This window comes from Ranitomeya variabilis, chromosome 4 (assembly GCF_051348905.1).
Source record: "Ranitomeya variabilis isolate aRanVar5 chromosome 4, aRanVar5.hap1, whole genome shotgun sequence".
Taxonomy (NCBI): Eukaryota; Metazoa; Chordata; class Amphibia; order Anura; family Dendrobatidae; genus Ranitomeya; species Ranitomeya variabilis.
Window position 1 is genome coordinate 298,349,278 of NC_135235.1, and position 72,089 is coordinate 298,421,366.

Here is a 72,089-nt window from a genome sequence, read left to right on the forward strand (position 1 = left end):
CCATCGGCTCATACGTCCGAATCCTGTTTTGTTCAGATGTAAGCCTCGACGGGGCCACCGAACAGATGCCTGAGTGCAATGTGAAAGCACCCTAAGAATCTACTCTGCATGTGACCGCAAGTAGACAAATCTCAGACATTATGTAATTGCCCACCCCGGTGGAATCATGATAGTGAGTGCAATACTAGAATTTAAAGGGGTATTCAGCCTGGAAAACCATTTAAAATTCTGGTCATTTAACCCATAGAATTGATTTCAGTTCTGCTAACCGTACAGTTCTCTTTGCCCCATATTCCACTAGGGGGGGCAATCCATATCAGTACACTACAGCTCCTATTAGCTTGACGAGTTCTGCAATGTAGTCATTTATTCTTTTTGTGCTTTTTTTTTTATCTACCAACCTTCTGAGCAAAAACGTGGACTAGCTGTGCCATCTGTAGGTGACAGGTCCATGTGCTAAGCTTTCCCGGGTGGGAATGCTCCTAGGGATGCAGGAAGGACGTGGGGAGACGTGAGGAATTGTGCACATTTTTTGGAAAGGAATGTAATGCTGCAGTTGATTAAGTTTATGAAAACAGCCCACATTTGGAATCACATGTACTAGTTAGTGCAGTACGTGACAACCCATTCTGCCACCGCTGCCAAATAACATGTGTGCTAGAATGAAGCGAGCCCCAGCGACTGGAGTAATAACCTATAGCAGTGAGGTTTACAGCTAACACAGGACTGACGCTGCCTCCGTGGACGTAAAATGCTAAGCTCAGCATTAACCCTTAAGTGACAAACCTTAATTAGGAATGAAGTGACCATTGTAGCATCAGTTTGTGTCCTGGATAGCTCATCAATATCAGATCAGCACCCCCTACGGGTCAGCTGTTATGACCTCCGGATCAACTGTTATGACCTCCGGATCGGCTGTTATGGCCTCCGGATCGGCTGTTATGACCTCCAGATCGGCTGTTATGACCTCCGGATCGGCTGTTATGACCCTGGGATCGGCTGTTATGACCTCCGAATCGGCTGTTATGACCTCCGGATCGGCTGTTATGACTTCCGGATCGGCTGTTATGACCTCCGTATCGGCTGTTATGACTTCCGGATCGGCTCTTATGACCTCCGGATCAGCTGTTATGACCTCCAGATCGGCTGTTATGACTTCCGGATTGGCTGGTATGACCTCCGGATCGGCTGTTATGACCTCCGGATCGGCTGTTATGACTTCCGGATCAGCTGTTATGACCTCCAGATTGGCTGTTATGACTTCCGGATCGGCTGTTATGACCTCCAGATCAGCTGTTATGACCTCCGGATCGGCTGTTATGACCTCCGGATCACCTGTTATGACCTCCGGATCGGCTGTTATGACCTCCGGATCGCCTGTTATGACCTCCGGATTGGCTGTTATGACCTCCGGATCAGCTGTTATGACCTCCGGCGGCGGACAGATGTAAACAGAGCGGTGTAGTGGTCCCTGCTGGTACTGCAGCTCAGCCGCTCATTTCATTAAATGCATTACATTCCAAAGTGCTTATAAAAACCTATATTACCTTTTATTAGAAATCCTTTCTATTCTCAAGAACGGAGGGATATTTAATTCTATGGCCTATTACTTTTTGCCATGTGTGCTAGAATGAAGCGAGCCCCAGCATCTGGAGTAATAACCTATAGCAGTGAGGTTTACAGCTGCACAGGACTGACGCTGCCTCCGTGGGCATAAAATGGTGCTGTAAGCTCAGCATTAACCCTTAAGTGACAAACCTTAATTAGAAATGAAGTGACCATTGTAGCATCAGTTTGTTTCCAGGATAGCTCATCAATATCAGATCAGCGCCCCCTACAGGACAGCTGCTATGACCTTCGGATCGGCTGTTATGACCTCCAGATCGGCTGTTATGACCACTGGATCGGCTGTTATGACCTCCGGATTGGCTGTTATGACTTCCGGATCGGCTGTTATGACCTCTGGATCGGCTGTTATGACCTCTGGATCGGCTGTTATGACTTCTGAATCGGCTGTTATGACTTCCGGATCAGCTGTTATGACCTCCAGATCGGCTGTTATGACCTCCGGATCGGCTGTTATGACCTCCGGATCGGCTGTTATGACTTCCAGATCGGCTGTTATGACCTCCGGATTGGCTGTTATGACCTCCGGATTGGCTGTTATGACCTCCGGCGGCGGACAGATGTAAACAGTGGTCACTGCCAGGTACTGCAGCTCAGCCGCTCATTTCATTAAATGCATTACATTCCAAAGTGCTTATAAAAACCTTTATTACCTTTTATTAAAAATCCTTTCTATTCTCAAGAACGGAGGGATATTTAATTCTATGGCCTATTACTTTTTGCCAGGGTTATTACCGACCACCTCAGAGACTACATAACTTGAAAGCATCAAGTTGAAGCTGGCCGGATGGCTGGATCCGAGCAGCCACAGTGCCCTCTGATGATGCAAAGGCAAAGCCACTTATTCTAGCAGCACCAGTGATCGGGCAATTCAGGCAGCGGCATAGGCGTATCCTCGGATCGAACTGCCCATCTTCCTATCTTCTTCTGTAGGTAGGCACTTGAGAATAACCCTTTAATTGGAACCTGTCATATCCCTAAAAGCTATTAAAAGGAATCTGTCACCAGAATTTTGACCCTTAAAGAGCAGAATAACGTAGAATCAGAGACCCTGATTCTAGTGATGTGTCACTTTTCGAGTTGCTTCCTTGTAGTTTTTACAAAATCATTGACTAGAGGACTAGTAAGCCTGCTGCCAGGTAGTCCACCATATTCATGAGCTCTGTATAACCCCTCCCCTACCACGGACAGCTTTCTGCCTATGCACAGTGTACACAGAAATCTGCCATTTGGTGGTGTGGGCGGGGCTATACAGAGCTCAGCATTTAGAGAACTGATACATCTGCAGTAGAGAAAACTGTGATTTTATCAAAACTACAGCAAGCAGCCCAGTAAGTGACACATGACTGGAATCAGGGTTTCTGCCCCTACATTATGCTGCTCTCAGATTGGGTAGGAAAAATCTGATGACAAATTCCCTTTAACCTGCAGATATGGGACTAATTTGCAGATTAATATCATTCCAATGCTGTCTGGACGACGTACTGAAAGCGCAGCTATTGGGAGAATACACAAGTACACAGTGAGTGGTGGGTAAAAGCACATCCCGGCACTTTGACTGACAGCCGGCTGTGCAGCGCAGCTGTTAATCAAGGTGTTTACAGCCGACGCTCACTGTGTATTAAGCATTGACTGTAACCGCTCAGTGCATGAAAACCGGAGGCTCCTGGGAGGAATAAAACTAGTTTTCTCCCAGTAGCCACACTTTCAGTGCATCATACGGACAGTAACACTATCAACCTTCAGATTAATAGCTAGTAGACTATATTTGTGGGTTAATAGCTTTTTGGTGAAAAGATTGGTTCACTTTAAGGCTCCTATACATTAGATTAAAATCAGCTATGTAATCTGGGAGAGGACGGGAGAGACACAGACAGGGCAGCACTGGTGCCGTACCACCAAAAGGACATTTTTATTCTGTAAACTCCCTTCAGTTGTGCTTTGTAACATATATCTATACAGTTAAACAGTCTGTTATTGGCCCGGGCGTATAATCTGTAACAGGGCCACCCGCCGCCATGCCACATATATAATACTGGCATCTTCCTATGAATTGGAGCAGCTACTACTGTTACCTCTGCTGCCCCCTACAGGTGGAGCCATGTCTGTAGGGATTTCCGCACACTATCATTACCACCATCTCTCCTGTGTACAGTATGTATTTGCCCTGACCTCTTATACCCTCTTACATGACTTGCCGCCTGTGTACAGTGACTTGCGCTCCTTTGTATCCATCCTTTGTGCCATAACGGTACAGTACACAAACACTCCTGCACTGACCCCATTAAGCCTTCTAAGGAGCCGTATGTCGGAGTTTTACTCTAGAAGAAGCGTTTCTGTGATGCCAGCGGCTCAGCCTGACTGTAGATGATATAAAGCAGACGTGCTGAGCTTCACCTGATATAACCTAGAGGGTTCCCTTGTAAAACACTTGCGAGTCAACAATTCTCTTACATCGATGATGCCACTGCTAGAAAACAAAAGTTTTTTTAAAAAAAGTTCAAGTATCAAAAAGTTCTGTCAGCACTGATAGGCAAAGTTTTGGCATCTTTCGATAGGACATTAAAATATTGTTCAAGCATATAAGAATTATCCAGGAGTATACACCAAAGGAGAAGAGGCCAATAGAACAATCAGGTCTCTTGCCTCCGACCTCCGGGTACAAGTCAACAACAACAGCCCCTCATTGCGCACTGCAAAAAGTGTGACAACCTAATGGAGCGACTAGTCTGCAGGGATACATCCCAGAAATGAGGGATTCTTCAAAGCTGCTTCCGGGGGAGAAAAATGCCTCCAAAAGCTCCTCAGATAACGAGAGTTTCCTGAAGAGGTTTCCAAGGTTCCACTTGAAAAACTTGTTTTTAACAGCCTCAAAAATGTGCGCATGCGGGTAAACGGGGCTATCGTGCCCCGGTAGACTGTGAGCCCTCACGGGCAGGGTCCTCTCTCCTCCTGTACCAGGGTCCTCTCTCCTCCTGTACCAGGGTCCTCTCTCCTCCTGTACCAGGGTCCTCTCTCCTCCTGTACCAGGGTCCTCTCTCCTCCTGTACCAGGCGTGACTTGTAGTGATTAAGATTATTGTACTTGTTTTTATCATGTATACCCCTTCTCACATGTAAAGCACCATGGAATAAATGGCGCTATAACAATAAATAATAATTAGACTTTACGCCCAGATTTCTGTGTGTGGGGATAGAAGAAGACATCAGAGAGAGGAAAGGAAGGGGAGGCAGGAAGGAAGGAAGGAAGGAAGGAAGGAAGGAAGGAAGGAAGGAAGGAAGGAAGGAAGGAGGAAAGGAAGGTAGGAAGGAAGGAAGGAAGGAAGGAAGGAAGGAAGGAAGGAGGGAAAGAAGGTAGGAAGGAAGGAAGGAGGGAAAGAAGGTAGGAGGAAAGGAAGGTAGGAAGGAAGGAAGGAAGGAGGGAAAGAAGGTAGGAGGAAAGGAAGGTAGGAAGGAGGGAAAGAAGGTAGGAGGAAAGGAAGGTAGGAAGGAAGGAAGGAGGGAAAGAAAGTAGGAGGAAAGGAAGAGAGGAAGGAAGTATGAAGGAAGGAAGGTAGAAAGGAAGGGAGAAGGGAAGGAAAGGAAGGAGGGAAGGAAGGAGGGAAGGTAGGCAGGAAGGAAGAAAGAAGGGAAAGAAGGCAGGAGGAAAAGGAGGAAGGAAGGTAGAAGGGAAGGAAGGGAGGTAGGGAAGGAAGAGGGGAAGGAAGGAGGGAAGGAAGTGAGGAAGGGAAGGATGGCTGGGAGGTACAAAAGGATAGAGTGAAGGAAGGAAGGCTTGGAAGCACAGAGGAAGGAAAAGAAAGGAAGGAAGAAGGTAGGAAATTAAGGAAGGTGGGATGGAAGTGAGGAAAGAGAGCAAGGAAAGGACGCGAGGGAAGGAAGCATGGGAGGTACAGACGGAGGGAAGTGAGGCAGGGAAGGAAGGGAGATACAGAGAAAGGGAAGGAAAGAAAGAAGGGAGGAAGGAAGGAAGCCTGGGAGATACAGAGGGAGGGAGGAAAAGAAGGAAGGGAGGGAGGGAGGAAAGGAAGGGTGATCCAGAGAAAGAGAAGGATGGAGAATAGAAAGCAAGGAAAGCTGGGAGGTAGAGAGGGAGAAAGGGAAGAGAAATTGACTTGGGAAGGAGAAAGAGAGAGTAGGAAAGAAAGGAAAAAAAGAACAGATGAAAGAAAGAAAGAGAAAGGAAGAAGGAAGATTGATGGAATAAAAAAAGGAAGAGAAAGTAACAATAGATGAAGGAAGGACAATAAAAATAGAAAAGTAAAGAGAGGGGGAAACAAAGGAAAAAATAGAAAAAAGGAAAGAAAGAAAGAAAGAAAGAAAGAAAGAAAGAAAGAAAGAGAGAAAGAAAGAAAGCACCTGTAACCCTTGTGACACTTAGATGCTCCCTCCTACCTTCCCACACAGGGGGCTGCACATAATATGCTATAACCCCAGTAATCAGCCCCTGCTCTCTCGTGGGTCTCACCCCACGCCACGCCGGCTGTTGCCCTTTTAAGCCGCCCAGTGGCGGTAGGCGTCCGCGTGTGACGTCCCGGCCCGGCCCCTCATATAACGCGCTCCTCCGGCAGCAGCACAGGATGACAGCAGCACACTGGCGGTGGATGTGGAGTGCGGCGCGGGACACAACAAGCGGCCTCTGTGCAGCCCCGGGAATGAGCAGGATTCTAGGACCGGGACACACCGGACGCGCGGGGATCACCCGGAGGGTCTGACCATGAGCTGCGCCCAGTGCACAGGTACGGAGCGGCCGGAGTGCTCGGGAAATGCTGCCGTCTCATTGACATATGTCGTTTTCTAACCCCAAAACAGGATTAAAAAAAATCAGAAATAAATAACATTACTGTACATAGATGTAGCAGAGCTGAACTGTCATTGAACAAAATTGAAGAATTTGTCTCCTTTAAAAATACAGATAAAACTAACACAATATTATATCACGTAGCTTTATTTTTTTTAAACAAAAATCTAGGCATTGTCCTGATTTTTATTTATTTATTATCATTATCATCATTACTACCAATATTAATAATCCAGTATGGCTGATGATAGCGCAGGTCTCCAGGGCTTTCGCTCCATTTCTTCCAGTGCCTCCACATGACATCTATACACAGGATATTTAATAACTAGGTGTCTATTCGGAACTCGGGTTGTTACACATAACACATGATGGAATCCTTTTGACACAAAAACTTAATAAACTTCCTTCCTAATATGTGGATCCAGAGGTGTGCAATCTGTGCCGGCGAACTACAACTCCCAGCATAGATTGCTAGCCACAATCAGATGAGTGATATACAATACATGGATATAATGTATTAATGCAATATATCCATATAGCTACAATTCCAATAATCTGGAATTACACAAACTGAATTATCCAAAATGTCACTGGTGATTCTATTTTATTTATTTTCTAAAGGGGCATTGGAATAGATTAAAAAATGACACTTTTTGATCTTCCCTCCCCCGCATGTCAAAATTATCCAGGGGTTTCCTAATAATCCAGCATCAAGACTATTTTTATGGATTATAAGGAAATCCTCATTTTGTGGATTACCAGGAAATTGCAGAATATTTTTTTTGGGGGGGTTAAAGTCTCCGCGGTGCAGAGTCTCGGCATATGTGTAGCGTACGTATAGCATGCAGGTAGGAGAACGTGATCCATTACCCCCCAACCTATACCTGCTCCACTTATCTGTGGAGCCATTGTGTAACTACCAGGCAATATTATCTGGACAGGAGATCTCGGCTTTAATGAATTCCAAATATTAAGCAGATTTATGGCTGGAAGTGTCACTTTAAGGAGGTGTGTCGCTGGCTGAAGGTGCACCTGCCACACAGGTATGACAGGAACGGTTGCGAAGCAACTGTCAGGGGTGAAGAAAGGTGAGGTTGGGCTTTTTTTTTTTTTATTATTTTACGGGCTACAGTCTTGTTTATTTCAGGACATATTCAGCATTGCAAACATACAACATGGACTCTGATCCTTCTCAGTATACACACTGATATTATCTACCCATTCCCCTTATGTTAGGAGTCTCCTCTAATTGCTTTAACCCCTTTGTACCCACCAGGAACACCATCTGGCAATGTCTTCCTTGACAGGTCCAACCATTGCTACGATTGAAATCTTCCATTTTTGGGTTGGTTTTGAAGGTCCCATTAGCACGGAGACTTTTTTTTTATTTCTTCCCCTTTCTGACAGCTTACACAATTGTTAGTAGAGCGTTGATCGCATGATGTGACTAGAACATAGGTGAGCCATAATGGTGACTCAGTGATCATTATCATGCTGGTGGCGGAGATTGTAAATGTGTGTTGTAATTCTCGGATTATATTGGCTTCTATTGAGCTATGTTGTCGTCGCAAATTTCTCCATTGAGTAAATAGCGTTGCAACGTGCTGAGGTCCTTTATAGTATCTCATGTCCTATCGATAAGGTTTGAAAACACTACCGTCGTGGAGTGGTGACGAAGTGAGGGTACGGCGTGACTCCAGACCAGGACCGATACATATCTGCGTAGGATATCGCTTACTAGATTGTTGAAATTAAACCTTCAAGGAAATTGTAATTATTTATGCCAAAGAGAAAAATTGGGTGGAATCTTTGGTGTAAGAATGGGCAACGAGATGCTTACTAGATGTTGGTGACCCTATTTCTCCATGTTTGCCAGCCTTGGATGACATTGTCTCATCAGGTTTCTTCTATTTGTCCATCGACTAATGGAACTATATAGTGTCTCATCCGGTTTCTTCCATTTGTCCATCGACTAATGGTCTTCAACTATATAGTGTCTCATCAGGTTTCTTCCATTTGTCCTATCAACTAATGGTCTTCAACTATATAGTGTGTGTGTGTTGCATCAGTAAAGTTCACTTGTGAATGTTGAGACATCTGATACGTTAGATTAAAGTTAGGACAATAGCGGAAACTTCTGCGAATACTTCCGAAAGTGTGGTAGTAAAGTAATCCACTTAACCAGGTCAGGAGGAACTTTAGAAGATTTCAGTCCCACTCTCTTCATTACCTACAGATTAATACTAGAGTTTGATCAACTTTTGGAAAACTTTGTATCTTTTACCCTATTTCGCGCTTTCAACTACCCTAACGGGAAGTTTCACTTAGATTTGTTCTGTACCCAAAACTGTTCTCCAAATTGGGATATGACTTACAGGAACAAACCTTCAAGACCTGAAAAATGTAAGGCTGGTGACTACTCATATTACCATTCCTTTAGTTCTGATTTGATTTTGGTTGTATATGACATTTAGTTTAGGATATAATTTTGCACATGTCATATAATTTTTAGTTTCTCTGGTAGCCTGTAACCTTAAAAGATCAATTTTCAGCAGTGCAAATCTGTCAATGCACCTGAGAAATGTTCAGCGAGCACATATTTGAGTTATTTCTGTCAAAGTTAAGAGGATGGCTCCTGGACTTGACTGATGGCTCCAGACTTGTACAATAGTCCTATTATTATCTCAGTAGTATCCCTCAGTCCTTCACATCCAGATCCCTATTCATGTCTCAGAAGCTTACGATCAAATTTCCTCCTATTGCCATCACACAACAGAGGTTTTTATACATAAGCTATCACTTTGACTACTCAAGGAAACCCATTTAAACTTGAGAACAACATACAATATCTTTGCAGATAGCAGTACCCTGGATTCATTCCAAGGGCAGCACAAAATACTACACTGGCACATTGAAATAATCAGTCGTTGGCATAACTGTTGGATCTTCTGTAGAGATGAATGGATGAAGATGATTCCTGCTTTTAATCTGGCAAAGGCCAAGAAAATGTTGATGTCCAAAGATACAAGAAGAGAATCAATATTGTGTATGGAAGCATATTAAAATTTATAAAATATGGCATGTGTTACTGAGTCAACTCTCTAGTTTTATCAGAGGTCTCATAGTAAACAAAAAAGGGACTGCTGAGGGTACCTACATATCCCTTTTTACCCAAGAGAACAGTAATGGGGTCCTACATAGCCCCTACAACATAAAATGACGACAATACAGAGTAATCGGTTCTCTACCATACAAGAGAACTGTTATGGGGTCCCACACAACCACTGCCACATACAAGAATTGCAATGGAGTCCCACAAACCGCTTACCACTAAAAATAGTAAATGTTTTACAGGTGGCATTAGTAAATCAAGTAAACGTACTATATACACTTTAAAGATTTTTTTTTTTGCAGTTTTATGCCTTGATGATCAGCTGATAAAGCCAACATTAGCTGTTACTCCAGGGTTTTAGACTTTCGAATTTCATCTTTGCCCCTCTCTATTCCTACCTTTCTTCCTCGTGGCTCACCTGCATATTACTATGGTATGCCTGCTACATTAACTGCGTGCAAATAGGTCACATAACTTTGACAGCAAAAAACAAGTTTGCAAGAGGATGCATGCATCATCGGAGTCTATTGTGTCATTGTTTTCTACCTTCACGTCCATTAGATTCAAATAGTCTAAATAACCCCTTGCTCATTCACTTAGTACAGTATTTCCTCCCTATTAGTCATAAAAATACTACAGCAAGTCCTGGGTGTGTTGAGCAGGGTGATCTAGGCAAGCTAAAAATATGCTTTTAAGAGCTGCTCCACAGTGTATATGAAGACTTGGCAGACCTCGATGTCTCCATTAATATGTATATAAGAATACGGCCAATAAGTGTCTTCTAATCCCCCTGTGGTAATTGATAGACCATTGGCTGAGAGTGGATGACAACACCTTGAATTTGCTCAGTTGTGGGTGCATTATGCATCTGGGGAAGAGATGTGCTGATTTGCCTCTCTTTAATGCACTTATGTAATTGTTTTGAATAAAATTTGGTGCCATGCTAAAGTGAGAATTGCATGTGAGGTGGGTGAAATTCTAAAGCCAAGTACATTGCGTTCTAAAAGAAAATGTCATGTTTTGACTTTTCAGCCTCTTGAGACTGCCAAGTGCCCCTGTCTGCAGAATAACAAAAAAAGATGTGTTTCCCGATCTCCCAATGTCACTGTTTCTGTTGAAATTTTTTTTTTTTTTTTTGCTCTCCTTCCTGCAAGCGGCTCCGAGTATCAGTCTTTTATCTCGGAACAGCTAAAGTTCAATGTAATTCCCACTTGAATTTATCATGCACTGGGCAAACGCTCAAGAAATCATATAAGACACTGCACAAAATAAAGTGGCAGCATTGTCAGTAACAACCAATAAAGAGCGTTGCTTTCATTGTGCAACCTGCTTGATAGAAACGAGAGATGTAATGTGACTGGTCCTCGGGGGTTTTCCCAATACTGACCAGTCAGAATCCTCTCTACTTCCGTTTTAAGGATCATTATTTTATATACAGATCCTAACTGCTTAACTTTATTTATTTATTCTTTTCTTTATTTATTTTCTTCTGTCTTTCTTTTCTTTCTCCCTCTTTTCACCTTTTCTCTCTCTTTCCGTCTCGTCAAGGCAATTTGAATTTTGGCATCTTCCCAGCTTTGCCAACTAGTGACTTGGTGACATTCTCTCTATATGTATCTTGTCTGGGGTCAAAGTATTGATTTAGATACTTGAATTACATTTTCTATATTTTTCCTTTTAATTCAGGAAATCTTTAGTTGGTGACCTGCTACCTTCCTTTCCAGTTCCCACATGTATTGTTATGCAAATGATACCCTATGGGAGTGGTAGCATTTTATTTACAGACGACACTGCTGAATTTCACATAACTGAAAAAAAGACTAAAAAAAAAAATGTGTTTTGTCCACTACAGACAATTGACAAAACAGAACATTGTGCAGAAAACAGTGTATCCAGTTCTTTTGCAGGGTCTGGTATGTGTTTACAATGGGGGTCATTCTTTATAAAATCCCCAGTTGCATTTTATGGGCAGGTAGGAAGGCTCGTGCCCTCTAGGGTAATTATTTCTTTGTTCTGTGATTTGCTTTGACTTCCACGAGGGACTTTGGTAACAATCCAAAAAACGTCTCTGGTTCATATGTAGGCATTTGGGTGTACTAACCTGGTTACAAGACTATTTTTGAGAATAAATGATGTAATCAGTCAGTATTCAGCAATCCAATCCATAGGCTACTTCAATTGTTGGGAACCACAATGGGTCCTTAACACACCCCTCACTAATGCCATATTACCCAAATGTTCAAATGTGTCCCTTTTTTGAACTATGTAAATGGAAACTGTATTCATAAAACATCTCCCATCAGTTTACTTGCAAGAGAACCAAACTAATATAGACAAGCATATACACTATTCTTATTTACTGTATATTTTATTATTGGCTTTTACCAAATGTACAGTAAATGATTCACATTCATTTCATATAAAAATAATTTTGAAAAGTCCATAAATTTGTAACTGTGCTGGGTATTTTATTTGGTTTTCAAGACTTCTCATGTAAGTGTGTATATTACAGAATTGTGGTTTCTCCTTTAAGAACAGCCTGTAGTGAGAGGGAGATTAGGAAGGGCAGTGCATTAAGATGATAATGATATATGTGTCACAGAAACATGCCTCTCCTCCTTAAATTGACTACTGTCTTTCATTAATAATATGCCAGCAACCTAGCAGAAGGTGATACCTTTTAATTAGGGATCCCTCCCTTTATCATGGATGAATGACAAAAGGAAGCTTAGAAACATCTTTAAAAAAAAAAAATGCAACCTAAACATTTTGGCTTATGTGACTTTTAGCATTTTGCAGATTTATTTAAACCACTGATTTTTAGGTCCTACAATTTTAGTTTTTCCACCTCTTCCAGGAGGTTCGGTGATGGAGACATGGCTTAGGAACTGCTACAAACATTGATGTAAATGATTTTTGACCTCATAGCAATTATCAAAATGGGACTCTGAGTGTGCTAGAGTTTTCATACTGCAGATTGAAGCTTTCAGCAGAATCCTCAGACATTATGGGAGAACGAACTGTTCAACTAGGAGCATACAGCAACCATTATCAACATGGGGAAGAACAGACACAAAACACTGAGGTCATACTAAACATCTAAAGAAGAACTACAACGACATCAGTAAACTGTATCCGTTAACACAGCACCATCTTCCGTCCTCTTTTACAATGGCAATTTTAGCATAAGTCTGCAGCTGTTGTATGCCGCAACTGTCACCTGGCACAGTGGTCATACATATTAGATACACCTCTTATTTGGCCTCCAGTAGTTCTTCCTGATTCGTCTAACAAACCTACTAAAATGCACACTCTCACGCTAAGTGAAACCCAATTTACCAAGCCCTTCTTTTCCCTCCAAACTATAGAGTTGGCAAGCCCCCATACATGACAAAATGACAGGTTTGACCCCCCCAACTGTTTCCATGACCTTTGGGACAACTTTCCATTCCTTTGACTGCTACCGATCAAGGCTCAGACCACGTAAAAGCCCCATTGGTCTGCCTCTATGACATATACAAAAATGGATGTAAAAAAAAAAAATATTGAATGACTAAATACTATACTGCTAAAACGGTGTCATAAATGTGTGGATATTTCTATAGAAGTATGTTATATAATATTTGCATAAATTATTATATTTATATCTATATATTTAGCTTGAGTATTTTTTTTCATTTGCATCTCCCTAATTTGTGAAAGTAGCAACGCTAGAATTCAATCCTGGATACAACTTCCAAAAGTATCCTGCTTCCATGGCACCAGACGTCTTCCTTTGGTAACTTTATCAGTTCAGAAACATCACAACGTTTCAGCCATGCAGGACCTGCTTTATCAATCTTTTTTTTTTTTTTTTTTTATGGCTTGATAAAGGCCCTGCACTGAAGAAATGTTTTGATTTTTCTATACTAATAAAGTTACCAAAGGAGAACATCTGGGGCCCTGGTTCCTTTGTAGAGGATTGCACCAAGTGTACATGGACAATAGTGATGCACGGGACCAGTGCCGATGTTAGGGGCAGGCAGACTAGGCATCTGCCTAGGGCCACCACTACCTCAGTAGCCCTCAGCCAGTGTAATGCTGCTAACATGATACTGTATGGGGACAGATTGATCTACTAGTGATCATTCTGTCCCTGTCACTGTTCTTCAGCCGGTGTAAAGAGGTCGGGAAACAAGCGTCGAACAACTTCAATATTGTCGATCACACTCGTTTAACGGCCTGAACTCAGCGCACGTAAATACAGCAGAAATGTTTCTGTGTGATGTGCAATACGTGAGAATTTGGGGCCCCATTTTAAACTTTTGCCCAGGTCCCCACTTTGTCTAAACTCTTCCAGTCATGGCTCAGCTTTTGGCATCAAATCGCATATCGATTGGTGCATTTACATTATTTAACCTGTGTTTTTCCGCGGGATTTCCTATGACTGGAGAGATCTCAGTAGTTACCTTCCTTTAATTCTGCGTTTACACATTGAATCTAGTAAACAGGACCACCTTACTGCACTAACGCATTTCAGGGCCTTTATTTTGCTTCCCACGAATCTTTCGAAGTTGACTTGTCAACAGTATATAATTACTTTGTATCCTCTCCCCCCACCACCGCCCCGCTCTTTTCTTTCCTGTCCATGCAGTGTTCCCCACATTCATAATACTGGCCATTCACAATTCTCCGCAGAAACTCAAGGCAGGTCACCTCGCTTGACACAAAGACTCCATTTGTCTGTCATGGCCAAGGCTGGAGATGTTTTTTTTCCTCCCTCCCCCTACGCTTGGAAGCCAGCAAAATTTTTAAAAGAGTAACAAAAATAATCTTTTTTTAGAGCAAGTATAAATATTTTAAGTGTTCATTAAACCGTTGGAATTCCACGGGGAATTTGGAGCCGACCCGGAGTGACACAACTGCTGACAGATGAGCTCAAATGTGATCTGTGCACTGAATACATTGTCTAAGGATGAGCGGGGCCTTAAAGCAGGGGTGCAGGTGTGGGGTCTGGGATACAGCCGCGGCCCAGACCAGGGCAAAATAGTGATTGGTGCAAAAAATCTTTCTGTGTTGTGAATGGTTTATTATATGGGAGCTGATTATTAAATATGTGTGCATATATTATATGTGAGAGTGAGAGTGTGTATGTGTGTGTGATATAATACACAATTTTTTTTTATTTATTTTTTTTGCTTTGAAGTCTATATTGCCTTTTTTGTTTATTGGAGCTTTAAACATAGTAGAACATAGTTCCACAGTGCCACCTAGTGGAGAAATTATGATGGGGATGAAAGTAAAAAATGGCTTGTATGGAGAATAAAGTCCATGTAAAGGAATGCAGACTTGTCCACTTTTTATTGGGGGCACAATGATAGCACAATCTCAGTATATAAAGATGCATATGGAGCTTCCTCACTACATAAATGAACATTTAGTGAATACAAAGGCAAGATAACTACTACTATTACTACTCATACCGAGTCACCCTAGCATTGCCTACAATAGTGGCCTCCATCCTGATGTGACCTCTACCAGTGATCTCCAACTTGATCTGACCTCTAGCAGTGGTCTCCAATTGACGTGAAGACAGAATTTCTAGCAGTGGTCTCTCCCTTGATGTCACGAGACATGACTTCTAGCAGTGGTTTACAACCTGATGTGACAAAATATGACCTCTAGCACCGGTCTCCAACCTGATATGACTTATTTCAGAGCTCTCCACCTTGATATGACAAGATATGACCTCTAGCACTGGTCTCCAACTTGACATGACCTCTAGCACTGGTCTCCAATCTGATGTGACAAGATATTACTTCTAGCAGTGGTCTGCAGATTTATATGACCTCTTTCAGAGCTCTCCAACCTGATGTGACGATATGACCTCTTGCAGTGGTCTCCAACCTGATGTGACAAGATATGACCTCTTGTACTGGTTTCCGACCTGATATGACCTCTAGCAGTGTTCTTCAAGGTGATGTGAAGACATATGACTATCAGTGGTCTCTCATCTGATGTCATGAGACAAGACTTCTAGCAGTGGTTTACAACCTGATGTGACCTCTAAGAGTAGTCTCCAAATTAATGTAGTCAGATAGAACCTCTACTAGTGGTCTCCAACTTTTGGCTTTCTACTCTTCAGCTGTTGTAAACCTTATATTACTCCTATCATCATCTGGATCTGTAGTCTTCAACGTGTGGCTCTCCATATGTTGCTAACTACTTAACCCAGAATTGCTTCACAGGCATATGCTGGGAGTTGTAGTTTTGCCACCAGTTGGAGAAGGCTGCTCTAGATTCTGTAGACTGACCTAAGTTCCATACTCCTTAGGCTCTCCTGATCTGTTCACCCTCCCTTCTGCATTTTCAGGAGCCACATATCTAAAGGCTCTTAATGCTCGCTAATGGACATTCTCTTAGACATCCCCTGAGACCTGTCAGTTTCTAGGCATTAGGCTTCCACTTACAAATACTTCTTATCTGATTCCTGTCTTGGCACATCTTTGAAAGTGCAGCATTAGTTGATGTCTGACACATTTGTTTTTCTAGCCCGGTTTCATTATAATGTGTGGGGGGGTGGACTGCGGCAGACATGTCCGTCTATGAGGCTTTTCTGTGTATGTGAGTACATTGCTGGGAATGTAAGTGACCACTTTGTCATCATTATAAATTCTTGATGTCTGGATGAGCATGGAGGAAGGCGTAAATGGAAAATGCTACCTCTTTATGGCACTTTATTATAAAGCACCAGATATAATAAACAACACAATGTATATAATAATAGCTCAGGGTTGACTTTAAGAAACATCTCTCCAGTCAGTCTTCTGAGGATATGGTAGGATGCAGGGATGTGTAGTAGCATGGTTTCCTATATCCAAATGATATAATATGGGCCACTTGGGATCTTTGGGCATCCAGCACCTTGGACCCCTCTTCTACCCAGAAGTATTGTGTCCCTTCCTCTATAATCTTTCAAGGGATGAATATGGATCTTCTGGTTCTTCTTGAATGTAGAGCATCTACTTTGGATTTTTACTGTCCTAGCTAGGTTCAGAATTGGTGACTTTGGCTAGGAATTCAGTTTTATGCTGATTTCCAATCTTGTAGAGTTCTACATGGACATTAATGTAGTTACGGAGTTGTGGTGGCACTAGGTGGGGATGGACATGGAAGTAGCGGCGAGTGTGTAGTATACACTCACCTCTGTGCAGGACTGTGCCACAGAACCTTTCATTTCGGTTCTTCGAGCGGGATAGGGTAAGTGAAGAGCTGGTCTGCGAGGGTGAGGTGGTCCGCTGTTACTTGGCAGACAGCACACCACTGCACCCTTGCAGACCAGCTCTTCACTTACGTGGACTTTAAGGCCTAGATACACAAAAACTAAATTAAAAAATGATAATTCGGCCAACAGCTCTGCACGACGCTACTCTTTTCTCTCTCCCGGTGAACAAAATGATTGTCCGTTGGAAATCAGATGCGCTGCATTCTTCTCTTGATGGACATGCTATGTCAAGAGTCAGGAGGCTCCCATAGACTGTCAGCCAATCCGACCGATATCAATGGGTTCGGCTGATGTTGGTCTAATGTGTATGGGGGGCCTTGTGGGTCCAGTTAATAATTACATAAGAATCAAAACTCCTCCGCTTTTTATATTGGTTGGCATAGTTAAAAAAAAAAATAGATGTTAAGTTACAAAATTGCTTTGTAAGCAAACCCTTAGGCTTCTTTCACACTAGCGTCGGGCTCGGCTCCCCCGAGGTTCCCGACGCTAGCGTTGTCTCCGCCGCACAACGGGGGCAGCGGATGCATTTTTCCAGCGCATCCGCTGCCCTATTGTGAGGTGCGGGGAAGCGCGGGGAGGTGGGGGCGGAGTTCCGGCCGCGCATGCGCGGTCGGAAAAAGCAGACCGTCGTGAGCAAAAAACGTTATATGTAGCGTTTTTTTCTCCCGACGGTCCGCCACTGCACGACGCATCCGTCGCACGACGGGTGCGACATGTGGCAATCCGTCACAATGCGTCGCTTAATGTTAATCAATGGCGAAAAAACGCATCCTGCAAACACTTTTGCAGGATGCGTTTTTTCGGCAAAACGATGCATTGTGACGGAATGCAGTTAACGCTAGTGTGAAAGTAGCCTTATTGTACAACCAGAAATTTTACCTTTGATTCTGTAACTTGGTACTTGTAAAAAATATATTTTTTTTTTTCTGAAATGATGCCATAGTTTTCCATGGCTTGGACTTTTTTTTGTTTTTGTAACTGAGCTCCATTCTCTTATATAGTGATGGGCTGCAACACCAGTGCTGTTTCTGGAGGGGAAAAAAACATTTGAACTAATAATTAGTAGTGATGAGCGAATATACTCGTTACTTGAGATTTCTCGAGCACGCTCGGGGGTCCTCCTAGTATTTTTTTTAGTGCTCGGAGATTGTTTTTCTTGCCGCAGCTGAATGATTTACATATGTTAGCCAGCATAAGTACATGTGGGGGTTGCCTGGTTGCTAGGGAATCCCCACATGTACTTATGCTGGCTAACAGATGTAAATCATTCAGCTGCGGCAAGAAAAAGTAAATCTCTGAGCACTAAAAAATACTCAGAGGACCCCCGAGCATGCTCGGGAAATCTCGAGTAACGAGTATATTCGCTCATCACTAATTATCAATTCACAAACTTTAGTTTGGCCCTATGTAACCTAAAGACTTTCCCAAGGGAATTTAAACTGGACTGTAATATGAAGTGTTAATGCTCCCAAATTCCACATTCCCCAATTGTAACACCTAAGAGTAAGTCAGTCCTATTTTCTCCATTCCGTGACTCACGCAGATATGGACTCTGGTCAGTCTGGTTGACTAGGGAGGGGCAGACACATGCACGGTTTTCTCCTGTAAATTATAAGATTATTACAGGTTGCCAAATATTTTCATCAGCAAAAATGTTTTAGGCCGGAACCTTGATTGACTTAATGAGGTTAAAGTTAAGTTACCTACAGGTCCTTCTCAAAAAATTAGCATATAGTGTTAAATTTCATTATTTACCATAATGTAATGATTACAATTAAACTTTCATATATTATAGATTCATTATCCACCAACTGAAATTTGTCAGGTCTTTTATTGTTTTAATACTGATGATTTTGGCATACAACTCCTGATAACCCAAAAAACCTGTCTCAATAAATTAGCATATCAAGAAAAGGTTCTCTAAACGACCTATTACCCTAATCTTCTGAATCAACTAATTAACTCTAAACACATGCAAAAGATACCTGAGGCTTTTAAAAACTCCCTGCCTGGTTCATTACTCAAAACCCCCATCATGGGTAAAGGCCCCGTCTCACTAAGCGATTTACCAACGATCACGACCAGCGATACGACCTGGCCGTGATCGTTGGTAAGTCGCTGTGTGGTCGCTGGGGAGCTGTCACACAGACCGCTCTCCCCAGCGACCAACGATCAGGGGAACGACTTCGGCATCGTTGAAACTGTCTTCAACGATGCCGAAGTCCCCCTGCAGCACCCGGGTAACCAGGGTAAACATCGGGTTACTAAGCGCAGGGCCGCGCTTAGTAACCCGATGTTTACCCTGGTTACCAAAAAAAACAAACACTACATACTCGCCTTTCGGTGTCCAGGTCCCTTGCCGTCTGCTTCCTGCTCTCTGACTGAGCCGCCGTACAGCGAGAGCAGAGCGCAGCGGTGACGTCACTGCTGTGCTCTCACTTCTCACTGTACGGCCGGGACTCAGTGAGAGCAGGAAGCAGACGGCAAGGGACCTGACGGACATCAGAAGGCGAGTATGTACTGTTTGTTTTTTTTTACATTTACGCTGGTAACCAGGGTAAACATCGGGTTACTAAGCGCGGCCCTGCGCTTAGTAACCCGATGTTTACCCTGGTTACCAGTGAAGACATCGCTGGATCGGTGTCACACACACCGATTCAGCGATGTCAGCGGGGCCTCAACGACCAAAAAAAGGTCCAGGCCATTCCGACACGACCAGCGATCTCGCAGCAGGGGCCTGATCGCTGGTACGTGTCACACATAGCGAGATCGCTATGGAGGTCGCTGTTGCGTCACAAAACTTGTGACTCAGCAGCGATCTCGCTAGCGATCTCGCTATGTGAGACGGGGCCTTAAGACTAGCGACCTGACAGATGTCAAGAAGGCCATCATTGACACCCTCAAGCAAGAGGGTAAGACCCAGAAAGAAATTTCTCAACAAATAGGCTGTTCCCAGAGTGCTGTATCAAGGCACCTCAATGGTAAGTCTGTTGGAAGGAAACAATGTGGCAGAAAACGCTGTACAACGAGAAGAGGTGACCGGAACCTGAGGAAGCAGTGGACTGAGTCTGGTGTGGAAACATCCAGAGCCACCGTGCACAGGCGTGTGCAGGAAATGGGCTACAGGTGCCGCATTCCCCAGGTAAAGCCACTTTTGAACCATAAACAGCGGCAGAAGCGCCTGACCTGGGCTACAGAGAAGCAGCACTGGACTGTTGCTAAGTGGTCCCAAGTACTTTTTTCTGATGAAAGCAAATTTTGCATGTCATTCGGAAATCAAGGTGCCAGAGTCTGGAGGAAGACTGGGGAGAAGGAAATGCCAAAATGCCTGAAGTCCAGTGTCAAGTACCCACAGTCAGTGATGGTGTGGGGTGCCATGTCAGCTGCTGGTGTTGGTCCACTGTGTTTCATCAAGGGCAGGGTCAATGCAGCTAGCTATCAGGAGATTTTGGAGCACTTCATGCTTCCCTCGGCTGAAATGCTTTATGGAGATGAAGATTTCATTTTTCAGCACGACCTGGCACCTGCTCACAGTGCCAAAACCACTGGTAAATGGTTTACTGACCATGGTATTACTGTGCTCAATTGGCCTGCCAACTCTCCTGACCTGAACCCTATAGAGAATCTGTGGGATATTGTAAAGAGAAAGTTGAGAGACGCAAGACCCAACACTCTGGATGAGCTTAAGGCCGCTATTGAAGCATCCTGGGCCTCCATAACATCTCAGCAGTGTCACAGGCTGATTGCCTCCATGCCACGCCGCATTGAAGCAGTCATTTCTGCCAAAGGATTCCCCACCAAGTATTGAGTGCATAACTGAACATTATTATTTGATGGTTTTTTTGTTTGGTATTAAAAAACACTTTTATTTGATTGGTCGGGTGAAATATGCTAATTTATTGAGACAGGTTTTTTGGGTTATCAGGAGTTGTAGGCCAAAATCATCAGTATTAAAACAATAAAAGACCTGACAAATTTCAGTTGGTGGATAATGAATCTATAGTATATGAAAGTTTAATTGTAATCATTACATTATGGTAAATAATGAAATTTAACACTATATGCTAATTTTTTGAGAAGGACCTGTATAAACTACAAAAGAAAATATTATCCTACATCTGCCTGTCCTAAAAGCACTTGGAGGCTCCTTTTTCAAGAACAGTAAAGGTCAGACCACAGCGATCATTAACGAGGTTGTCCATCTTTGGCCGTTCCATGTCCAACAGGGCTGATTGAGCAGCTTTCCTTGGGTCTGTAATGGCTCGTCTGCCTTTTTATACACCGAGATATTGTCTAGTTTTTCAGATCCTAATATGTACCGATGAAATCTAGTTCTGCGTGTTATCTTAGGCATCGTCTTAGCCGTGCGGAGGATGATTAGAACATTTTCTGCTCTGTGCTGGTCATAACAACAAACCTTGATCTTAGAGTCCATACATGGAAGAAAACGCAGAGGAAGTCTGATGCCAGCAGTCAAAACAAGAGACTCCATGATAAATGCTCAGAACCAATTATGCTTTCCGTCAGCGGCTCCTTAGAAGCGAGTGTGCACATCAGTCATATATTTTTAATGGCAAAAAATAAGAATCTGGCCTAATGCATTGGGACAAAGAGTGCAAACTAAGCAAATTAAGATTTGAGACGTCTTATAAAATGTCCAAATAAAGTATTGAAGAGACGTTAAAGCTTCATTAGCCAAATAGCCTGCCCTAAAAAAGTATCATTCAAAGATCCATGCATAAGGCAGGCTATTGGTAGTGCAGCGGTAAATTTTCATGCTTGGGGCAGGCTATAGGTGGTGCAGCAGTAAAGGTCCATGCTTGGGGCAGGCTATAGGTGGTGCAGCAGTAAAGGTCCATGCTTAGGGCAAGCTATAGGTAGTGCATCAGTAAAGGTCCATGCTTAGGGCAGGCTATAGGTGGTGCAGCAGTAAAGGTCCATGCTTAGGGCAAGCTATAGGTAGTGCATCAGTAAAGGTCCATGCTTAGGGCAGGCTATAGGTGGTGCAGCGGTAAAGGTCCATGCTTAGGGCAGGCTATAGGTGGTGCAGCGGTAAAGGTCCATGCTTGGGGCAGGCTATAGGTTGGTGCAGCGGTAAAGGTCCATGCTTAGGGCAGGCTATAGGTGGTGCAGCGGTAAAGGTCCATGCTTAGGGCAAGCTATAGGTGGTGCAGCATTAGCAGATGCACTTGGAGACTGGTGTCTTAGGGCGCCCATGGACCCCAGTACTATAAGTGTCACACAATGGTTGCAGATTTTGCATTACATCCTGAAAACCATTTTTGATTCAGTTTCATTGCAGAAATCGTCTTTTAAGATAAATATTTATTTAATTTTTTTATGGACCGTTTGAAACAAACATTTATAAGCAATGCCCGTAAACTCCATGCCTAATGAATTCATTCATCATCAGTCGTGCAGTCTCAAGAACAACATTGGTCTGTAGAGTTATCGTCCGTGACAAGGTTGCTTTCAGAAACGCGTAGTAGGCAGGATGTATTAAAAAAAAAAATATATATATATATAAGACTTCACCAAAACTGTAGGTGGATTCAATCGTAATACAGTTCTGCTTTTCATTCATGGGACTGGGCATAAACAAATCTACAGCACCCATGTGTTTGTCTAGTTGTGGCACGTCTGACGCACTTTAGATGGAAGTTAATGTCCATCTGTTGGACTTAGAGTAACCGTCATTTTAATTTTTATGGCATAAATGAATAGTACACATGAAAACAAGCAACTTTGTAATATATCTTATTAAGAATCTGTTTTGTTTTTTTTTGTTTTTTTTTCCTCCTCTTGGACTGATAATTTATTCTCAATTTCTGGTTATAATTAATATTCAGTGAAGACAGATTTTTACATCACTGAGATAGAAGATGACAGTTGCTGCTCATAAGATTCTCTATAGATAGAAGGGGGAAGAGCTCTTCTTCTAGCGCCTCCCTTCACCTCCTCCTTCCCGCTACAAAGAAGGTGGCAGTTGTTACTAATAAGATTGTAGCTCAGTAATTTAAAAAATCTGTCTTCACTGAAGACAGATTTTTGCTCAATTTTCAATATATATATATATATATATATATATATATATATACATACATACATACATACATACATACATACATACATACATACATACATACATACATACATACATACATACATACATACATACATACATACATACATACATATACATGTATTACAGCGGTAACTGAGATCTGAGCCATAGCTCGGCATGACCGATTTGGATCCTTAGGCATTATCCTCGTCATGAGAAGAGTCCTTGGACATGGACCTGCCATCAGTTTGCATGTGATTTATGTGTTAAGCTCTTCTTAATAGTGATGAATGGCAGGCTTATGTGACTTCTAAATCTGCATAAAATTGCATAAGTATGTTGGCGAAGTGTGATATCACACCTGCCCTACAACTTCCATGTGTTCAGACCATTATATTATTATGGTATAATCATTATTGTTTTTCTTTTCTCACAGTTGAAGGCATGACAGCTGCTCGTAGGCCCCACGTTTGGAGCTCTTTGTGAATAGTTGAAGTCTACAAGGAACGAGACACAATGACAACAGCTGGGCTCGCGACTCAAGACGTTTCATTGAAAACCAGCTTTATGCACAGCGCACAGGGATTAATGTGCGGCAAATCATGTTGGGCAAATCATAGCGAGTATGAAAAGTAAGTCATAGGACATGCTGACATTAATACTTTGAGTTTCAAATGAGAACTAATGTTCAAGTCAATCTACATGGAACATTGCATTGGGGGTTTGGGGATTTTTACAATTTGGTTCTTTATAGGATCTGTTCATGATAGCATCATGGCTACCATTCATAACGGTGCTATGTCGGCTATCCTGGGTTCCTTTATTGTATAGTCGGATCCATAAGGTTTCCGGTATAGCAGACAGTTGTAGTAGCTTACGTTTGTATATCAGATCATTGAAAATATCTCTTATGGAAGTCCTGTGGTTGACTTGTGTATTTCCACAAAATAAAAAAAGCTGATTTGAATATTATTGTCATAGTGGTAGTACTAAAATGGCATAAATGAAACAGTAAAATTTAGGAATTAATGTTAAATATGATGATTGGATAAATTATATTCTTTCTCCCACAGCACATTCTACGGGATGGATTCTATGCCCTACGTTATAAGATCCCATGCTCAACCACAAACTTCCTCTATTGGTAAGTAATGTCTTGGAAATCCAGTACCGTAAGTCTGACACAAAATATAGGTCCCGTGTGCAGGATATCCACAGATAAAAAGTAGAGTTGCTTTGACAAAAAGCTTGAATCTTAATTGGTGGTTGGAGGAAAATTCCACTTTTGTCCTCGTATTTTTAGTTATGATGTTTGGAAAGTCTTAAATTCCTGAAAATTTGGAGGCAAAATCTGACCCCAAGAAATATTTTACTTCAAAGTTTCTTTACCTAATCTAATTCACATATGATTTTGCAGTTCTGTATACCCAAGTTTAAAAAAACAATCAATGAAAATTGTTACCAGTAGATGTGGAGGAGAGGGAGTAAAATTTCAATTTTCTTTTTCAGGTCAACATTCTAGGCCATCTACCATGAATGGACATTGCTGCTCAGAAAACTGCATGAAGAAATCTAACTTTCTTCATCTTGCCATGCCTATCATAGAACATTCTACAAACTGTGAAGATGACCAAGTTGTTCCTTCCTTTAAGAGACTGTCAATGAATGGTGGAGCAGAGAGGACCCCTCCTTTAACGCCTGTTAAAAGTGGACCACCACAATTTTATGCCATTCCTCCTTGCGATCGGAGCTCAAGGCCTTTACCGCCTCTCCCAATTTCAGAAGATAATTCTGTGGATGAGGCAGATAGTGAGGTTGAATTTCTCACCAGTTCCGAGACTGACTTACTTATACAAGACGGAAGACCTTTGGCATTTAAGTATGGTGTTCCAAGCAGACGTAGCTTCCGGGGATGTGGACAAATTAATTATGCCTACTTTGATTCTGCAGCTACAGCCAAAAAAACGGACGAAATCCCAACGTGTCAACAGAATGGATGTGTACAAAACATAAAACCTCAGAAACCTGAACAATGTCACAGGAGGCTAAGGAGGTCTCATTCTGGGCCAGCTGGATCATATAATAAACCTACTATTAGAATACATGGAAATAGGACTTCTCCCAATTCAGATGAAGACAAACCTGAAATTCCACCAAGGATTCCAATACCCCCTAGACCATTAAAAACGGATAACAGAAGGTGGTCAGCAGAAGTTTCCTCAAATACATACAGTGATGAGGACCGACCACCTAAAGTACCGCCAAGGGAACCGTTGTCCAGGAGCAACTCTCGAACACCAAGTCCGAAGAGTTTGCCTTCATACCTCAATGGAGTAATGCCTCCAACTCAGAGTTTTGCACCAGACCCAAAATACGTTAGCAATAAAACTATTCAAAGACAAAACAGTGAAGGATCTGCTAATAAAACCCCTTGTATATTGCCCATTATGGAAAATGGAAAAAAGGCTAGTTCAACGCATTATTATCTTTTACCAGATAGGCCTTCTTACCTTTACCGATATGAAAAGTATTTAACGGAATCTAAAGACTCTTGCTCTGAATCATGGTCTAGTGACAGTAGCTTATCTTCTGCAGCTTCTACAAAGCCAGATGCCAAGGCTAAAATGGACAATAACCACCATACCAAGCGTAAACACAATCCGGATGTAGTTTCTCTGTAACGTATGGAATGAGTAGGTCATTGGCATACTACAGGATGTTACTTTAAGCCTATATGGCTGGTTCGGAGGTGAAGGAAGGACGAACTGAACTATAACTAAGACTGTCTTCTCAGTTCTAAGTGATCCTTTCTGGTTTCCATGAAGCAAAAGCTGAACAGATATGGAGTCTGTGAATGGTCTCATTAAAATAATGTGAGGTATAATTTCGTAGCTGTGTGAGTCAATGTGATGGGTGGACAAGGAGACCAAGTCACTACTCAACAGTCTCATACTGTAGACCACAGTCAGGATAGTTTGGGTAGTTAGGTATGAAAAGATGAACCTGTGACTTTTTACTGCTGATATTTTTATGAAAATGGAATAGTTTTGAGAAGAAGAATAATGCAGTATTTGTGTATCCTACGTTTTTTAACCCTTCGTCAAACGTTTGCTTCTTGACTTGTTTGAAGACCTGGACTAAAAAGTAGGCTGAAAGCTCAAGCTGCTAGCTGTGTGTTCCATTTGTTTAGGACACCATCTTTTTTTGTTTGTTTTTTTTTATAGATTTCTACATAGTCAAAAAAGCACAAACAAATAGAATTTCTAAGATGTTCTGAATGGGGAATTTTCCATGGACTTGTCAACCAAGCTAAAGATAGTGGAGGCAGGCATTTCTTGGAGTCTGACCAATCTGAGATGTGGTTGTCCAACAAGCCAACCTCAACCTTATCGACTTGTCTCTACGATGTCCCTAATTCTGATGGGCTGGATGGTTAAGACAAGTGGCTGACAAGAATGACTGCCTCTACTATGTAGAAGATGAGCTCTTGTTCACGTACTTTTGTTTCGTGTTTGTCAGACTCTGCTTTACCTTCCTCTTGTGGTCCAAAGAGTGAAATGTAAAATGAAGAAAACCCAGTATTCTTTCTAGTCCTCGTAAAGTGTTTGTTGTAGATTGCCAGTAAGTTCTTGCTGTTGATTCCTTTCCTCTTCTTCTTCTTTTTTTTTTTTTTTTTTTTTTTTCTAATATATTAATAGATCTGAAGCACGAGCTGGTCTTGTGTTAATGCTATCTATTCAGTATTTTTTTATTTCTTTGTGCGTTCAATAATTCTCTAGCAAACATCATAGTAGGTGACGCATGGCACGATCGCTCTACAGGAAGTTATGCACAAACTTTCCGGGAGCGAGTGACATGGCACCAAACTTTTTTTTTTTTTTTTGCGCCAAGGTCAATAGAGGAGTCAGTGTGTGGTTGCATGTACAGTCTGTGGGTATACATATATATGGATTTATTTTTATTTTTTTTCCCCCAATTTGAAGGACTCTGTTTTAGATCACCAAAGAACTAAAATTCTATTAGTTGATAATTATTACATCATAGAGAAAAGAGAAGAAATTTATCACCGAAGAATCCAATGGCACTCCCATTAACAACAGTTTACCTTAGTTGGGTCCAAATGGAGGCAAATCGGCAAACTCTTGGGGCCAATGGACAGATCCCCAAATAATAGACTAGTTTAGTGTTTGGTCCAAAATTGTAGAGTATTGGACTATAATTTCAACAGTGTAAGTTGGGCTACAAACAGTGACAATTGAAATGTGCTCATTACGGTTGTCACTTTTCTTTTCCTCCATGAAGCATTTAGGGGGTATGTATAAGTGCTTCCCGCCTGTGCATCAAGTTTTTTTTTCCAAATGGCATTAGATTCCAAATTTGAGGCAGTGAAACATTTTTATAAATTTTTTTTTTTTTTTTAAAGATTATTTTCTAAAGCTAAAGAAAAGAGTATTTCTATTTAGCAGAGAATTTCATATACCGGTATACCTATAGCGGTTAACCAATGATAATCTATCATGGGTGTCATTACTCACTCATCATGGTAACGCTAAATTTCTTTTTAATTTGCAGATCACAAGATATAAAAAAAACTAGTAATCGTACCCAAACCATGGAGACTAGAGGGGCCCAAAAGGCCCCTTTGGCCCATATGAAAAGACAGTTACAATTCAAGACCACATTGAGGCCCACAAGATTCAAGTTACGCCACCGATGTTGGGAGTATCTCTTTAATTGAGCGAGGCCCATATTGTGGTGACCACTAGAAGGCACATTCTATGGGGACCATTAAAAAATTGGTACCTCCAGGGAACTTTAATGTAGGTCGAACCCCCAGCATTGGCTGACAGAGCATACCAGGAGTATTAATGTAGAATTCACAGTGGACAATCTTCCCTCAGGCTAACAGAAGATGTATGTTTGTGCCTTTTTGTAAGTAAAAAGAAAAAAAAAATCTTCTCCTCTAAATTTTTATAAACTTCTTTTCCATAATTTTTTTTTTTTTTTTAGAAGAAAAAAAAAAAACTTAGCAGTTAACAATGTCACAATTACAGGGATAGGCAATGCTCTGTGTTGGGAATAGCACAACCCCTGCTTAAGTGTAGGAGGGGTCGCGTCCTTACTCTGTGAGCGATAATAGCGGAGACGAGGTGCTGCTGGGAAAAAAACACAGATACAACACTGTTGGAAAGATTTATAGAAGCTGGTGCAAGTCTGAACAGTGAGGTTAACCTAGGCTACCAATCAGATGACAGCTCCACTGTCTATGGTAGGAAAATGAATGCTGTCACCTGATTGGTTGCTGAGGGTAACACCCCCGCTTAGCTGTGTACTACTGTTTATCTCTCTCCTGTATCTGTCTCTGTATAATCCAGTGATACACATGCTGTTTACAGTTTGAAACTTATGTATAATTAACTATTTAAGTTCCTTTTTTTTTTTTAATACAGACTAAATGAAGGTATAAATATTAGCATAAAATGCACTGATATTCCGGCATATGTACAGTATTTGACAAAGAATGATTCTGTTCATTTTGTTATTTTTGGATAATACTGTGTGTTATCATGTCTTTTTGAAAATTAATAAAGCTATAATATACTTATTTATGACATTGCTTATGGCGCCACTTTATTTCTTGATCTATTCTTCATAGGGAGAATATTTTAGATTCTTTGATATATTCTATTCAACTTAGTTTGTCCAATCAAGGGCTTCACAGGCATTAAAGGGGAGTTGTCTAATCTACTTAATTCAGGAGCGCTTCCTGCTTGCCTGTGAAGATTGACAACTCTCATCAGCAACATAGTCACGCCGCTGGTCCGAACTGTAAGCTCTTCAGTGCTACTAATAGAAGAAACTTTGCCTCTGCTGGACACTGAAGATGGTCCAAAATTGTCACATTCCTTCCCCCTATTCTCCTGGTATCTCATAGAAAGGGTTTTAAAGGGGTTGTCCGGTCTTAAGCTACAAGTCGCAAGTATGAAATTTGTATTCTTCAGGCCACATTCCAACTAGACGTGTCTGGCCATCTGGCCTCACTCAATACACTTGTATTGTGCCAATTCGTGCACGTCTAGTTGGCAAGTGGCCGCATGTATGCAAATCACATACTTAAGGTCACTAGCTCGCCGCTCCCAGTGCCGTCACTGGAGAATTTGACGATTCATAAGTCTCCAGTCACAGAGTGCAGACTTGTCGCTTAAGAATGGACAATCCCTGTAAATTGGCAATTCATCCCAATGTAAAGAGATTATGAACTATATGATCCATCCTGAGTGCAATATTCCAAAAATGTTGGCCACAGTTGCACCTCTCGGGAAAAGCCTCGGTATATTTTGTAACTGAAATTGATAGAAAAAGTTATCTACTTGTTGTGGAGACAATAAACCATAAAAAAATTAGAGTTGGTGCACATGGACTAGCGGGACTCAGTCCAGCAACCAGTTCTATATACCTTAAGTCCTTTTCAGTCTCCTGAATCTTTGTTTTCAGAGAGAAGACCTTGTCAATAGTGTCTCGAAGCGGCTCTCTCCTTTCCTCCTGTTGAAAACACAGGAACCCTTGAGCCAAGTGCTTGTTTATGGAAGTGTTGGGAGAGAGCCGTAGGCTGAAAAGACAGCTATCTCATGTATACGGTTGTTGTGTTTTTTGTTTTTTTTACCCCTCTTCATAGGACCTGTGTACATCAAATGGATAAAGCGGAGATGGGCTAGACCTTTAGGTAATGTTCCCCTGTATAAATAAGGTCTATGGGGTAACGTTCCTCTTCTGGAGAGTTACATGCCAGTGTAAGGAGACTTATAGGCCATGCAATGCTCCCCTGGGAAATTAAATATGCAAATTGACACCTATTGGAAGTATTAATCCCAAAAGTCAATAGTTTTAATTTCTATAGCACCAACATATTCCACTTTACTTTACATTTTTTGAGGGGACTTGAACAGACAGTAAAGACATTACAGAATATCACACAACTCAACAGATGCCAAAAAGAGTGAGCGCCCTGCTCGCAAGCTTACAATCTATGATATCGACCTTTTAAACCGGCTTTGCCACATGACTTAGAATAAAAGCCAAACCAGAATCTCAATTTATGGACACATGTTTGGGGAGTGTTGACCTTCCTCAGTGCAAAGCATGAGATCTGACCTGTATGAGAGTCAACGTCCAATAGGTGGCACTAGAGTTCAAGTCCTTTTCCTAACTGAAGTGACAATTTACATATCCCCTGTTTAAAAGTGTTTGGTTTAGTTTTTTTTTTTTTGCAGGTCTCTGCAACAAATTTTTACAATAGCAGTCTGCTCTGCTTAATACATTAATGGTGCAGAAACACTGGTATTCTGTATTTAAAAAAAAAAGTACCGCAAATTGCACATTGTCTTAAATTCAGTACAGGGAAAAAATATATTTATACAATGATAGCCAGTAGATAGGAAAAAAAATATTAAAATTTGAGAATCCTCAGTGGTGATACCTTTTTAATGGCTTACTGAAATGATGAACTTTCAGCTGCATAACATCTAAGGTGGTGTACTTGATCATATGTACCAAATGTCCAGCTGGGGGTCTGTATATAGGGGAGACAGGGCAAAAACTTAGAACAAGGATGAACTCTCATCACCACACAATAAAAGAAAAAATAAATAGATCTGTGGCCAAACATTTCTGTATCCCTGATCACGCATTTATGTCTGTATAGAATGTGCTCCTCAGACTATTTGGGGGCATCACAACCATGAACCAGACCCCAATCACAGGACAATAAAACTTTCACACTCCTTATCTATGAACTGTTCCAATATTTACAGCCACAACTGTTTATCCCTTTCCCATACTGATAGCTCTGCTTCACGTCACTTGTCTTATCTATTGCATTATTCCTGTGTCCTCTTGTGTATAAATATGTGACTCCTCAGATTTTGTATTAGTCTGTACCCGATGAAGAGACCTGAATAGTCTCGAAAGCTTGAAATGTATTACCTTCTTTTCAGTTAGCCAAATTTTAATTCTCTGAAATTGTAAGATTTTAAAAATTCATTACGCATAAGTTTTCATAAAATCGCATCCATTTTGTTTAATTTTATTCATTGCAGATTATCTGCTCCAATAAATAGTGCAATGGATAAAAAACTTAGTACTTAAGCTTGGTAGGCCCATGACATCAATGCATTGAATATCCAATGGTGAGCCCGCGTCTTAGTGACCCTATGATATCTGGCCATACATGTCCACCTCGTATGTCTCCCAAATGGAAGTGTAAAATCAAATGTGGTCACCGACAGGCCTCCAGATTTTAGATGCCATTTATTTACATTATCTCATTTACAACCACACACCTAAGACACTCATCTTTTAATGCTTACACAAAAGCAGGATCATTTTGTCATCACAATTATACACTTAGAGGTGTGGACACTTAATGAGACTACACCAGAAATGGGTGTCACATCCGTGACAAACTCCTAGTTCCTCCCTAAAGTGCTGCAATTGTGTTGGAGCACACACCTCTCCAGACTGGGCGAAAACCAGAGAGAACGATATTGCATATATTAAAGCTCTGATCTCATAGGGCTACAATCCATGAATCCATCTATTATTTATAGCATCTTGGCCGCTTTGCAAGTTATGTACTCGGGTCCCTCACCTACCAAGTGCCACTTATAACACTGGTCCCTTGGCAGAAAGGGGTCCTTGAATCCTGCAGTCCCCAGGGCCCAGTTACTTCTTCCTCTTCACCCGATGACAAGCAAAATGGCTGTCATTCCCAATAAATAGAAGTAGTATAAGGGGATATCTGCATGAGATGCAAATTCAGAGGAAAAATCAACATAAATGACATGCAAATTAGTCAAGAGATTTTGCGGCAAATTTTTCCCTATGCATTGCAAAGAGTGAAAATCTGCAGCAAAATTGTCATGTGTATTTAAAATCTGTGTAGCTCGAAAATCCGCAGCGTACACTTGCCTTGTGGTGAATGAACCCTAGAGGAGTTTTTCCTCAGCCACAGCCCCTAAGATGTATATATCAATTCCAAAAATTATATAAATGATCTAAAGAGTACACCCTTTGTCTAAAGTCAAAAAAATCCCACCCAAGAAGAATCATTTCAGAAGCTTTTCCTCATTTAAGGTTGCCCATAATCTGTACAAATCCGGTGAGAAACAAACTGAAATCATCTTGAGGTAGAAAATATAAATTCTTAAACTAAAATAATGTGGTTGCATAAGTATGAACAACCTCTTATAATTGGGGATGTGGCTATGTTCAGAATTAGCTAATTACATCTAAACTCATGTTAATTAGTAGTCAGTACACGGCTGCCATCATTTACAGAAATTCTGATTAACCCCGTATAAAGTTTAGCTGTTCTAATTTGATTTCTTTTAGTATCATATTACAGCAAAAGCCATGGTGCGTAAACAGCTTACAACACAGCAAAGGGATCTCAGTGTTAAAAGGTTTCAGTCAGGAGGTGTACAATTTTTTTTTCCAAGGGATTACATATACCATTTAACACTGTGAAGATGTCATCAAGAAGTGGCTTAAATTTGGCACAACAGTGACATTACCTAGAACTGGGCGTTCCTCAAAACCTGATGGAAAAAAAACAAGAAGAAAATTGCCAAGAAGTCTACATCAACATTAAAGAAGCTGCAGTAATTTATGGCAAATCCTGATTTTGTATTGCATGTGACAACAATCTCCTGTATTCTTCATGTGTCTGTTCTGTGAGGTTATAAAGTGGCAAGACAAGCCTTTTTTTTTTTTTACAAAAAAAAACCATATGTTCGGCAAAAACTTACATCAATATTGCCAAAAGTGTGTGGAAAAACGTGTTATGATGTTATGATGTGATGACATCAAGATTGAATATTTTGGCCATAATTCCAAAAGTATGTTTAGAGCAAAGCCAACACTGCACATCACCAAAGGAACATGCACCGTGCCCACAGTGAAGCATGGTGGAGGCAGCATTATGATTTGGGGTTGTTGCTCAATAGCTAGAACTGGGGCTTTGAAATATTCCAAATATCAGTTAATTTTGCAACAAAACCTTCAGGCCACTGCTAAAAAAACTGAAAATTAAGGGGAATTTCTCCTTTCAGCACGGCAACGACTCTAAGCATGCCTTCTAATCAACAAATGAATGGCTTCACTAGAATAAGATTAAAGTTTTGGAATGGTCTAGCCAGAGCCCAGACCTCAATCCAATAGAACATCTGTGGGAGACCTAAAGAGGGCGTTTTACACAGGAGATGACCTCACAATCTGACACATTTGGAGCTATTGCAATGAAGAGTGGGCAAAAATTGCTAATTCTAGATGTACCATGCTGATAGACTCCTATCGAAAAAGATTGAGTGCTTAAGTACACTGAGAATTGAGGGTGTGCTTATTTATGCAACCACATTATTTTAGTTTCTTATTTTTCTTCTTTTTCCAGCCAAAAAGATGTGTTAGTAGAAACTCTGTGGGTCGGTATACCACCGTGCATACCCGTAGACTTATTATTGATCATGTACACAGCTAGGTGCGGAAGCTCATATAGGAGCTGCACTCTTCAGAGTGTTTTTTCTCAGCCATCGGTGTGGGTCACAGGATCCGGATCTCTACAGATTTACAGCACTTTGCAGTCACTATAATATATAAAAATCTTTGGAATTGTATAGTAGCATTATGTGGGCAATGTATGGTACTGTTAATTGACACCAAGTGACGGTATTACATCATGGTAGTTTGATTGGGTACGGAAAAGGGTCTTTTTACCTACGCTTTCTCAAGGACTTCTACAGACCTTGATCCCATTCTGTCTTCCTACAACGTAGACATGTGCGAGTGAATAACTTGAGTTAGGATTGAATAACCTACAGCAGTAGCGTAGCTACCGGGGGGGCAGAGGGGCTGATTGCCCAGGGCCCCATGCTCTGAGGGGGCACACCCGGAGCTACGCTACTGTAGCTGTATCTGCGCGCTCACAGCTCGCCAATAATTACATTCTGCAGCAGAGCAGGGAGAATCGATCTCCCTGCTCTGCCACCCGGCCGCTATGGGTTCCTGAGCAGGCGGGGAGGCCCGGTGTCAGCAGTGGGCCCCCTGCCCATCATCGCAAGGTCAGCTGTACCATTTAGCCAATACAGCTGACCGCATTGATGGGAGGAGCGCTACGCTCTCCCATCTTCCCCCCGTCAGAGTCTGACGTCGCCGACACTGACAGCGGGCGTGATGACGTCACTACCCGGCGCCCGCTGTCAGGAGATGAGCTGAAGCTCAGAGCAGCGGAGAAACCAGGAAGAAGAGAGGTGAGTATTTATTTTTTATGGGGGCTGCCTTATACAACAGGGTCTGCATATAGGGGTGCTGCCTTATACCTCAGGGTCTGCCTATGGGGGGCTGCCTTATACTACAGGGTCTGCCTATGGGGTGCTGCCTTATACTACAGGGTCTACCTATGAGGTGCTGCCTTATAATACAGGGTCTGCCTATGGGGTGCTGCCTTATACTACAGGGTCTACCTATGAGGTGCTGCCTTATAATACAGGGTCTGCGTATGGGGGTGCTGTCTTATACTACAGAGTCTGCCCATGGGGGTGCTGCCTTATACTACATGGCCTGCCTATGGGGTGCTGCCTTATACTACAGGGTATGCCTATGGGGGTGCTGCCTTATACTACAGGGTCTGCCTATAGGGGTGCTGCTTTATACTACAGGGTCTGCCTATGGGAATGCTGCCTTATACTACAGGGTCTGCCTATGGGATGCTGTCTTATACTACAGAGTCTGCTATGGAGGTGCTATAGAAGAACAGCGCTCCATCCAGGTGTGTAGTATAAAAATAGAAGTTTATTTTGCCATATAATAGCTGTTATATGGCAAAATAAACTTCTATTTTTATACTACACACCTGGATGGAGCGCTGTTCTTCTATTGCTTGAAACGTCTATGGTCCTTGATGGTTCCCTGGACGTGGACGGGCGCCCCAGTTAGTGAGTGCTGTCAGCCTTCTGTTTATTTCTTGCTATGGAGGTGCTGTCTTATACTACAGAGTCTGCCTATGGGGGTGATGCCTTATACTACAGGGTCTGCCTATGGGGGTGCTAGCTTACACTACAGGGTCTGCCTATGGGGGTGCTGGCTTATACTACAAAGTCTGCCTATGGGGGTGCTGGCCTATACTACAGGGTCTGACTATGGGAGTGCTGGCTTATATTACAGGGTCTGCCTATGGGGTGCTGCCTTATACTACAGAGTCTGCCTATGGGGGTGCTGCCTTATACTACAGGGTCTGCCTATGGAGTGCTGCTGTAAACTACAGGGTCTGCCTATGGGGTGCTGCCTTATACTACAGTGTCTGCCTATGGGGTGCTGCCTTATACTACAGGGTCTGCCTATGGGGTGCTGCCAGAGTCTGCCTATGGGTGCTGCCTTGTGCTATAGAGTCTGCCTATGGGTGCTGCCTTGTGCTATAGAGTATAGAGTGAGGGGGCATTATACTGTGTATAAGAGAGCATCATGCTGTGTATAGGGGAGCTGTACAGGGGGGAGACTCAGGACATTATTAAATGTAAAGTGGGCACTAATTGTTATAGGTGAACTCAGGTTACTGTGACTATCAAAGGGGCACACAGGGCAATATTTCTTTCTAGGGACAAAATATGGGCACTGTTTTCTAGGGCACTTGCACCCGGCATTACTATATTATAGAGAGGTGCTTTAGAATTTAGAAGGCACAGAGAACCGCACAGCAGGTGCAGTAATAGGGACACATACAGCAGCAGCGGGTTAATATTGGGGTATCAGGTGTAGTAATAGGGACACATACAGCAGCAGCGGCTCAGTATTGGGGTATCGGGTGTAGTAATAGGGACACATACGGCAGCAGCGGCTCAGTATTGGGGTATCAGCAGGATGAGGAGTTTGTGCAGGTTGGGAATAGATGGTGATGGGGCTGCAATATGAGAAGTGAAATGTGTCTTTGTTGTATTTTTTTCAGACGAGTCCTGGCTGGAAGAAGTTGTGTCGGTCTGGGCCGGATGGAAAAGACAGGAAAAATGAACGATTCCGTCAGAAAGAACGTCAGCGGTAAGTCACCATCTATAACTGTGCTGTGATCTGTTATATGTTCTGTAGGACTGGTATCTACCACTGACCATATGGCGGTAATATCCATGTTGGTCGTTATATAGAGGTTATCTTCAGTAACAGCGCGGTCATCTGCTGAGGTTCTCCTCCACTATTAAGGTGCATCACCCAGTTGTAATCAAGGTTATCTGGTTAGGGGTCCACTCAGAAGTTTCGCCCCCCTGAACCAAAACCCTAGCTACGCCTCTGACCTACAGGGAGGGATCCCACAAAAATCATACGCCAAGAGATGCTCATAGAAAATAACGAGATGGTGTATTGTACTTTTTTTGCTTTTGTATTGTATCTTGTCACCTGACAGTCTGACCACATACCCCGGGTGCCAAGAGATTCCAACGCTCATTACTTTATAGTGCTGTGGAGATAAATCAGTAAATGTGAAGAGTAACCAAGCGACCAGACAGTTGTAATCAATACAGGAGACACGTTTATCATTTGATTACACCGTGCTATGGGAATAAATTGTGTTTCATTCGTTTTATCTTAAAAATTCTTATTAGGTGCCATTAAGTTCATTTCGACACCTGGCAACCATATGAAGAGTGTTCCTCAGAAATTATTTTCATATATGACATGTTAAAAAAATACAAAAAAGTCTAGAAAAAGTGAATTTGGGAGTTGAGCTAAGAAAAAAACGATATGTACTGCACTGGTTCAATTATTATTATTATTATTATTATTATTTATATAGCACCATTGATTCCATGGTGCTGTACATGAGAAGGGGTTACATACAAGTTACAGATATCACTCACAGTAAGCAAACTAACAGTTACAGACTGATACAGAGGGGCCAGGACCCTGCCCTTGCGGGCTTACATTCTACAGGATGGCGGGGAAGGAGAGAGTAGGTTGGGGGTTGCATGAGCTCCGGTGTTGGTGAGGCGGTAGCTTCAGTAGTGATGAGGAGGCAGCAGGGTCAGTGCAGGCTGTAGGCTTTCCTGAAGAGGTGGGTTTTCAGGTTCTGTCTGAAGGATCCGAATGTGGTTGATAGTCGGACTTGTTGGGGCAGAGAGTTCCAGAGGATGGGGGATATTCGGGAGAAGTCTTGGAGGCGGTTGGATGAGGAGCGAATAAGTGTGGAGGAGAGAAGGAGGTCTTGGGAGGACCGGAGATTACGTGAGGGAAGATATCGGGAGATTAGTTTAGAGATATATGGAGGAGACAGGTTATGGATGGCTTTGTAGGTCAGTATTAGTAATTTGAACTGGATACGCTGAGGGAATAGGAGCCAGTGAAGAGATTTGCAGAGGGGGAAGCGGAGGAGTAGCGAGGAGAGAGATGGATTAGTCGGGCAGCAGAGTTAAGGATGGACAGGAGAGGTACAAGGGTGTTAGCAGGGAGGCCGCAGAAAAGGATGTTGCAGTAGTCAAGGCGGGAGATGATGAGGGCATGCACAAGCATTTTAGTAGATTGAAGGTTGAGGAAAGGACGGATTCTGGAGTTCAATGACCAGTATGGTCCTCCAAAGTAGCAGGACCAAGCCGGTCTTCACTTCTTTGTTAGGCATCTTTGACCCGGCGTCCTGGGCTCCTTGTTCTTACTGGGAATGTCCTGTGTTATTTGAGTCTACAATCAAATTTTTGCAATTTTTTTTTATCCCAAAAAATAGCTGAATTCTCTGTACTTTCTACCTAATTGTTACCACCAAGCAGGAGTCGTTTTTTATCAGGGTCATGGATGGATCTCTGGTGACTTCAGCTTAGGTGAGTTGGATCACCAACTCTTTTTGTGCCCCTTATGCTCAGTAGGACTCGAATGTCATAGCATACTGTCTCTCCCCGGTTAAATGTCAGAGGTGGGTGATATGTTGGCCCAAGAATGATGTCCACAAAAGTGAGGACAACCATGGCCTGGCTGTCACGGAGGACCAGACTGGACACGGGACCTCCCAACTTTGAGAATCAAGAAAGATGGTCACATGTTGCAGAATTGGAGCAATTTTTCCTTTATGCTAAGCGCCACTTCCCTAACCCACCCAGCCATTTATATGTGTCCATGCAAAAATGTATCCATGTAATGTTCTCTGAACGCTAAGCTCTTTATAACCCCGCCCACACCACTGATTGGCTGCTTTCTGTGCACACTGTGCATAGGCAGAAAGAAGCCAATCACTGGTGTGGGCGGGATTATACAAAGCAGATGAATATTGATGACTACACAACAGCAGGTTTACTAGTCCTCTAGTAATAATAATAATCTTTATTTTTATGTAGCGCTAACATATTCCGCAGCACTTTACAGTTTGGATACATTATCTCTAGTGATAATCTCCTGCTGATAAAACTATCAAAACTACAGCAAACAGCCCAGTAAGTCACACATTGCTAGAATCAGGGTTTCTGTCTCTATATTTAAAGACTGAAGTAGTTTTTGATGTTGCTTTTGCATCAGAATCTGCTCCAAAATCCATGTCTAAAGCTCTGGTAGAACATACTGTATTTTAGAGACCCCATTGTTTCCAAAATTTCAGAAGATAAAAAGGTTTTTGGTATTCTCAATCTTATGGAATGGTACATATGTTGGCCCATTCCTGGGGTTGGTAAAGGTCTCGTAGATATCTCCTTGTGCTGTGTTGTGTGACTTGATTTTGTCATTCAAAATTCTAGAAAAACTAGATGACAAACCCTGTGGGAACCGTAATGACGGCATTAGGGGTTGTCATTCAATTTTTGTAAAAAAAAGAAGACCTTTAAGAACGTGGGGACAACTCAAGGACTTATTTACTGTGGAATTTCTAGGTAAGAGGGAGATTGTGCATGTTTGTGTCTGGGCTGCTCTGTACTTTTTGTCCTGACCTCGGGTGTGTTCACCTGTTATTGCATGAGTCTCTCCTGTTATGTGTAGGATCTCAGTAATGGAGCCTCCACCCAGTCCGGTGAGCTATGTTTATACTATGGTGTCAGCCCACGTTTATTTTCCAGATATTCTATTAATTTCCTGTGCAGTGCAATAAGCCTTTTCTACTCTATGAGCTGTCTTCACTCACTCGGGCTGAGTCCCAGACAGGGAAAACTGAATTTCAGAGGGTTTTTTTTTACATGATTCTGCTCAATGTTTCTTTTATAAAACCTACGCGTTTAATCTTTGGCCAAAATTCGCTAAATACCACTAGAGTTAAATAACTTTGGGAAGACGGGGAGCAGGATATGGATGTTATTGCTAAATTTCTGCAAATTTCTGGAAAATAACTTCAACCCACTGAGCTGTAGATGATCATATGGCTCACATGCGTTATACTGACCATCCATAATGTCCCCGGTAGGGTAAAACCACGCAGGACGGAATTACTGTGGATTTTACCAACAGATATGTGTAGGTAAAATCCATGGGGGACAACAGCACCAAGTAGAGTCCAATTGCTTGGTCGGCAGCCATCTCTCGTACCTTGGTCATCTCTCCCATATGCAGGAGTGCATGTCCTCTATGAAAGAGCCGCTTTCAGACATCTCTGGTGGCAGCATATCTCGGAGAGAAGAAAAGGTTCCGTCATTGGACATGCCGGATCTTTGACCCCTTGACAATCATGTTCCTTTGTCTCCATCAAATTGTTGCCCAAAGTCATCGACAACATTAGTCTAATGTGTATAAAGGGGTTAAGTCATAGAGTTGAGCAAAAAAGTTAGCAGGTTCCTGGTCCAGTGTGACATGTCAGTAGTCCAGAGCCGGTGGCCCAGTGCACTGAAAACGTCCTTCTACCTGTGACATTATCAGCGACTTTTCTTATTAGCAGGCTGCCGTTACATCATTCAGTTGTGGCGCATGCATTACATCTACTGTAGAAGATGCACCAGGGATATCGCAAGGCACTAGAAGTTTCACGGCGTTCTAGCTGGTGGCCATAGACTACTGATGTGGCTGCTGAAACAGGGTCTTTCTACTCAACTCTAATAAGTGTCTGAGATTTTCTCAGTCCTTTATCCTGATGACTTTTTCTGTGTGACACTTGAAATGCAGTGAAGATTTTAAAATCGGCAGAAAGTCAATTTTTTGCTGCAGATTTTCCCAGAGGATTTTATTACTTTCAATATAGATGTGGTAAAATCTGCATTGAATCCTCATTAAAATGTAACACGTGGCTTTAAACTAGGGTTAGCCATAGACTTGCGTGAGTTTTTTTTGGTACATGTAGATTTAAATGCGAAAGCTACAGTACACCAGCTAAGGACTGGGGCACATGGCCGTGTTTTTGATCCGAGTGTAATCCAACCAAACATTGGATAGCACCTAGACCAATGTTATTCTATGGGGCCGTGCACCTGTCTCATTTTTATCTCAGTCCGAGGGAAAAAAAAAATCACAGTTTGTTACAATTATCGGATCGCACTCGGCCATGGAATTCAATGAGTCTGTGGAAAACATTGAACTGCACTTGGATGACATCTGAGTGCAGTCCGATTTTCACAAACTGAATGGAGAAGATGGAGATATTTTTTTTACCTCATCTTCTCCTCATCCGAGAAAATAAGATCACACTGTGATTAGCATAATCAACCCGATTCTCTCAGATGAGAGAAAATACTGCTGTGAGACCCTAGCTTGAATGTCTCTTTTACTAACTTGGGAGAATATGTTGGGATTTGTGGGTTATAGATGGAAACAGAGACCAGTGTTTAGCCATTCCCTAGAATGGATTGGTTGATGAGGAAGAAGTTGTGATACATGTCTCCGAAGAGTTTTTTTCCTTTAAAAATAAAAGTGCACAAAATGGGACAACAAAGCCTCCTTCAAATGGCAGTAACTGCACCATCAATGTCAACCAGAGATATCTGACAATGACTAATGACTGCCATGTGCAGGATAGTAATTAGCTGAAGCCAATGAGACCCCCCAGACTGCAGTTAAGGGTCATGATCCGGTGATTAATTCTTCACTTCCTGTCCTACCATATAATGGACAATATCTTTGTTTTAGTGGTGAGGAAAAAAACAAGAACAGCATGAAGCAGATTTAACAGATTAGGTAACAGGGACATGGTAACAGCATCTCTGTTTTATGGCTGAGATCTTCCATTTCTCCAATTATAAGAATACAATAAGGGGGTTGGTACATGCCATAAAGGAAGCCAATATGGGTGCAATAATGATGGACTTTTCTGCTGCGTTCCTACCCCTGAAGACAACAATCACGCTGTGTGTACAGTGTTGTGTGGTTTCATATGTAATATGAATAGTGATGTGCTTCTTTCATACTGTATGATGGTAATGTACAGTGTATGAGAATAAGTGTTATTGATGTGAGTAGTGCATAGTGCAGGGTTAGACTTGGGATAGTATGAGTACTTGTCATATAGTAAAGTGGCTTAGCAACGGCATAGGACATAAGATAGGGACAATAGATTTAGTCTGTAGGATAGGGAACTATAGGATATAGTTAATGGATAGAACTAGCCCAGTGGGTGGGAACTAGAGTTGATAAAAGGTGGGCACTTCCTGGTAGTGTCAGAGATAGAGAAGTGCAGTGACAAGTTCAAGTTCAAGTCCAGTGGGCTGCTAGGGTCAGCATGTGTCTACCATTCGAGGCAGTGGAACGCTATTCTAGAATCCCGAGCCCGGAGCCCAAGGTATGACAAAGGGGCCACCGGGAACATTGTGTCCTTTGGCGTACAGGGGAAGATGGACAGGGACCCGCAAAGACGGAAGGTCATGGATCCCGGGTGCACTGCCGAGTGGGAAAGGACATCCCTGGGGCTAACAGAGCCAATGGGCAAAGGGATGCTCAAGAAAGACCTAAGGGTAAGGCTGAAGATGTGTTGTGCTAAGGAAGTAAGGAACATGAAGCGCTGTGCTCTATCTCACGTATTACACCCTGACGAACTTGAACTGACCAATAAACATGTGCTTGTTGCAGTGAATGTGTTTGACGATTCCTGAGGATGGAGGCCTGAGGCCTACAAGTGAGTGTGATGCACCCCACACCTGACAGCACACTGGGACACTGTTTTCCTGTAAAGTGCCAGAGAGTAACCGGACAGCAGCTCGGTAATGACTACCGCTCTTGGCCACTCTACATGGGACCCCTGGAGAGAAGGGGTACTGTCCGGGCAGGATAACGCTTCTCCTTTATTTTGACAATTGATTACAATCTCCACAGGCCCTTCAACATTAGTTAGTCTTTCTGTACAGCGAGATGTGTGGTATAACCACCAGCACCAGAAGGGGTCATAATATCTTTGTTATCCCTTGGATAACTATATAATACACGGAGTGCCTATGACTCCGTTATACAGAATTTTAAGGGCTCTGTCTGTTGTGATACAAGCAATATGAGATTGATGGGGAAATGAATGGGGGATATATTACAGTACCCTGTAGTATCTGCTTCCTAATTGCTTACGTCTGGCCATTGTAGGAACAGATATTAGCCGATCGGTAAGGTGCCGGGTAATAGCTTCTCCAATAGATGGCTGAGCACTTCTAATATCAGTCTGTTTTTCATCCAGAAAAAAAAAGACGACTATTGACCTGTATTTTCATCTGTGCGAAATCCGCATTTCCGGTTTGTACATCCATATGACATTCTTTTTTTACATGAACAATTTAATAAATGGGAACAGACCAAATGCAGTTTCTTATGTTAATAATTGTAATGGATCCATATGAGGCACGGATGGTAACCTACATGTGATCCGTTTATTGAGTACCCATTGATTTATAATGGGCGCATTCAATCTGAAATATGGGTAAAAGTTGTGTAAGCTGCAATCTGTAAGAACGTCCACGTGAACTAACACATTGATTTTCATTGGTCAATATGCTGTTCGTTTTTCATACAGACAACACACAGACTGACATACGGCCATCTGAACGGGTCCGAAAGCTACATTCACACATCAATTTCCATTTTTACATGTATATAAAAAGGACCGTTTTTCTCTCATGTCATCCGATTTGCATCTATATTGCTTCTGTTTTTTTGTTTTTTTTAAACTGTCTGAACTTTTATTTCTCCAATGACTCTTTATGGATAAGTGAAAAACGGATAAACCTTGGGTGGAACTCTGAAGGACTATGTTTCCTGTTTTCCCTCCATGTTTAATGGATCACCATAGACTTTAACCTCTTAACAATCAGAGGTATTTTTGGTTTTGCATTTTAATTTTTTGCTCCCCTTCTTCCCAGTGCCATAACATTTTTATTGATTGACAGCGGCATTTAACTAGTGAACAGCAGCAGGTGGATCGCGATTCCACCCGTGGCTGTTAGAGGCACATGTCAGCTGTTCAAAACAGCTGACATGTGCCGGAAAGATGTGGGTTCAGTGCTGATGTCGGAAAGAGGTTAATGGCCGCATCTGATTCATAAAACGGATGAGAATCAAACGTATGCTGAGTCTCACGGACAAGAAACATGGACCCTTTTTTAAAACAGATGTGTGTATGGATCAATGAAACTCTATGGGTTCGTGTGCAGTCTGAGTAAAATATGGAAAATACTAGGACGTGTCACACGGAAGTGCATATGTTGCCTAAGGGCTCATTCACACGTGAAACTCGTACACCAAAAGCTTTCACGGATAGCACTTGTACCTATTATGATCTATGGAATCTATTGGGCCTCATTTAGACGTCCTACTTTTCCCCATACAAGAAAAATCTACCAATTATTCTGATCAGAATTTGGTCAGAGTGCCATCCGATTTTCTTGAAAAATTTCTCCACGTTCTCCTTACAGTCCAAGTGTGGTCCGAATTTCTCACGGACCCATTGACTTATATCACTATTTTTTATCTGACCCTCTGAACAAAATCAGACATGTCCCCGTGATTTTCCATGAAAAATCACGGATATGTGAGCGGCCCCATAGACTATCACTGGTTCGAGTGCTATCCGTGAAAATCACACATAGGACTCGTAAGCAAAAATCGGACATCTGAATGCGGTTAAGGTTGTTTTTAATTAGTGCTATAAGCTAACTTTACATTTTTAGGCTTTTGGTCTGGGAGAAGTACGTCTGATAAAAAAAAATTGTTATGGTCTTACCTTGTTGTGACTGGTGGGCCCACATGAATTGGCCAATTTGTCCACTAAATACCCCTATCTTATAAGCATATATGTACTGCATAGTCTACATGGCAGTAATGCTGATGACATTTCATATATTAGATATTGCATATATCTTGGCACCGACAATACGCTGCTGCACTATGTGATATGTAAAAGATAGATATTGTCTATCTAATGACATTCGATAATGTACTTTACAGGTTTTGAAAGAAATTCCTCCCATGTCATTACATGATGCCATTTTATTATTCGTTCAGCTGTTTCATTAATATTGGGTGGAGCTTCCATGAAGGTTATTCACTAGTATACTTGTTTGTTCCCTAAAACAAGGGATTTAACAACCAGTAGGAGAGAGGACAGTGCTGTCCGCACTATATCTTCTAATTCCATTTATTGGGATCTGATTGGTGCAGGATTAGCAGATATTACTACACTGCGTGCAGAAATATTAGGCAAGTTGTATTTTGATCACATGATACTTTTTAGACATGTTGTCCTACTCCAAGCTGTTCAGGCTTGAGAGCCAACTACCAATTAAGTAAATCAGGTGATGTGCATCTCTGTAATGAGCAGGGGTGTTGTCTAATGACATCAAAACCCTATATAAGGTGTGCTTAATTATTAGGCAACTTCCTTTCCTTTGGCAAAATGGGTCAGAAGAGAGATTTGACGGGCTCTGAAAAGTCCAAAATTGTGAGATGTCTTGCAGAGGGATGCAGCAGTCTTGAAATTGCCAGACTTTTGAAGCGTGATCACCAAACAATCAAGCGTTTCATGGCAAATAGCCAACAGGATCGCAGGAAGCGTGTTGGGCAAAAAAGGCGCAAAATAACTGCCCATGAATTGAGGAAAATCAAGCGTGAAGCTGCCAAGATGCCATTTGCCACCAGTTTTGCCATATTTCAGAGCTGCAACGTTACTGGAGTAACAAAAAGCACAAGGTGTGCGATACTCAGGGACATGGCCAAGGTAAGGAAGGCTGAAAAACGACCACCTTTGAACAAGAAACATAAGATAAAATGTCAAGACTGGGCCAAGAAATATCTTAAGGGTATGTGTCCACGTTCAGGTTTGCTTCAGGCTTTGGTCAGGATTTTATGCAGGTAAAATCCTGACCAAAAATGCACCTGCGGTCACTGGCAGGTCACCTGCGGTGTTCCTGCGTGTTTTGCTCATTGTAGCAACATGCTGCGTTCTGAAAAAACGCAACGCATGTGCGTTTTTGCGGGAAAAACACATGCATTTTTTAATGCACAGTGGAGACGGGATTTCATTAACCCCTTAGTGACAGAGCCAATTTGGTACTTAATGACCGAGCCAATTTTTACAATTCTGACCAGTGTCACTTTAAGAGGTTATAACTCTGGAACGCTTTATCGGATCCCGCTGATTCTGAGATTGTTTTTTCGTGAAATATTGTACTTCAAGTTAGTGGTAACATTTCTTCGATATTACTTGCGATTATTTATGAAAAAAATGGAAATATGGCGAAAATTTTTAAAATTTTGCAATTTTCAAACTTTGTATTTTTATGCCCTTAAATCAGAGAGATATGTCACAAAAAATAGTTCATAAATAACATTTCCCACATGTCTACTTTACATCAGTACAATTTTGGAAACAATTTTTTTTTTGTTAGGGAGTTATAAGGGTTAAAAGTTGACCAGCAATTTCTCATTTTTACAACACCATGTTTTTTTTAGGGACCACATCACCTTTGAAGTCATTTTGAGGGGTCTATATGATAGAAAATAACCAAGTGTGACACCATTCTAAAAACTGCACCCCTCAAGCTGCTCAAAACCACATTCAAGAAGTTTATTAACCCTTTACGTACTTCACAGGAACTAAAACAATGTGGAAGAAAAAAATGAACATTTAACTTATTTTTGCAAACATTTTACTTCAGAACCATTTTTTTTAATTTTCACAAGTGTAAAAACAGAAATTTAACCGCAAATTTTGTTGTGCAATTTTTCCTGAGTACGCCGATACCCCATATGTGGAGGTAAACCACTGTTTGGGCGCACCGCAGAGCTTGGAAGTGAAGGAGCACCGTTTGACTTTTTCAATGCAGAATTGGCTGGAATTGAGATCGGATGCCATGTCGCGTTTGGAGAGCCCCTGATGTGCCTAAACAGTGGAAACCCCCCACAAGTGATACCATTTTGGAAATTAGACCCCTTAAGGAACTTATCTAGATGTGTGGTGAGCACTTTGAACCCCCAAGTGCTTCACAGAAGTTTATAACGTAGACCCGTGAAAATAAAAAATCGCATTTTTTCTACAAAAATGATCTTTTTGCCCCCAAATTTTTATTTTCACAAGGGTAAAAGGAGAAATTAGACCACAAAAGATGTGGGGGTAAACCACTGTTTGGGCGCACTGCAGAGCTTGGAAGAGAAGGAGTGTCGTTTTACTTTTTCAATGTAGAATTGGCTGGAATTGAGATCGGACGCCATGTCACGTTTGGAGAGCCGCTGATGTGCCTAAACAGTGGAGACCCCCCACAAATGACACCATTTTGGAAACTAGACCCCTTAAGGAACTTATCTAGATGTGTGGTGAGCACTTTAAACCCCCAGGTGCTTCACAGAAGTTTATAATGTAGAGCCGTGAAAATAAAAAAATCGCATTTTTTCTACAAAAATGATCTTTTTGCCTCCAAATTTTTATTTTACCAAGGGTAACAGGAGAAAATGGACCCCAGAACTTGTTGTACAATTTGTCTTGAGTACGCCGACACCCCATATGTGGGGGTAAACCACTGTTTGGGCGCATGGCTGAGCTCAGAAGCAAAGGAGCGCCATTTGACTTTTCAATGCAAAATTGACTGGAATTGAGATTGGACGCCATGTCGCGTTTGGAGAGCCCCTGATGTGCCTAAACAGTAGAAACCCCCCAAAAGTGACCCCATTTTGGAAACTAGACCCCCCATGGAATTTATCTAGATGTGTAGTGAGAACTTTGAATGCCCAAGTGCATCACAGAAGTTTATAATGCAGAGTCGTGAAAATAAAAAATATTTTTTTTTCCCACAAAAAAGATTTTTTTAGCCCCCAAATTTTTATTTTCACAAGGGTAACAAGAGAAATTGGACCCCAAAAGTTGTTGTCCAATTTGTCCTGAGTATGCTGGTACCCAATATGTGGGGGTAAACCACTGTTTGGGCGCACGGCAGAGCTTGGAAGGGAAGGAGCGCCATTTTGAAATGCAGGCTTTGATAGAATGGTCTGCGGGCGTTATGTTGCGTTTGCAGAGCCACTGATGTACCTAAACATTAGAAACCCCCCACAAGTGACCCCATTTTGAAAACTAGACCCCCCAAGGAATTTATCTAGATATGTGGTGAGAACTTTGAATGCCCAAGTGCTTCACAGAAGTTTATAATGCAGAGTAGTGAAAATAGAAAATATTTTTTTTTTCCACAAAAAAGATTTTTTAGCCCCCAAGTTTTTATTTTCACAAGGGTAACAAGAGAAATTGGATGCCAATATTTGTTCTCCAATTTGTCCTGAGTACGCTGATGCCCCTTATGTGGGGGTAAACCACTGTTTGGGCGCACGGCAGAGCTCAGAAGGGAGGGAGCACCATTTGACTTTTTTAGCGCAAAATTGGCTGTCGTGTTTGGAGACCCCCTGATGTACCTAAACAGTGGAAACCCCCAAATTATAACTCCAACCCTAACTCCAACACACCCCTAACCCTAATCTCAACCCGATCCATAATCCTAATCACAACCCTAACGATAATCACAACCCTAACCCCAAAACAGCCCTAATCTCAACCCTAACCATAACCCTAATCAAAACCCTAAATCCAACACACCCCTAACCCTAATCCCAACCCTAATCCCAACCCTAACCCTAATCCCAACCCTAATCCCAAACGTAACCCTAATCCCAACCCTAATCCCAAACGTAACCTAATCCCAACCCTAATCCAAACCCTAACCCTAATCCCAACTCTAACCCTAACTTTAGCCCCAACCCTAACCCTAACTTTAGCCCCAACCCTAACCATAACTTTAGCCCCGTCGTCACAAAAAAGTTCAATGTAACCTTTTTCTTGTACGTCGCGTCCGCCATTTCCGCGCATGCGTGGCCGTAACTCTGCCCCCTCCTCCCCAGGACGTAGACTGGGCAGCGGATGCGTTGAAAAACTGCATCCGCTGCCCACGTTGTGCACAATTTTCACAACGTGCGTCGGTACGTCGGGCCGACGCATTGCGACCGCCCCGTACCGACGCAAGTGTGAAAGAAGCCTAAGGCTACTTTCACAGTAGCGTCGTACTCGGCCCATCGCAGTGTGTCGGGCCGACGTACCGACGCTAGCGTTGTAAGCGCCGCACAATGGGTGCAGCGGATGCTGTTATTTCAACGCATCCGCTGCCCCATTGTGAGGTGCGGGGAGGCGGGGGCGGAGTTCCGGCCGTGCATGCGCGGTCGGAAATGGCGGACACGTCGCACAAAAAAGTTACATGTAGCTTTTTTTGTGCCGACGGTCCGCCAAAGCACGACGCATCCGTCGCACGACGGATGCGACGTGTGGCAATCCGTCGCAATGCGTCGCTAATGCAAGCCAATGGAGAAAAAACGCATCCTGCAAGCACTTTTGCAGGATGTGTTTTTTCTCCAACGACGCATTGCGACGGAAGCCAAAAAACACTAGTGTGAAAGTAGCCTAACCCTAACCCTAGCCCTAACCCTAACCCTAAATTTAGCCCCAACCCTAACCCTAACCCTAGCCCTAACTCTAACCCTAGCCCTAACCCTAACCCTAGCCCTAACCCTAACCCTAAATTTAGCCCTAACCCTAACCCTAACCCTAGCCCTAACTCTAACCCTAGCCCTAACCCTAACCCTAATTTTAGCCCCAACTCGTCTCTCCTGCCGGCCGGCAGATGGCAGCAGATGGCGGGCGCACTGCGCATGCGCCCGCTATGAGGAAAAAGCCGGCCGGCAGGAGGAGACAGAAGAGGACCCAGGGACACCGGGTGAGTATGATAGGGTCCCCGAATCACCCTATTTCTCTGTCCTCTGATGTGCGATCACATCAGAGGACAGAGAATTACAGATCGCTTTTTTTTTTTTTTTTGCGGTCGCCGGTAATCTGTTAATTACCGGCGATCACAAAACAGGGGTCGGTTTACCCCCGGTAGCCGAGACCCCAAAGATCTTCCGGGTGCCGGGCGGCGGGCGCACTGCGCGTGCGCCCGCCATTTTTTCCCCGGAAAAAAGATGGCGGCGCCCATCGGGAGCCACGAGGAGCACCGGGGGAGATAGGTGAGTATTGGGGGGCTATCGGGGGCCATCGGGGACCCTATTTCTCTGTCCTCCGATGTGCGATCACATCGGAGGACAGAGAAATTAAATGGCAAATCGCGTTTGTTTTTTTTTGTTGCGACCGCCGGTAAACGGTTAATTACCGGCGATCGCAACTCGGGGGTCGGTAAAACCCCCCCGAATCATGTTCTCTGGGGTCTCGGCTACCCTTGGCAACCGAGACCCCAGAGAAAATCCGACTCTGGGGGGCGCTATTCACTTTTTCCACAGCGCCGTTAATTAACGGCGCTGTGGTTTAAGTACCCTTAGCGGCCGCAGTTAAAAGGCGTATCGGCGGTCGTTAAGGGGTTAAATCCCCTCCACTATGCTGTAACATCTGGATGCTGCGTTTTTGACGCTGCGGCTCAGCGCTGCATCAAAAACGCAGCGTTTCCTGAATGTGGACACATACCCTTAGACTGACTTTTCAAAGGTTTTCTGGACTGATGAAATGAGTGACTGTTGATGGGCCAGATGGATGGGTCAGAGGCTGGATCAGTAAAGGGCAGAGAGCTCCACTCCGACTCAGACGCCAGCAAGGTGGAGGTGGGGTACTGGTATGGGCTGGTATCATCAAAGATGAACTTGTGGGACCTTTTCGGGTTGAGGATGGAGTGAAGCTCAACTCCCAGACCTACTGCCAGTTTCTGGAAGACAACTTCTTCAAGCAGTGGTACAGGAAGAAGTCGGTATTGTTCAAGAAAACCATGATTTTCATGCAGGACAATGCTCCATCACATGCCTCCAACTACTCCACAGCGTGGCTGGCCAGTAACGGTCTCAAAGAAGAAAAAATAATGACATGACCCCCTTGTTCACCTGATCTGAACCCCATAGAGAACCTGTGGTCCCTCATAAAATGTGAGATCTACAGGGAGGGAAAACAGTCCACATCTCGGAACAGTGTCTGGGAGGCTGTGGTGGCTGCTGCACGCAATGTTCATCGTAAAAATTTATTTCTAAATTTTGTGCAGTTATCTTGGTTTACCTGGTGAAAATAAACAAGTGAGATGGGAATATATTTGGTTTTTATTAAGTTGCCTAATAATTCTGCACAGTAATCGTTACCTGCACAAACAGATCCTCCTAAGATAGCCAAATCTAAAAAAAAAACACTCCAACTTCCAAAATATTAACCCCTTACGGACATCGGACGGGATAGTACGTCCGATGTCAGCTCCCCTGCTTTGATGCAGGGCTCCGGCGGTGAGCCCGCATCAAAGCCGGGACATGTCAGCTGTTTTGAACAGCTGACATGTGCCCGCAATAGCGGCGGGTGAAATCGCGATTCACCCGCCGCTATTAACTAGTTAAATGCCGCTGTCAAACGCAGACAGCGGCATTTAACTACCGCATCCGGCCACGCGGCCGGAAATGACGGCATCGCCGACCCCGTCACATGATCGGAGGTCGGCGATGCTTCTCCATTGTAACCATAGAGGTCCTTGAGACCTCTATGGTTACTGATCGCCGGTAGCTGTGAGCGCCACCCTGTGGTTGGCGCTCACAGCACACCTGATTTTCTACTACATAGCAGCGAACAGGAGATCGCTGCTATGTAGCAGAGGCGATCGTGCTGTGCCTGCTTCTAACCTCCCATGGAGGCTATTGAAGCATGGCAAAAGTTTAAAAATAAAGTTAAAAAAAAATGTGAAAAAAATAAAAAAAACATAAAAGTTTAAATCACCCCCCTTTCGCCCCAATCAAAATAAATCAATAAAAAAAAATCAAATCTACACATATTTGGTATCGCCACGTTCAGAATCGCCCAATCTATCAATAAAAAAAAAGCATTAACCTGATCGCTAAACGGCGTAATGAGAAAAAAATCGAAACGCCAGAATTACGTTTTTTTGGTCGCCGCGACATTGCATTAAAATGCAATAACGGGCGATCAAAAGAACGTATCTGCACCGAATTGGAATCATTAAAAACGCCAGCTTGGCACGCAAAAAATAAGCCCTCAACTGACCCCAGATCATGAAAAATGGAGACGCTACGAGTATCGGAAAATTGCGCAATTTTTTTTTTTTTTTTTAGCAAAGTTTGGAATTTTTTTTCACCACTTAGGTAAAAAAGGGAAATTAGACTTACTGGTAATTCCATTTCCAGGTAGTTCCTCAGGACAGCACCATGGAGGACGTCCTTCCTTGACCTATAGCGGGACAGGATCATAGAGAGGTTAAAAGGACCCTCCCACCTCCACCCTCCAGTGTTGTTTCAAAGTACCACCGAGGATGGAAATAAATGGTCTAAATGTGCCCTTACAAACATGTCTGTAATAACCATTAAACTGCTTCATCTTAATTTCGAGCCATGGTGACCCGAAGGATAAACGATCTGCTGGTAGATTAATCCCGAACAATCCTAAAAAACAGAAACATAAGGGAGGGAACTACGGGTGCTGTCCTGAGGGACTACCTGGAAATAGAATTACCAGTAATTTCCCTTTTTCCATTACGTCCCTCAGGACAGCACCATGGAGAATACCAAAGTAACTCTCCCAGGGTGGGTACAGAAGCCCAGGAATCAAAGTCCCAGGCAAAAAACAAACTAAATATATAGAGGATCTGAAAGATCAGAAAAACCATAGATATCTAAAGAGATCCGCAAAGAAAATCACCGTAGTGAGTGCCTGGTATACATCTATAATGGCCAATTTCAGTATGAATGTGGTAAATGAAATAAGCATCAGGAGCAGAGAGTGAGATACACCCATTGTACTCCAATACCAATAATGAATCACAGCAAGTTATTTATTGTGATAGATACTTATAGACATCACAGCCCCCGAATAGGGTTAGAAAACCTTATTGCCTAGCAAAATATGGTGAAAGTCACAGCCACCACACAATGAGGACTGTACCGACCAATAATAAACTGGATGTGCTTATAACAGGACTGTTCCTTCATCGGACCTTCTGGGCTCAGTTTAAGCCCTGGTTACAGACCAGCTTACCGTACTACAAGGAGACCTGCGGACAGAGGCCCTGGACTGCGGGAATATCAAACCAATAACAGTTAGTACGTGGATAATGGCAGAGCATTGGGTGTACACACATTACTCATCCAGGAGATCACGTCTATTCCAAATCCTTAGATGTCTAAAGGCCCCGTCTCACTAAGCGATTTACCAACGATCACGACCAGCGATACGACCTGGCCGTGATCGTTGGTAAGTCGCTGTGTGGTCGCTGGGGAACTGTCACACAGACCGCTCTCTCCAGCGACCAACGATCAGGGGAACGACTTCGGCATCGTTGAAACTGTCTTCAACGATGCCGAAGTCCCCCTGCAGCACCCGGGTAACCAGGGTAAACATCGGGTTACTAAGCGCAGGGCCGCGCTTAGTAACCCGATGTTTACCCTGGTTACCAAAAAAACCAAACAGTACATACTCGCCTTTCGGTGTCCAGGTCCCTTGCCGTCTGCTTCCTGCTCTGGCTGAGATCCGGCCGTACAGTGAGAGCAGAGCGCAGCGGTGACGTCACTGCTGTGCTCTCACTTCTCACTGTACGGCCGGCAGTCAGTGAGAGCAGGAAGCAGACGGCAAGGGACCTGACGGACATCAGAAGGCGAGTATGTATTGTTTGTTTTTTTTTACATTTACGCTGGTAACCAGGGTAAACATCGGGTTACTAAGCGCGGCCCCCCTGCGCTTAGTAACCCGATGTTTACCCTGGTAACCAGTGAAGACATCGCTGGATCGGTGTCACACACACCGATTCAGCGATGTCAGCGGGGCCTCAACGACCAAAAAAAGGTCCAGGCCATTCCGACACGACCAGCGATCTCGCAGCAGGGGCCTGATCGCTGGTACGTGTCACACATAGCGAGATCGCTATGGAGGTCACTGTTGCGTCACAAAACTTGTGACTCAGCAGCGATCTCGCTAGCGATCTCGCTATGTGAGACAGGGCCTTAACCCCAAGAAGGGTTATATATTATTGAAACTAAGGAATACACCATCTGGCAGGTAATATCTCCTGCCATTACCAACGTCGGGCTTCTCATTAGAAGCTCTGAAAGAGAAACGTGGGTCATCACTCCTGTTTTACTGATGTTAGACACAGGGAGTCTGGACTCTGAATTGATGAAGGTGGTGGTGGTGGTGCTAGTAAAAATCTTCCGACACTTGAAATTATTCGGAACTGCATTTATACGAGTCATTAGTCCAGACATTATAAGTATGTCAACTTATTTGTCCATATATGTGCAGCGCCCCAGAGTCCTGGTCGTTGCAGTACTGGTGCTCCACCACTAAGGGGGGCTATGGTACGTCTGATGGCACTGAAGGAGTTCATCTGACTAGGTATCACAGACACCAATACATTTCACAGTCTGGCCTCCAGGGGGAGCCAAGGGTTCTATGTATTAGGCCACTCCTCACAATCTGGTAAAACTGGGGGTTAGGCAGGAAGTTAGAACAGAAAGCTGACTGGGTTGGAACCAGGCAACACCTTGTGGCAGAGGGTGTTGTAGGGGAAGATTCAGAGGGGTCCCTGTCAGGGGTGGGATCCTGACAGAGGCCTAGCAACCAGAGAGAACGTTACGGGACCGCGCCTGCACGATATAGCGGCGGTACCCCAAGAAAGGATAAGAAGCGAGGTATATTGTGCTGAGTGAGAAACGAGATCAACGCAACAAGGAGAATACCAGTAGGAGTCGTGCTGTAAGACGAGGCAACATCCTACTGAGGCGCATAACCGGTGGCCGGAACGCCGAGGAAGTATAGAGCTCCAGGCCAAACTTCAAACCTACGGCAGGACAGTCAGTTATAGGCGGGCTGTCTCACCCCATTGACCTAGGAAGACACAGGGGGGGTAACAACAGGAGTGGGGCGACGCTAGAGTCCCGGAAGAGCTCCGAGCCTCCCCGTCATACGGGTGCGTCCTAACCATAAGATCTGGGGCACGTGGAAGAACATCAGAATCGAGTTGTGAGGGAACACGAGAAACAGACACAACAGTTGTGAGGACTATCCCGAGGTAAAGAGACTGCAACCTGGTGTCCTCGTTATTTACTGCAACCTGCACCGCACCACTACAACATCACCACCATCCCGCACACCTATCATTGTACGCCCCTCAGCAGGGCCACGGACCGGGTCTAGCCACCGTGACAACCCCAGAACAGAGACTCAGAGGCCCGGTACCGGGTACCCCTCGGCCCTGCGGCAGTGGGGGCGCTACATATGCATATTGCGCTCATACATATCCCAAGAGGCAATCTTCTCAGGGATCTTTATACACTCAGACTGCCATTGTGGGAGTAACCATATTCCATGGCTAGAGAAAAGTAGGTTTCTTCCTCGTAATGCAGCGCCCCAGAGTCCTGGTCGTTGCAGTACTGATGCTCCGCCGCTAAGGGGGGCTATGGTACGTCTGATGGCACTAAAGGAGTTCACCTGACCAGGTATCACAGACACCAATGCACTTCACAGTTTGGCCTCCAGGGGGAGCTAAGGGCGCTATGTATTAGGCCACTCCTCACAGTCTGGTAAAACTGGGGGTTAGACAGGAAGTTAGAGAGAAGCTGACTGGGTTGGATCCAGGCAACATCCTGTGGCAGAGGGTGTTGCAGGGGAAGATTCAGGGGGGTCCCTGTCAGGGGTGGGATCCTGACAGAGGCCTAGCGAACAGAGAGAACGTTACGGGACCGCGCCTGCACGAGATAGTGGCGGTGCCCTAAGAAAGGACAAGAAGCGAGGTTTATTGTGCTGAGTGAGAAACGAGATCAATGCAACAAGGAGAAACACCAGTAGGAGTCGTGCTGTAAGACGAGGCAACATCCTACTGAGGCGCGCAGCCGGTGGCCGGAACGCCGAGGAAGTATAGAGCTCCAGGCCTAACTTCAAACCTACAGCAGGACAGTCAGTTATAGGCGGGCTGTCTCACCCAAATCACCTAAGAAGACATAGGGGGCAACAACAGGAGAGGGGCGACACTAGGGTCCCGGAAGAGCTCCGAGCCTACTCGTCATACGGGTGCGTCCTAGCCATATGATCTGGGGGACGAAGCAGAACATCATAATCGAGTTGTGAGGGAACTTCAGAAACAGACACAACAGTTGTGGGGACTATCCTGTAAGCACAGCAGGGGAGGACCACAACACACAAGCGCTAGAAGGTAGGCACAGATTTCCACCTGCAAAGGGAACTCTGGAGGTGCCATCGGACCGGCCGGACTTGCGCAGCCTGGTTAACCGTATTCTGGACTGAGGATCCTGAAGCCTTCAGTAAAGAGGTAAAGAGACTGCAACCTGGTGTCCTTGTTATTTACTGTGACCTGCACCGCACCACTACAACATCATCACCACCCACACCTTTCATTGGGCGCCCCTCAGCAGGGTCACGGACCGGGTCTAGCCACTGTGACAACCCCAGAGCAGAGACTCAGAGGCCCGGTACCGGGTACCCCTCGGCCCTGCGGCAGTGGGGGCGCTACAGTAACAGAGGGAGATTATCTACTGTGAGGCGGTGAGACTATGGGGTCTTAACAGTAAGAGCCCTGGATCCAGTTTCATTTATCTTAGGAGCCGCGACTGCTGTAAGAGCTGCAAGTATGGGATCCTCTGCCACACGACACAGGGCTGCTGTATCTTCGCTCTAGGAGCAACCTCTCATACAACCGTCCCTGTAGAGACAGGAATAAACACTGGAGGGTTGAGGTGGGAGGGTGTTGTGAACTCTGTTTTCAGGCTCCCTCTTGTGGTCACAGGTGGTATTGTGTGACTTTTGTTTTGGGCTCCCCCTGGTGGCTTTGTTTGTTATCCTGCGGGTCTGTGGCTGATCAGCTGCCTCGTTATTCACTTGGGAGTTTCCTATTTAGCTCTGTTTCACTTCCACTTGTTGCCGGCTGTCAATGTACTCAGTGCTATTCTGATTACTCCTGATTATCTTCGGTTTCAGTCTCTTCAGGAGAAGCTAAGTTCTGTTTAATTATTTTTTGCTCATCAGTCTGCAATATGATTTCTGTGTATGATGAGTTTAGTCCAGCTTGCTGATATGTGATTTCTTCTGCTGGTTTGCTCTGGGGTACAGAGTTGCTTCCCCCGCACCGTTAGTTGGTGCGGGGACTCGAGCGATCTCTGCGTGGATATTTTGAATGGGGTTTTTAATTGACCGCACAGTTCCCTTTCTATTTTCTGCTTTCTAGTGTTAGCGGGCCTCATTTGCTAAATCTAATTTCATCTCTGCGTTTGTGCTTTCCCCTTAACTCACCGTTAATATTTGTGGGGGGCTATTCTATATCTTTGGGGTCATTTCACTGAGGCAAGTGAGGACTTTCGTTCCCTCTAGGAATAGTCAGTTTCTCAGGCCGTGAAGAGACATCTAGGATTTTCAGGTAACGTTCCACGGCTGCCTATAGTTGTTTGCGGACAGGATCAGGTTGCGGTCAATTCAGTTACCACTTCCCCAGAGTTTGTAGTCGGTTTGGTTACTTAGCTAGTTCTACTTGCAATCCTTGCCACTAGGATCATAACAGTACAGCCGGCCGGTAAAGTGTTAATTGCATGGCAGAAGCAGGAGAAAAGAAGCCTTGAGAATTTTTTTTTTTTTTTTTTTGCCGTGTGTCTAGCTGCTGTGTGTCTAGCTTCTCTCCTCCTCTTAATCTTGGTGTGGCTCTGAACTCAGCTGCTGATATGGATATTCAGAGTTTGGCCTCCAGTGTAGATCATCTTGCTGCAAGGGTACAAAGTATTCAGGATTTTGTTGTTCACAGTCCTATGTCAGAGCCTAGAATACCTATCCCGGAGTTGTTTTCTGGAGATAGATCTAAGTTCCTGAATTTTAAGAACAATTGTAAATTGTTTCTTTCTTTGAAACCTCGTTCCTCTGGTGATTCCGTTCAGCAAGTTAAAATTATAATTTCTTTCTTGCGTGGTGACCCTCAAGATTGGGCCTTCGCATTGGCGCCAGGGGATCCGGCATTGCTCAGTGTTGATGCGTTTTTTCTGGCCCTTGGATTGCTCTATGAGGAACCTAATCTTGAGAACCAGGCTGAAAAAGCGTTGTTGGCCCTCTCTCAGGGGCAAGATGAAGCAGAGGTGTACTGCCAGAAATTTTGGAAATGGTCGGTGCTTACTCAGTGGAATGAGTGTGCCCTGGCTGCAAATTTCAGAAAAGGTCTTTCTGATGCCATTAAGAATGTCATGGTGGGGTTCCCTACGCCTGCAGGTCTGAATGAGTCAATAACTCTGGCCATTCAGATTGATCGGCGTTTGCGGGAGCGCAAACCTGCGCACTATTTGGCGGTGTCTTCTGAACAGACACCTGAGTCTATGCAATGTGATAGAATTCTGACCAGAAGTGAACGGCAAAATTATAGACGGGAAAATGGGTTGTGCTTTTACTGTGGTGACTCAGCTCATGTTATCTCAGCATGCTCTAAGCGCAAAAAAAAGGTTGATAAATCTGTCACCATTGGTACTTTACAGCCTAAAGTTCATTTTGTCTGTTACCCTGATTTGTTCCTTGTCATCTTACCCGGTTATGGCTTTTGTAGATTCAGGTGCTGCCCTGAGTCTGATGGACTTGTCATTTGCCAGGCGCTGTGGTTTTGTTTTGGAACCTTTAAAATTCCCTATTCCACTAAGGGGAATTGATGCTACGCCATTGGCTACGAATAAACCTCAGTACTGGACACAAGTGACCATGTGCATGACTCCTGTTCATCAGGAGGTGATTCGCTTTCTTGTTCTGCATAATTTGCATGATGTCGTCGTGTTGGGTCTACCATGGTTGCAGACTCATAATCCAGTCCTGGATTGGAAAGCTATGTCTGTGTCAAGTTGGGGTTGTCAGGGAATTCATGGCGACGCTCCTGTGGTGTCAATTGCTTCATCCACTCCTTCTGAAGTCCCTGCGTTTTTGTCAGACTACCAGGATGTATTTGATGAGCCCAAACTTAGTTCTCTACCTCCTCATAGGGATTGTGATTGTGCTATAAATTTGATTCCTGGTAGTAAGTTTCCTAAGGGACGACTTTTCAATTTGTCAGTGCCGGAGCATGCTGCCATGCGGAGTTATATAAAGGAGTCTTTGGAGAAAGGACTTATTCGCCCCTCCTCCTCCCCTCTTGGTGCGGGGTTCTTTTTTGTGGCTAAGAAGGATGGTTCTCTGAGACCTTGTATTGATTATCGCCTTCTAAATAAAATCACGGTCAAATTTCAGTATCCTTTGCCATTGTTATCTGATCTGTTTGCTCGCATTAAGGGGTCTAGTTGGTTCACCAAGATAGATCTTCGTGGTGCGTATAACCTTGTGCGTATTAAGCAGGGTGATGAATGGAAAACTGCATTTAATACGCCCGAAGGCCATTTTGAGTACTTGGTGATGCCTTTTGGACTTTCTAATGCTCCTTCTGTCTTTCAGTCTTTTATGCACGACATCTTCCGCGAATATCTGGATAAATTTATGATTGTGTATCTGGATGATATTCTGTTTTTTTCTGATGATTGGGAGTCCCATGTTAAGCAGGTCAGGATGGTGTTTCAGGTCCTGCGTGCCAATGCTTTATTTGTGAAGGGCTCAAAATGTCTTTTTGGAGTCCAAAAGGTTTCTTTTTTGGGTTTCATTTTTTCTCCTTCTACTATTGAGATGGACCCAGTCAAGGTTCAGGCTATTCATGACTGGACGCAGCCTACATCTGTTAAGAGTCTTCAGAAGTTCTTGGGTTTTGCTAATTTTTACCGTCGCTTCATCGCTAATTTTTCTGGTGTTGTTAAGCCTTTGACGGATTTGACCAAGAAAGGTTCTGATGTTACTAACTGGTCTCCTGCGGCTGTGGAGGCCTTTCGGGAGCTGAAGCGCCGGTTTTCTTCGGCTCCGGTCTTATGTCAGCCAGATGTCTCTCTTCCTTTCCAGGTCGAGGTTGATGCTTCCGAGATTGGAGCGGGGGCTGTTTTGTCGCAGAGAAGCGCCGATGGCTCTGCGATGAAGCCATGTGCTTTCTTTTCAAGAAAGTTTTCGCCTGCCGAGCGGAATTATGATGTCGGTAATCGGGAGTTGTTGGCTATGAAGTGGGCATTTGAGGAGTGGCAACATTGGCTCGAGGGAGCTAAGCATCGTGTGGTGGTCTTGACTGATCACAAGAATCTGATTTATCTCGAGTCGGCCAAGCGGCTGAATCCTAGACAGGCTCGTTGGTCGTTGTTTTTCTCTCGTTTTGATTTCGTGGTCTCGTACCTGCCTGGTTCAAAGAATGTAAAGGCTGATGCTCTTTCTAGGAGTTTTGTGCCTGACTCTCCTGGAGATTCAGAGCCGGCTGGTATTCTCAGAGAAGGGGTGATTTTGTCTGCCATCTCCCCAGATTTGCGACGAGTGCTGCAGGAGTTTCAGGCGGATAGACCTGACCGTTGTCCACCGGAGAGACTGTTTGTCCCGGATAGATGGACCAGCAGAGTTATTTCCGAGGTTCATTCTTCGGTGTTGGCGGGCCATCCTGGAATATTTGGTACCAGAGATTTGGTGGCCAGGTCCTTTTGGTGGCCTTCCTTGTCGCGGGATGTGCATTCCTTTGTGCAGTCTTGTGGAATTTGTGCTCGGGCTAAGCCTTGCTGTTCTCGTGCCAGTGGTTTGCTGTTACCTTTGCCTGTCCCGAAGAGGCCTTGGACGCACATTTCCATGGATTTTATTTCGGATCTCCCTGTCTCTCAGAGAATGTCTGTCATCTGGGTGGTGTGTGATCGTTTTTCTAAGATGGTCCATTTGGTGCCCTTGCCTAAGTTGCCTTCCTCCTCCGAGTTGGTTCCGCTGTTTTTTCAAAATGTGGTTCGTTTGCATGGGATCCCTGAAAATATTGTTTCCGACAGAGGATCCCAGTTTGTGTCTAGATTTTGGCGGACCTTTTGCGCTAAGATGGGCATTGATTTGTCTTTTTCGTCGGCCTTCCATCCTCAGACGAATGGCCAAACCGAACGATCTAATCAGACCTTGGAAACCTATTTGAGATGTTTTGTTTCTGCTGATCAGGACGACTGGGTGACTTTTTTGCCATTGGCTGAGTTTGCCCTTAATAATCGGGCTAGTTCTGCTACTTTGGTTTCTCCTTTTTTTTGTAATTCGGGGTTTCATCCTCGTTTTTCCTCGGGTCAGGTGGAGCCTTCTGACTGTCCTGGAGTGGATGTTGTGGTGGATAGGTTGCATCAGATTTGGAATCATGTTGTGGACAATTTGAAGCTGTCACAAGAGAAGGCTCAGCGCTTTGCCAACCGCCGTCGCTGTGTGGGTCCCCGACTTCGCGTTGGGGACTTGGTGTGGTTGTCTTCTCGCTTTGTTCCTATGAAGGTCTCCTGTTATGACCCCAATGGCAGAGGGTCTCAGAAATAATTACTAAGTCTGCAAACACAATAAACCAGCTCATAGGGCAGTGGTAACTGAGCTGACCATATATCTAATCCTAGCACCACAAATAGCAGCAGCCGGGGAACGTGCCTACGTTGGTTCTAGACGTCTCGCGCCAGCCGGAGAACTAACTAACCCTAGAAGGTAAAAGAAAGACCTTTCTTGCCTCCAGAGAAAAGACCCCAAAAGTTGGATACAAGCCCCCAACAAATAATAACGGTGAGGTAAGAGGAAAAGACAAACGTAAGAATGAGCTAGGTATTTAGCAAAGAGAGGCCCACTAGCTAATAGCAGAATATAGTAAGATGACTTATATGGTCAGCAAAAACCCTATCAAAATATCCACGCTGGATATTCAAGAACCCCCGAACCGTCTAACGGCCCGGGGGGAGAACACCAGCCCCCTAGAGCTTCCAGCAAAGTCAGGAATCACATTTAGTACAAGCTGGACAAAAATAAGAGCAAAGCAAATAACCAAAAAACAAAGAAGCAGGACTTAGCTTAATTTTGCACGAACCGGGACCAGCAGACAGGAGCAAACAGAAAGGATCTGATTACAACGATGCCAGGCACTGGACTAAGGATCCAGGAAGTTTATATAGCAACACCCCTGGACTAACGACCCAGGTGAGTGCCAAACTGAGGAAAGACAATCCCAGAGTCATATCACTAGTGACCACAAGAGGGAGCCAAAAAGTCTAATTCACAACAGTACCCCCCCCCTTAAGGAGGGGTCACCGAACCCTCACCAAGACCACCAGGGCGATCAGGATGAGCAGCGTGAAAGGCACGAACTAAATCGGCCGCATGCACATCAGAAGCAACCACCCAGGAATTATCCTCCTGACCATAGCCCTTCCACTTGACCAGATACTGAAGCCTCCGTCTGGAGAGACGAGAATCCAAGATCTTCTCCACCACGTACTCCAACTCGCCCTCAACCAACACCGGAGCAGGAGGCTCAACAGAAGGAACCACAGGTACAACGTACCGCCGCAACAAAGACCTATGGAACACGTTGTGAATGGCAAACGACACCGGAAGATCCAAGCGAAAGGACACAGGATTAAGGATTTCCAATATCTTGTAAGGACCGATGAAGCGAGGCTTAAATTTAGGAGAGGAGACCTTCATAGGAACAAATCGAGAAGACAGCCATACCAAATCCCCAACACGAAGTCGGGGACCCACACCGCGGTGGCGGTTGGCAAAACGCTGAGCCTTCTCCTGTGACAACTTTAAGTTGTCCACCACATGATTCCAGATCTGCTGCAACCTATCCACCACAGAATCTACCCCAGGACAGTCAGAAGGCTCCACATGTCCCGAGGAAAAATGAGGATGGAAACCAGAGTTGCAGAAAAATGGCGAAACCAAAGTAGCGGAACTAGCCCGATTATTAAGGGCAAACTCAGCCAACGGCAAGAAGGTCACCCAATCATCCTGATCTGCCGAAACAAAACACCTCAAATAAGCCTCCAGAGTCTGATTAGTTCGCTCCGTTTGTCCATTAGTCTGAGGATGAAAGGCAGACGAAAATGACAAATCAATGCCCATCCTAGCACAAAAGGATCGCCAGAACCTGGAAACAAACTGGGATCCTCTGTCAGACACAATATTCTCAGGAATGCCGTGTAAACGAACCACATTCTGAAAGAACACAGGAACCAGATCGGAAGAGGAAGGCAGCTTAGGCAAAGGCACCAAATGGACCAATTTAGAAAAGCGATCACATACCACCCAGATGACAGACATGCCCTGAGACACCGGGAGATCTGAAATGAAATCCATGGAAATGTGTGTCCAAGGCCTCTTCGGGACAGGCAAGGGCAAGAGCAACAGCAACCCGCTGGCACGAGAACAGCAAGGCTTAGCTCGAGCACAAGTCCCACAGGACTGCACAAATGACCGCACATCCCGTGACAAGGAAGGCCACCAAAAGGACCTAGCCACCAGATCTCTGGTGCCAAAAATTCCCGGATGCCCTGCCAACACCGAGGAATGAACCTCGGAAATGACTCTGCTGGTCCACTTATCAGGAACAAACAGTCTGTCAGGTGGACAAGAGTCAGGTCTACCAGCCTGAAATCTCTGCAACACATGTCGCAAATCAGGAGAAATGGCCGACAAGATAACTCCCTCTTTAAGAATACCAACTGGTTCTGCGACTCCAGGAGAGTCAGGCACAAAGCTCCTTGAAAGAGCATCAGCCTTCACATTCTTTGAACCTGGTAAATACGAGTCCACAAAGTCAAAACGTGAGAAAAACAATGACCAGCGGGCCTGTGTAGGATTCAGGCGTTTAGCAGACTCGAGATACATCAAATTTTTGTGATCAGTCAAGACCACCACACGATGCTTAGCACCCTCGAGCCAATGACGCCACTCCTCAAATGCCCACTTCATGGCCAGCAACTCCCGATTGCCAACATCATAATTCCGCTCAGCAGGCGAAAACTTCCTAGAGAAGAAAGCACATGGTCTCATTACCGAGCAACCAGGGCCTCTCTGCGACAAAACGGCCCCTGCCCCAATCTCAGAAGCATCCACTTCGACCTGAAAGGGAAGTGAGACATCAGGCTGGCACAAAACAGGCGCCGAAGTAAACCGGCGCTTCAACTCTTGGAACGCCTCCACGGCTGCAGGAGCCCAGTTAGCAACATCAGAACCTTTCTTGGTCATATCCATCAAAGGTTTAACAACGCTAGAAAAATTAGCGATAAAACGACGGTAGAAGTTAGCAAAACCCAAGAACTTCTGAAGACTCTTAACTGACGTGGGTTGAGTCCAATCATGAATAGCTCGGACCTTGACTGGGTCCATCTCCACAGCAGAAGGGGAAAAAATAAACCCCAAAAAGGGAACCTTCTGTACTCCAAAGAGACACTTTGAGCCCTTAACAAACAAAGCATTCTCACGCAAAACCTGAAACACCATCCTGACCTGCTCCACATGTGAGTCCCAATCTTCAGAGAAAACCAGAATATCATCCAGATAAACAATCATAAATTTATCCAGATACTTCCGGAAAATATCATGCATAAAGGACTGAAACACTGAGGGAGCATTAGAGAGCCCAAAAGGCATCACCAAGTACTCAAAATGACCTTCGGGCGTATTAAATGCTGTCTTCCATTCATCTCCTTGCTTAATGCGCACAAGGTTGTACGCACCACGAAGATCTATCTTGGTAAACCACTTGGCACCTTTAATCCGGGCAAACAAGTCCGACAACAGAGGCAAAGGATACTGAAATTTAACAGTGATTTTATTCAGAAGCCGATAGTCAATACAAGGTCTCAAAGATCCGTCCTTCTTGGCCACAAAAAAGAATCCCGCACCAAGAGGGGAAGAGGATGGACGGATATGCCCCTTCTCCAGAGACTCCTTGATATACGAACGCATTGCGGCATGCTCAGGTACAGACAGATTAAATAGTCTTCCCTTAGGAAATTTACTACCTGGAATCAAATCTATGGCGCAGTCACAGTCCCTATGAGGAGGCAGAGCACTGGACCTGGACTCGCTGAATACATCCTGATAATCAGACAAATACTCAGGAATTTCCGAACGAGTAGAGGAAGCAATAGACACCGGCGGGGAATCAGCATGAATTCCCTGACAGCCCCAACTTGACACAGACATTGCCTTCCAATCCAAGACTGGATTGTGGGTCTGTAACCATGGCAAACCCAAAACGACCAAATCATGCATTTTATGCAGAACAAGAAAACGAATCACCTCCCGATGTTCAGGAGTCATGCACATGGTTACCTGCGTCCAAAACTGCGGTTTATTTTCCGCCAATGGCGTAGCATCAATACCTCTAAGAGGAATAGGATTTACCAACGGTTCAAGAACAAAACCACAGCGCTTGGCAAATGACAGATCCATAAGACTCAGGGCAGCACCTGAATCCACAAACGCCATAACAGGGTAAGAAGACAATGAGCAAATTAAAGTCACAGACAAAATAAATTTAGGTTGCAAATTACCAATGGCGACAGGACTAACAACCCTTGTTAGGCGTTTAGAGCATGCTGATATAACATGTGTAGAATCACCACAGTAAAAACACAACCCATTCTGACGTCTATGATTTTTCCACTCATTTCTAGTCTGAATTCTATCACATTGCATTAAATCAGGTGTTTGTTCAGACAACACCACCAGAGGATTAGCGGTTTTGCGCTCCCGCAAACGCCGGTCAATTTGAATAGCCAGCGCCATGGAATCATTCAGACTTGTAGGAATGGGGAAACCCACCATCACATTCTTAATGGCTTCAGAAAGGCCATTTCTGAAATTTGCGGCCAGAGCACCCTCATTCCACTGAGTAAGCACGGACCATTTCCGAAATTTTTGGCAATACACTTCAGCTTCATCCTGGCCCTGAGAAATAGCCAGCAAGGCTTTTTCTGCCTGAACTTCAAGATTGGGTTCCTCGTAAAGCAATCCGAGCGCCAGAAAAAACGCATCAATATTTGCCAATGCCGGATCTCCTGGCGCTAGCGAGAAAGCCCAATCCTGAGGGTCGCCCCGTAAAAAAGAGATAACAATTTTAACTTGCTGAACTGAATCTCCAGATGAACGGGGTCTCAGAGATAGAAACAATTTACAATTATTCCTGAAATTCCTAAACTTAAATCGGTCTCCAGAAAACAGTTCAGGAATAGGTATTTTAGGTTCAGACATTGGACTACTGGTAACAAAATCTTGTATGCCCTGCACACGAGCAGCAAGCTGGTCTACACTTGTAATCAAGGTCTGGACATTCATGTCTGCAGCAAGCACAAGCCACTCAGAGGTAAAGGGGAGGAAGAGAGGAAAAAAAAAAAAAAAAAAACTCAGAATTTCCTTTCTTATTATCCCACTTCTGCAATGCATTAAACATTCAATGTGGGCCTGGCATACTGTTATGACCCCAATGGCAGAGGGTCTCAGAAATAATTACTAAGTCTGCAAACACAATAAACCAGCTCATAGGGCAGTGGTAACTGAGCTGACCATATATCTAATCCTAGCACCACAAATAGCAGCAGCCGGGGAACGTGCCTACGTTGGCTCTAGACGTCTCGCGCCAGCCGGAGAACTAACTAACCCTAGAAGGTAAAAGAAAGACCTTTCTTGCCTCCAGAGAAAAGACCCCAAAAGTTGGATACAAGCCCCCAACAAATAATAACGGTGAGGTAAGAGGAAAAGACAAACGTAAGAATGAGCTAGGTATTTAGCAAAGAGAGGCCCACTAGCTAATAGCAGAATATAGTAAGATGACTTATATGGTCAGCAAAAACCCTATCAAAATATCCACGCTGGATATTCAAGAACCCCCGAACCGTCTAACGGCCCGGGGGGAGAACACCAGCCCCCTAGAGCTTCCAGCAAAGTCAGGAATCACATTTAGTACAAGCTGGACAAAAATAAGAGCAAAGCAAATAACCAAAAAACAAAGAAGCAGGACTTAGCTTAATTTTGCACGAACCGGGACCAGCAGACAGGAGCAAACAGAAAGGATCTGATTACAACGATGCCAGGCACTGGACTAAGGATCCAGGAAGTTTATATAGCAACACCCCTGGACTAACGACCCAGGTGAGTGCCAAACTGAGGAAAGACAATCCCAGAGTCATATCACTAGTGACCACAAGAGGGAGCCAAAAAGTCTAATTCACAACAGTCTCCTCTCCCAAGTTCAAGCCTCGGTTTATCGGTCCTTATAAGATTTTGGAAGTCCTTAACCCTGTGTCATTTCGTTTGGACCTCCCAGCATCGTTTGCTATTCATAATGTGTTTCATCGGTCATTGTTGCGGAGGTATGTGGTGCCTGTGGGTCCTCCGGATGAGCCTCCTGCCCCTGTGCTGGTTGAGGGCGAATTGGAATACGTGGTGGAGAAGATCTTGGATTCTCGTATTTCTAGACGGAGGCTTCAGTATTTGGTTAAATGGAAGGGCTATGGTCAGGAGGATAATTCCTGGGTTGTCGCCTCTGATGTTCATGCGGCCGATTTGGTTCGTGCCTTCCATGTGGCTCTCCCTGATCGCCCTGGGGGTTTTGATGAGGGTTCGGTGACCCCTCCTCAAGGGGGGGGTACTGTTGTGAACTCTGTTTTCAGGCTCCCTCTTGTGGTCACAGGTGGTATTGTGTGACTTTTGTTTTGGGCTCCCCCTGGTGGCTTTGTTTGTTATCCTGCGGGTCTGTGGCTGATCAGCTGCCTCGTTATTCACTTGGGAGTTTCCTATTTAGCTCTGTTTCACTTCCACTTGTTGCCGGCTGTCAATGTACTCAGTGCTATTCTGATTACTCCTGATTATCTTCGGTTTCAGTCTCTTCAGGAGAAGCTAAGTTCTGTTTAATTATTTTTTGCTCATCAGTCTGCAATATGATTTCTGTGTATGATGAGTTTAGTCCAGCTTGCTGATATGTGATTTCTTCTGCTGGTTTGCTCTGGGGTACAGAGTTGCTTCCCCCGCACCGTTAGTTGGTGCGGGGGCTCGAGCGATCTCTGCGTGGATATTTTGAATAGGGTTTTTAATTGACCGCACAGTTCCCTTTCTATTTTCTGCTTTCTAGTGTTAGCGGGCCTCATTTGCTAAATCTAATTTCATCTCTGCGTTTGTGCTTTCCCCTTAACTCACCGTTAATATTTGTGGGGGGCTATTCTATATCTTTGGGGTCATTTCACTGAGGCAAGTGAGGACTTTCGTTCCCTCTAGGAATAGTCAGTTTCTCAGGCCGTGAAGAGACGTCTAGGATTTTCAGGTAACGTTCCACGGCTGCCTATAGTTGTTTGCGGACAGGATCAGGTTGCGGTCAATTCAGTTACCACTTCCCCAGAGTTTGTAGTCGGTTTGGTTACTTAGCTAGTTCTACTTGCGATCCTTGCCACTAGGATCATAACAGGAGGGTCCTTTTAACCTCTCTATGATCCTGTCCCGCTATAGGTCAAGGAAGGACGTCCTCCATGGTGCTGTCCTGAGGGACGTAATGGAAAAATAACCTAGTCATGTTAGGTGTCTATGAACTCGTAATGACCTGGACAATCATAATGGCAGGTCAGTTTTAGCATTTAGTGAACCTAGCAAAAAAGCCAAGCAAAAAATAAGTGTGGTATTGCACTTTTTTTGCAATTTCACCGCACTTGGAATTTTTTTCCCGTTTTCTAGTACACGACATGGTAAAACCAATGATGTTGTTCAAAAGTACAACTCGTCCCGCAAAAAATAAGCCCTTACATGGCCAAATTGACGGAAAAATAAAAAAGTTATGGCTCTGGGAAGGAGGGGAGTGAAAAACGAACACGGAAAAACGAAAAATCCCACGGTCATGAAGGGGTTAAGCTTTGATATTTATGAGTCTTTTGGGTTGATTGAGAACTTGGTTGTTGGTCAATAATAAAAATAATCCTCTAAAATACAACTTGCCTAATAATTCAGCACACAGTGTATTAAATAGTACAATACATTAATATATTGTCTGATTATTCTGTTCCTTGCGGCTACTATTTCTATTTTGTAATTATTTTTTTTTTTGTTTAATCTCTTACTAGGAAAGCGAGTGGATTTTCTCAAAATTTTTCTACAGTCAAAAAATTAGAAAAAAAAATTTTTGCAAACGTTTTTGCAGCGATTCCGCCGACAGCGCCTTTTTTTTATTAATATTAACAATCAAAACAATATATAGTGGGCAGCTGAGTTGGGGGTCTCCAGATGTTTTCGCGGGATTTATCCATTGACACTTTTTAAAAAGCTTAAAAAAATTTGGATAAAACGTACTCAAGATCCCCCCCCCCCCCCCCCCCATCCTGGAGTGATTTTATGTGTCTGCAATTCCTGCAAAAATTTTGCATCGCTATAGCAGAATAAGCTACTGTAATTTTTGAGTCACCAATTTGCAAGAAAGGTCAAAGACAAAAGTAAACAACTTTTTATACTTTGTTCACAATTCATCAACCGCGTGCGCCACTTTGAAGAATTTAGCACATAAAAAGTCAACAAATATCACGAGAAAAAGGAAAGGAAAAAGGAAAAATGACGAATTGGGCCCAGTATGTTTATCGATGCATTCACCGTACGCTTGAACTGTGTAGGGTGTAGGCGCTACTTATTAATCCCATATTTTATGACCTGTCATACAATTCACCCTAGGTGTGTGGTTCATGTTCTTACGTAACATCTCCGCTTTACTACCAAGCTTATTAATTACGGGCTGGAAAATCAAGGCAGCGAGGGGCCATTCATTAAACTTTCTCCTAGTGTTACCTAGGACTTATCTATAAGGGGTGAGGAGGTGGCCATTGTCCTCGGGTCCTGGAGTTTGAGGGGCTTCCCTATATGTCAGTTGCAGTATTATAAATGACGCATGGTGGGCCGGTGGGCCTTGTTTCACATTTAGCATTGAGAATTAGGAGCTTCAAGGTACCGTATATCTTTGTTCTTACCAGGTATGGACTGGGGCTGAAATTCAGCCCTGGCATTTGAAATCACACAGGCCCATGTTGTCCTCGTCCCCATGAACCAGATGGGATATATTACTAATATTACCCTGGATGGAGGAAAGGAAGATTTACTACAAGACCAATATTTCTAATGATACCCGTGGCCTGCTGGGGTAAGTGATGGAGTCAGCAACTTTGTGCTCCATCACAACTCTTAACAGTATGGGTATCTTGAGAACACCAATTCTGTTAACAACATAGCAGACATGGCGGCCCATGACCAGACAGGGCCTTCTGACATTTGCCAGAATTGCCGGATGGCCAGTCCGGCCCTGCCTGGTGCCTCTTCTGATTAGTAAGTTTGGCGTGAAATCATTGTTGCGGCGTGACACACACATGACGTTGCGTTGTGTTATCAATCAGAAGATAAACCAGGGATACCGGCAGGCGGGATGAGGTTTGCGGGGCTCTGGTCCGACATCACCACTGGACCATAATGCTGCCTATCTTTAACCCTATAAAAGACCCCATTATAACAAGTGCCACCACAAGATCACCAATGGGGAATGAATGTTCAGTTGCGTCAACCATGTAAAGTGAATTTCAGTTCACCGGACCCCGACAATCTGGTATTAGGCAGCTGGCTAAATCATACAAGCTTTGCAGGACCCATAGGAATGCTCATTACTGATTAAACAGGCAGACGATCACCCAGCAAATTAGTTAAATGGTATTTTGTTGGGTGATCTAATCATTTATGACAGCAAATAGATTACTGTTATCAGCAGCACAACTTCCGAGTATTGCCGATAACATGATACTGTAGAGCAGAGGTGGGGAATCATTTCTCTGCCAAGGGCCATTTGGATAGTTATACCGTCCTTCTGGGGCCGTACAAACTCCGTCCACAAAGTACATCCTGACTGGCACTGCTTTCAGGACGTAATCTTCCATTGCATGCCCTTCAGTGTTCAGTAGTGAACACTGCGTGTGTGTGCTAACAGAGCAAGAAGAAATTAATGAGCTGGTTGTAATCAAAATACACCTCTTTGCCCAAACATGTGGCCCCTGAGAATCTGCCCCGGGGGCCTGAAAAAAGGTCATCGAGGGCCGTAAATGGCCTTGGGGCCTGAGGTTCCGCACCCCTGCTGTATAGGATCAGACTGAACATATCAGCGATCATTCCCTCCCCTTACTTGTTCATCGGCCTTTATGAATAGACTGGTACACCAGCGCCGAACAGCGTGAGTATAGTCGATCGACACCTGTTAAAGGTGCATCAACTGCCCCTAATTCATCACATCTAAATGCGTCAATAGGTTATTTTCACACTGCATTTCAGACATTCATTTAACACAAAAGCTCGTACGCAAATGTTACACAGATGCATCAAACGGATGGCACAAATCATATAGCTTTAACGTACACATTTTTTACTGGTCAGCATCGTTTGTAATACCGCAGTCAACTGCATTTTTCAAACAGCTGTATCCAAACCAAAATTATATGCAAACAGCTATCCAGATTTATTTAATGCCCCAGAGTAGCATTACATGGCCTATAAGTCTCCTTGCACAGACATGGCGTACTATCCCCCCCCCCCTAGGTTAAAGACAGTGGATTCTTATAGTGACATGTGTGCCATCCATCTGAAGTATCCGATTTAAAAAAGGTATGAACCTACTCTTATTCAATCTGAAACTCCGATCTAAATTTGGTTTTATAAAAAGTCAGATCCCCTCAGTGTCAACACCCGTAGTTGAATGGCTGTGGAGCAGAAGAAGTAAAAGCCTGTCCCCGCCACTGTTCCGCAGTTTGTACCTATAGCTATAGATATTGGTACGTATGACACCATGAAAAAGTGGTACCGGTCCTAGGAGCATATATATATATATATATATATATATATATATATATATATATATATATATATATATATATATATATATATATATATATATTCATTAGAAGGGGTTGCCCAGCAGTGGAGTATCCCTTTAAGTTTACAATTAGACATGTGGGATCATATTGATATATTCAAGGCATTTATGTTTGAGAATAGTTTGGAAGATAAAAGAGAATGTGAGTTCAGGCGGCGGAGGAGGTGCTCGACAGAGGAGGTGGTCAGTGGAGGAGGTGCTCAGCGGTGGAGGTGCTCAGCAGAGGAGGTGCTCGGTGGGAAGGTGCTCAGTGGAGGCGGTGCTCGGCTGAGGAGGTGCTCGGCAGAGGAGGTGCTCGGCAGAGGAGGTGCTCGATGGACGAGGTACTCGACGAAGGAGGTGCTCGGCGGAGGAGGTGCTTGGCAGAGGAGGTGCTCGGCAGAGGAGGTGCTCAGCAGAGGAGGTGCTCGGCGGAGGAGGTGCTCGGCAGAGGAGGTGCTCGGTGGAGGAGGTGCTTGGCAGAGGAGGTGCTCGGCAGAGGAGGTGCTCGGCAGAGAAGGTGCTCGGTGGAGGAGGTGCTCAGTGGAGGAGGTGCTCGGCAGAGGAGGTGCTCAGTGGAGGAGGTGCTCGGTGGAGGAGGTGCGCAGCAGGTTTAGTGTTCTTTTTTTACCCAATGGTATAGCAGCTTGTGTTTAGTCCTGAGACCAGGGGAAGGCTGATGCAAGATAACACAGCATCATATAGAATGAGTAGAGGCCGGCGCAAGTGGGCAGACTGATGTCAGTAATCTGTTGCTACAGCCAATAGCGGCAGAGCAATGACTCAGGTGGGCGGGGTTTCAACAACTACTGCTGCGCTCCCAGAACTGGTCATCAGTGGTTGTTTGCAATGAAGGAACCAGTTGGATCATAAATTTAAATTTCTAAAACTGTTTTATATAAATATATCTATGATGGAAATATACATTTATTTTATTATTCCAATATATTTTTTTTACCAGAAGGGATGTAAGAATTATCCTAAATTTTGGAAGGATCAGTGACCATTGGATACCGCCAAACAAGAACTAGGCATTACTGCTTCCTATTG

General features: G+C 43.8%; 1 protein-coding gene across 1 annotated transcript; it reads left to right on the plus strand.

Annotated features, from left to right (window-relative positions):
- Positions 1 to 6,200: 6,200 nt before the first annotated feature.
- On the plus strand, positions 6,201 to 28,478 carry ERRFI1 (ERBB receptor feedback inhibitor 1). The gene is made up of 4 exons (XM_077250292.1): positions 6,201 to 6,364; positions 23,303 to 23,498; positions 23,940 to 24,010; positions 24,376 to 28,478. Exons 2-4 carry the CDS (start codon positions 23,383 to 23,385, stop codon positions 25,545 to 25,547), a joined length of 1,359 nt encoding a protein of 452 aa, XP_077106407.1. The 5' UTR covers positions 6,201 to 6,364; positions 23,303 to 23,382; the 3' UTR covers positions 25,548 to 28,478.
- The last annotated feature ends 43,611 nt before the right edge of the window (positions 28,479 to 72,089 follow it).

Excerpts from the sequence above, each read along its gene's own strand:
- ERRFI1 (XM_077250292.1), top strand. The coding sequence starts at position 23,383 with ATGACAACAGCTGGGCTCGCGACTCAAGACGTTTCATTGAAAACCAGC. Across the intron at positions 23,499-23,939 it reads AATCATAGCGAGTATGAAAA|CACATTCTACGGGATGGATT; the intron begins GTAAGTCATAGG and ends TTTCTCCCACAG. Across the intron at positions 24,011-24,375 it reads ACCACAAACTTCCTCTATTG|GTCAACATTCTAGGCCATCT; the intron begins GTAAGTAATGTC and ends TTTCTTTTTCAG.